Source organism: Adiantum capillus-veneris, chromosome 4 (genome assembly GCF_014529385.1).
Source record: "Adiantum capillus-veneris isolate H3 chromosome 4, ASM1452938v2, whole genome shotgun sequence".
NCBI lineage: Eukaryota > Viridiplantae > Streptophyta > Polypodiopsida > Polypodiales > Pteridaceae > Adiantum > Adiantum capillus-veneris.
Window position 1 is genome coordinate 143,963,101 of NC_140934.1, and position 72,089 is coordinate 144,035,189.

General features: G+C 42.5%; 2 protein-coding genes, 1 long non-coding RNA gene and 1 pseudogene across 7 annotated transcripts; 3 read left to right on the forward strand and 1 right to left on the reverse strand.

The window, feature by feature from the left end:
- The first annotated feature begins 7,191 nt into the window (after positions 1–7,191).
- LOC147460096 (sugar transport protein MST4-like) lies at positions 7,192–9,802 on the forward strand. Of its 2 annotated transcripts, none has more exons than XM_086511229.1 (5): positions 7,192–7,250; positions 7,478–7,668; positions 7,776–8,095; positions 8,224–8,871; positions 8,968–9,802. In XM_086511229.1, the coding sequence occupies exons 2-5, from the start codon at positions 7,530–7,532 to the stop codon at positions 9,412–9,414; spliced, it is 1,554 nt and encodes a 517-aa protein (XP_086367355.1). In that variant the 5' UTR covers positions 7,192–7,250; positions 7,478–7,529; the 3' UTR covers positions 9,415–9,802. The 2 variants fall into 2 exon arrangements, with proteins under 2 accessions (XP_086367355.1, XP_086367354.1); XM_086511228.1 differs by having other exon boundaries at positions 7,234–7,250; positions 7,470–7,668.
- Positions 9,803–11,253: 1,451 nt separating this feature from the next.
- Positions 11,254–12,621, reverse strand: LOC147460097 (uncharacterized; the record flags this gene model as incomplete). The annotated part of the gene is made up of 3 exons (XR_015187748.1): positions 11,254–11,652; positions 11,996–12,055; positions 12,453–12,621. It is a non-coding gene; the product is annotated as an uncharacterized LOC147460097 (long non-coding RNA).
- Positions 12,622–36,729: 24,108 nt separating this feature from the next.
- Positions 36,730–38,582, forward strand: LOC147460098 (uncharacterized). 4 transcript variants are annotated; one of them, XM_086509957.1, is made up of 7 exons: positions 36,730–36,832; positions 37,081–37,239; positions 37,470–37,551; positions 37,651–37,722; positions 37,813–37,889; positions 37,994–38,065; positions 38,157–38,582. In XM_086509957.1, exons 5-7 carry the CDS (start codon positions 37,870–37,872, stop codon positions 38,269–38,271), a joined length of 207 nt encoding a protein of 68 aa, XP_086366083.1. In that variant the 5' UTR covers positions 36,730–36,832; positions 37,081–37,239; positions 37,470–37,551; positions 37,651–37,722; positions 37,813–37,869; the 3' UTR covers positions 38,272–38,582. The 4 variants fall into 4 exon arrangements, 3 of the variants coding, with proteins under 3 accessions (XP_086366083.1, XP_086366081.1, XP_086366082.1); XR_015187749.1 differs by having other exon boundaries at positions 36,754–36,911; positions 37,813–37,894; positions 38,157–38,222; XM_086509955.1 differs by having other exon boundaries at positions 36,754–36,911.
- Positions 38,583–41,331: 2,749 nt separating this feature from the next.
- LOC147460099 (large ribosomal subunit protein uL5 pseudogene) lies at positions 41,332–41,928 on the forward strand (annotated as a pseudogene).
- The last annotated feature ends 30,161 nt before the right edge of the window (positions 41,929–72,089 follow it).

The window sequence follows — 72,089 nt, forward strand, 5'->3', positions numbered from 1 at the left end:
CTCTGCTTCCTCGCATCAAGCATTTCTTCGAATGTAAGTCCATGGCCGCCCTAGCATCATGGCATGAGGAGAATAAATCTTCGGATGGTGTGCTACGAATTCCTGCAGATTGCGCAGCCTGGAAACATATAGATGGAACATGGTCGGATTTTGCCAGGGAAGCTCGAAATTTGCGCTTAGGCCTGGCTATGGATGGCGTAAATCCATTTGGTCAAAGATCAACATCTTACAGTGTATGGCCCATTGTCATCGTCAACTACAACATTCCCCCGTGGTTGACTACGAAGAAGGGGCACCTATGGCTAAGCTTGATTGTGCCAGGGCGATATAAAGTGGGGAATATGGATGTGTATCTTCGTCCACTATTGGAAGAGCTACAACAATTGTGGATTGGCATAGAGGTGGTGGATATGAGCCGACACACAGGACGACAGAATGCTTTGATCAGAGGCATTCTAATGTGGACCATGCATGACTATCCCGGGCTAACAGAATGCTCAGGTGATCTATTGACACTCCTCACTCAGACACTGTAAATCTTGTTTTTTCCCATAGTTGATCTATTATCATGTGTATACATGCAGGGCTTCAAACAAGCGGATACAGAGCATGTGTCACATGTGGACCTAGACTGAATGCACGTAGGGCACCCTCACTGAAGAAGCAAATCTACGAAGGTCATCAAGCGTATCTTCCAGAGAATCATGTGTTACGCGACGGCTTTTTGGGAAGAGAGCCACCAAGGATGTCTACACAAGCATGGTTAGAGCAGAAGGAGATGTGCGATGACGGATTGCCTCCAGGGATGAAGAGACTATCTCTATGGTACGAGTTACCATACTGGCCCCGACTCATGATCAATCACTTGCTCGATCCAATGCACATATTCAAGAATGTGGGTAATCTACTATGGGACCATCTGGCCGGCAAGAAAGATACTTTGGGAGCCAGAGTTGACCTTAGAAATGTGGATCGTATGGAGCAATATTGGCCGCAAACAGCGTCTGATGGATCGATAAAACTCCCTAAAGCACCATGGATTTTCACAGGAGCCCAAGAACGCAAAGTAAAAGAGACCATTCGATCTTTGCGGACCCCCACTGGCGTAATGCACTCGCTCCGAACGTGTTTTACTAAAGAAGGAAAGCTTACCGGTTTGAAGTCACACGATTGGCATAAAATGTGTCAGGTGCGTTCATAGTGGACTTTAATATCATTGCATAAAATGTGGACTTTAATATCATTGCTGCACATACTTTACAGTTTATTTTACCGGTTGCCATTGAGGGATGTTTGTCTCTCGACATCCGTAACACAATCTACAAACTTGCAAAGCTGGTGCAATGGATCTCACAAAAGGAGATCAACGTAGACTCCATACCATTCGCCAAACTAAATGCTGCGGAGCTTGTGTGCATGTTTGAGAAACATTTTCCTACTACCATGCTAACCATTCAGGTGCATCTTCCTGTTCACATAGTTGATGAGGTGGAAATAGCTGGCACAGTTCATTCCAAATGGATGTTCTTCTTAGAACGTTTCATGAAAACGCTTAAGGGATATGTGCGTCAAAAGGCACGTCCGGAGGGTAGCATGGCAGAAGGTTGGTTGGTATCAGAGTCCCTAGTGTACATTGGAGAGTGGCTAGACGGATTTGATAAAGCCCGGGACACGCTATGGCGAACCATAGATGATGAGCGCATATCTGGGATTGTCATGTGCAATCTCGGTGTTGAGAAGAAAATGACGGAAGATCTAGAGGCTAAAATCAACCGATTTTGCATGCTTCACAATCTAGTGATGCAAAAGTGGATTTCACAATATGAGGATGCAAAGCAAGAGCGACAAAGGGCACGAATCGAGTGGAGACGGGGAAGACGACCACCGATGCACTAGCCAGCGGTTCTGGAGAGTCTACCAACCTTCATGAGCTTAAGATGGTTGCACAACCAATTGAAAAGCGCACAACAATGCGGTGACGAAGTGACTGAGGAAGAGTGGGAGTACTCTCGGGGTTGCGCGACCAAGGTAAGTTTGCAATGTACGACTAGCAAGTGACTTTATTTATAAACGTTTGAACGGCCACTCATAATCTTTGTTCGTTGTAGTATAAGTCATACACAGCAGCATGGTGTAAAGGTCAACATTTTAGGGTGGAACGAATCAACAAAAAGCGTTTTACTCAAGATTGTGGAATCATGGCAAAATTTGAACAGTCTAGTCGACAACGTTCCTCTGATGCAGATCCTGTGGTGGCGGAACTCACTTACTTCGGCACGCTGCAAGAGATTTTGAGGATCGATTACAGAGGATTTTTTGTCGACTTGTTCGACGTGCAATGGTTCAAGATAATCATGGAGGGTCGCAACGCTACTGTGCGTAGAGGAGAGTCTGGTTTTCTTGAGGTGGATTCCACTAAGAAATGGACTGACCTAAGAGACACTTTCGTACTACCCGAGCATTGTGAACAAGTAAGTATGTAAATAGTTAACATCCCCCTTTTACAAGTTATGTGCTTGAAAGCTCTCATGTAAGTTATGTGGCTCTGGCAGGTAATATTTCATCCTACAAAGTCTACATCAAACTGGTGGTACGTCATAGAGGTAGCCCCTCGTAGTGCAAGGACGTATGAAGGCTACCATGTGCCAATCACAACGGCATCAATGCAGGAGATCAGAGAAGATGCTCAATCAAAAGCCGCTGCGGTGGTGCCAGACGAGCATCAAGATGCTACTACTCTATATGGGGTGCATACAGAGGAGCTACAAAATGAAACAGAGGATATGTGTTTAAACGGAGAGCTCTATATAGATATAGGAAGTTATGCTGAGTTATGCGAGGATGAGAGAGAGATCTCTTAAAGCCACAAATATTGTATTTGAACAATTTTGCTCCGTGTTGTAAAAGCTCTGACTCTCTAAGTACCTTCCATGGTGTATAACGCTCTTTTCTACTCGCGCTCACATCTTTTGATTGAAAATTCTGAGTTTTCGACTTGCTTCTTCTATCACTCAATTCATTGCGTCATTGTATTTATATGCGTCATTACGTCATTGTATTTAATGGTCTTTGCGTCATTGTCTACTCTATTCATTCAATATTAAGTTTAAATATTCGTGTGTTTAATGGAGGTATGGATGATGAGGAGTTTCTTTCTTTTTTGTCACCGCAGCAGAGACAGTGGTACGTGGAGCGTCATCGCTCTAGCGCATCATCGCGCGTTCCTACTCCATCCGCATCTCCCTCTCTTTCGGAGCATTCGGCGCGCTCCGAAGCTTCGGCGTCGACAAGACGAGCTTCACACTCGTCTAGACACCGGCGCTCTAGTGGTGGCGGTGGCGGTTGTTGTGGGGATTCCGCCACCGATGCCTCCACACCGCCTCGTGTTCGACGAGGCTCTTTACCCTCCCCTTCTTTGCCCGCCCCACACCAGCCACAGCATCGCCATCTACGCCAGGTTTTGCACGGCTGACTATTCCTAGAAGCTACACACCTCTACCTACTCCGCCAGGAGCCACCCCACTCGACACTCCTCGCTTCGGGGCCCAGACGCCGGTGGAGACACCTGACGTCCGTACCCCCATCGACACGCCGCTAGAGACCCCTGCCGGGACACCCAGGTTCACGCGTCACCGGCCAGAGGACTTGTCTTACTCCGTCGACTTCAGCGGCGGCATCATCATGGATGATGACGGCAAGAAGGTGATCTCGCGCATGCGTGGTCTTTGCTCTCAGCTGTTTAGACACTACATACTAAACAAATGGAGTGAAGTACCAAGTGATTTAAAAAACAGAGTCATCAGCATACTTCATGATGAGTTTCCCGTTCCAACACGGGATCAGCGCTTCAATGAAGACCTGATGAAGATTCGAATGCGCGAATACTGCAAACACAAGCGTTCTGAAGTGCAAAAAGCAATCAAGAATGGGTGGAACAGGCCAGATTGGCTGGCCAAAGAAGATTGGAAGAATGCGAAGAAAATAGCGCACGAGAATCTCGACAAGTGGAAGCAACAAAAGGATGCAGCCAGAGCGCGAGTAGAGGCAGGGAGCTCGCACCACTTGGGGAGCGGTGGATGGGCATCATTTGAGGCCGATTTTGTAAGTGTTTTCGCATTGCTCTTTATGTTCGATAGTTAAGGGTTTATGAGTTTTTTAATTCTAACATAATGAAATCTTTGTATGTTTTGACAGTGGTCGATGACAGGACGTGATCCCACACCGTACGAGCGCGAGTACGCAGGCAGGAAGGGCTTAAACGCCCTGATGGACATTCTCAGTTCTCGCGGCCGCATGGTTAGTATTAGGGTTTACTCTTTTCTATTTTTTGTATTGTTTTATAAATGTCGTTATATGTTTATACTTACTGAAAGCTGTCTTATTGTCTTTTTTTGCAGAATCCGACAGATACGCCGCTTGGACGCGATGAGACGTCTGACTAGACGACGTCAGTTTAGCCGTAGCTAGATAGCATTAGTTTAGGGTTTCTCATAGCTTATGTATCATGAGACGGATTTTATATGTCTTTTTGAACCATGTATATTATTACATTTGTCACCGCAGTTCCTTTTGCCAATCAATTCTTTATGCCTATGATGTTGTACAATTGTCATTATTACATTTGCCAATCAATTCATTTTGCCTATGATGTGTACAATTGTCAATTTTGCAAACAATGCATCTTGTGGGTGACTATTTTGGGTCTATTATCTACCCTTGCACTTTTTTTAAAAAGTGAATCAAGTACAATATGGTTGATGGGTGGCAGGGCATTCAATGCCCTGCCACCAAAAAAAAATTCTCTCGGGCGTCGCTATAACCGTCGCTATTTATGGCTCTGTAGCGTCGCTATGAGCGTCGCTATAGTCTTCTGTGTAAACGTTGCTATAACCGTCGCTATGAGCGTCGCTATGAGCGCCGTTATGCACGTCTCTATATAGCGACGCTTATAGCGATGCATATAACGACGCTCTCGTAGCGACGCTCGTAGCGACGGTTTTAGCGACGCCGAGGGTTATAAAAACCCAGTGTATTTCCATCGCTAACAGCGTCACAAGAGCACACAACCTCTTGTAGTGAGCGCCGCCGTCGGCAGCACAGATAACAGTCGGAAAAATGAAAAATTTCGACAGGATTTTAGTGGGTTTCCAAGTCGCTCTAAACCGGATTCTTTGTGATCATGTTAAGTGTAATCATGTAAATGTGTCAATAAGACCTTGTGATCACACAAATTTGTGGTAATTACGTAAATATTAAATCTGTGATTATGTAGTCAAGAAGGAGCAAGGACAAGTGTATTAAAGAGTACGGCATATTACTTGTAGTAATATTCTCATACATAGTGAAGAAAGAGTAAGTACAAGTGTATAAAAAAATTGGGACAAATTGTTGCATCTTCAAATTGATGAATAATAAGACTTTGGGGATGATAGGCAAGTTCCAACCGCTTAGCTCATGTAAAACAAAAAAGCCTAATCCATCAAGCATTGATCCACTTGTTGGATTAACAACTATGGTCATTGGATTAACAAACTAATCCACCACCAATTTAGAGGTCACACTCATGGATGCTGCCTCAATTAAAAGGTCACACTCATGGTCACCCTAGATAGCACACAAGAACATACGAACCACCATTTTTAATTTTGTATATTCTTGTGTTCTATCTAGGGTGGCGCCACAAAAGTCCAGGGGATTGCATGGCAAATGCGTGATAAGAGAGGGCCACCATCTAGAAGTGAAGGGGATCCCTGTCTTCGAGGGACAGTCGAGGAATGCATGACTAGAAGCACGAAGAGAAAAGTGGTTGGCTGTAGTTAAAAAAAGAAGGCCGAGTGGAGCAGGGAGAAGACAGGGGCAACACTAGCTTAAAGAGGCTATGGTTGGAAGGGCCAGGTGATGACGCTAGTACGTGCTACAGAAGGAGAACCTGTAACACTAGGGCCAAAAATGGCTCAAAAAGGGTTGTGTAAGGAATTGGTGAGCTTGCTAATTAACAGCGCCATTGACGGTCAAAACGGCAAATTTAGCCGTTTTGGTTATTTAAAGTATAGCTATGCTATATAAAGCGTATCTGGGTACATATCTCTAAATATTCAAAAAGATACTCATTTTTAGGCCCCCCAACCCACTATGCACCACCAGAGTCTGTCCCCTACATCGCTCGTGCTAGGATTTGGAGCATGCGTTGTCAGGCATCACGACTTTGTTAAGAATGAGTACTGGTAGTCATTCTAAACAATGGTCTCTCTTTTCTTTCTTCCTTTTTTTCCCTTTCATTTTTGGATTACATAAGTAGTCCTTAGTAAAGGGTTGATTTTTTAGTACAAATCTGGACCATTGAAAAAAGCTTGCCGATTCATGCCACATGGCAAGTTAATGATAATAAATTTTATTTTAAATTAATTTTTGTAAGCACATGTGAGAGGGTGTTGACATTTGTGTACCTGACTTCAAAGAAAGATTCTATGTTTTTGTAATATATTGTAAACTAAATGGTTGATTGTTGTCACACTTTTTTTCAAAAAATAAAATTTTTTATTGTGATACTACATGTTTTCAAGTAATAGTGTCACTTTCTATTCTTTCCTCTCACAAAGGCACCCTCATTATGAAATTCTTCTCAATAGCCTTATGTAGGCCATAGTGACGATTGTCATGTGACCATTGTTCACCCAAAAGCTATTTCAGCAACCAATGGATGAAAGAAGATGTTTTTTCGGTTTTGTACACTAAATTCCTCCAAATTTAGCCGGTTTCCATCAAGGTGACCCTCCACACTAGCCTTCGATTTTCAAAAAAAATTGTCCTTTGAAAATATAGTAAAGGTCAGTTTTCTATGAACACTAGATGAGACTCGCTACAACTTGCCAAAAACCTTTTCTTAATTGAAGAGAATAAGGAGACACTAAAAGGTCAAAATTTGAAGCATTTGTATGTATTCACACTAAAACTTATGAAACGTTGTCAATTTTCTTCAAGGCAAACTGAGAACTTTCTTTTCACACGTGAACATTAATTGAAATCTATTTTAGGTTTAAGTTTGCTAAGGGGTCCTTTAGTTTGTCATATGTTTATATTTATATTTATAGATAATATGACGGAAGGAGGAGCCCTTTACACGTGTCGCAATCTGCGACCTGAAGATTAAAGTTCAAAACTAAAAAAAGCCCCTTTGCACGCGATAAAGAAGGAGAGAGGCGGGGAGAGAGAGGCCGCCTTCGCCCTACTAGTATATTTATAGATACAAGGTACATGACTAGATTTACTCGTTAGTTCAAATGTTTTAGAATGCAGATATACACAAATTACGATATTGGACCATTCCCCTTGATCCATCATCTGAATTTGATGGATCACCCATCTCAATTTGATGGGTGATCCAGCATCTCAATTGCATTATTTATGCTTACGTAGTGATTGATCGAGCACCTTAATTACATTAATTAAGCGTATTTAAAGTGAGTCAGGATGGCAGGTATCATGGCACTGCAGCAGAAGCGTCAATTGCAGATCGTCTTTTCGGAAACATGGCAGTTGGCAGTGTCGTAGTAGAAGCAAACAAAGCAGCGCCGCCGCCGGCGCCACAGATAACAGCTTATGTGGTGTTCACATGCATTATGGCCAGCAGCGGCGGCCTTATGTATGGATATGACCTTGTCATTGCTGGTAATTAAAATGCATGTCTGTTTAATTACTCAACTAAGTACTACACATATAGAGCACATCATGTATTTGTGTCAGTATGTTTATATGTTTGTACCTCTTGCCTGCAGGGGGCATTTCAATTATGGATGATTTTCTGCTCAAATTCTATCCAAGTGTGTACATGCATAAGAAGAATGCCCAGGAAGACAACTACTGCAGGTACAACAACCAAGTCTTCCAGCTATTCAGCTCCAGCCTCTACCTAGCAGCTTTGATCTCCACCTTCTTCGCGTCCGTGGTAAGCAAAAAGCTGGGAAGGAGGGTAACCCTGTTAGGTGCAGCCATGTTCTTTATCATCGGCACAGTCATTGGCACCGCAGCAGAAAACCTTGCCATGATCGTTACTGGTCGGGCCCTTCTCGGATGTGGAATTGGCTTCGCCAACCAGGTACTATTATAGGCTATGCGTAGCAAGTCTCGATAAGATTTGAGTTTCACATTACTACACCCATATAAACAGCTTTCAAATCTGATGGTTGAATGGGTATATAACATAGTAACATCTTATAACTGCAGGCGGTGCCAGTGTACTTGTCGGAGATAGCACCTCCAAGAATTAGAGGAGGCCTGAACATACTGTTTGGGGTGTATGTGACCATAGGAGTAGTCTCAGGCAGCATTGTAAACTACTTTGCAGCCAAGGTACATCCACGGGGATGGAGGCTCTCATTGGGAATAGCAGGAATCCCAGCACTTCTTCTCACACTCTTCACTCTTGTGATTGTAGAGACCCCCTTTTCTCTCATAGAGAGAGGCAAGCATGAGCAAGCGCGAGATGTGCTTTGCAGGATTCGGGGAACCACGGAAGTCTCCGCTGAGTTTGACGAGCTTATAGAGATCTGTAGGAGGCCGGCAGTCCAGGGCAGCCGAGGACATAGCTGGGAAAGCTTTAGGGAGTTTTTTTGTGAGAGAAGGCATAGAGGTGCCATGGTGGTGGCTTGCATGCTACCCTTCTTCCAGCAGGTGGCAGGCAATGATGCCATCTTGTTTTATGGGATTTTCCTCTTCAAGCTAGCTGGCTTTGGTGATCAGACATCCCTCTACTCAGCCATCATCATTGGTGGTTGCGCATTACTGTCGTGCTTGTTGACGATGCTGTTCATCGATAGACTCGGCCGACGTCCATTGCTTCTCATTGGCTGTGCTTTGATGGCTTCTGTTCTGGTATGCACTCACTCCTGACTAAGAAGTTTTCAAACTCTTCTTTTTGGATGTCATGCAACTCTCTCTCAAGCGAAGTATGGTGTTGGATCTTGCCAGGTGGTCCTCGGCAGCATCTTTGCAGCAACATTACGGGGTGATGTGAGGAAGTTCCCATTAGCAGAGAGTGTGACAGAAGTGGTGTTAGTTTGTATCTTTGTCATTGGCTTTGGAGTGTCGATTGGGCCACTTGCCTGGCTCATACCAAGCGAGATCCTCCCTCAAGATGTGCGGTTGGCCGGGCAAAGCATTGCCGTCTTTGTCAACATGCTGTTCAAGTTCATCATTGCCCAGACATTCTTGTCCATGTTGTGTGCCTTCAAGTTTGGAATTTTCTTCTTCTTTGCAGGCTGGAGTTTTGTGATTGCCACCTTCACCATACTCTTCTTGCCGGAGACGAAGCAGGTTCCTTTACACAAGATGGAAACCGTATGGCAGGACCATTGGTTCTGGAAGCAAATTGTGGGCCCACCATCACCGGTGCCGCCAAATTCTCCCATGTTGTGACTGTGATCATCTCCATCAAGGGACATGATGCTTTTAATAATGTTGGCATGTTACAAACATTCGTTTATTACAAACTGCAAGACCAGTTCCACAGAATTTCCTTGTAAGAAAAATTACCAAGTAGCACCCACACCCCCTCTACGAGAAGGTTAGCATGTACTTAAAATACCAGTTTATAGAATGCACACAGCAGGATAATAGCAATGTATAAAATGCTCATCAGTTTTAAGGGCCACCTTTTTTACTTGCCAGAGACAAAGCATCTTCATGTTTACAAGATCTGTGGAAACCGTGTCCACGACCAGCTATACAATTCCTTTTGTATTTTGTGATTGTTCCGAATAAAAATCAATAGCACAATGTCAGTGCCCTAATTTTTGATTGAGAAGCTGAGTCCAGCTATACAATTCCTTGTGCATATTGTGATTGTTCCGTAGCACATCATTGCCCTAATTTTGATTGAGAAGCTGAGTCCAGCTGTAGTGTTTGAGTATTAAAAGCATGGATTCTTGATCGATGGGAATGAGCAGCAGCCTGCATGGCCTGTCACATATGAGCAGAAACACAGAATTTGTTCATATACTTTCGCAATATTCCCGGGTCGATCCTAGCCACATAAGTGTTGTATACATGCTTCCTCTATTACAGAAGAAGTTTTAGAGTAATTCTCATGAGTGAAAAAACTGTTTTTCACATCATTTTTCACACATCAAAACAATGAAATATTCAAGGGAAAAAGATTGCTTTATTATCCCTCATGAGAAAATAACCTCTATTCTCACATTAAGTTTATATGTTTCACATGAGTGAAACTCAATGCCATTTCTTAGTGTATCTTTCACACATGAGAAAAAGAAAACTCACGTGAGTATTTATTGTATTATTGAGTCAATACAGATTATTGCATTAAGTAATTCCTTTCCCAAAGCTTTTGAATTTCTTTGCACAATTTAGACATCATCATAAAAACTAATTCATTGCAACACCAAGCAGTTAGTAATTGTGAAGGTATGCCTTCCTACTATACAAATCCAAAGAAGAATTTTTTTATAATATTAGTCAAAGTGTTCTTATCTTGCCTACTGTCCTATCCTATTTAGGTCTTTGTTGAAACTATTTGTTAATTCCTTAAAATTTTCATTTTACAAATATTTTTCTATGCTTTCTAATACTAAGGACACCAACTCAAGACCGTGAAGGTGAACACACATGCATTTGTTGACATTTGAGGGCTCTAGAGGACCACTAGCACAGGTCAAACAAGTAGACCCAAGGGGCAAAAATTGGCCAATAGTAGTTTCAACAAGGACTACAGCTCAAAGACAATCGGTGTGTAGGGATGCACATCGAAACGTTGGCAACTATAGAGGCTTTGAATTGCAGCATGGACGAGCAACAAAATCCATAGGAAAGCGGATGTGGGAGGTGGATATTTAGGTGTAACATAAATCCAAATAACACATCAGTCACATTATTAAGCCTAAACAATCAAGTCTCTTGCCACTTCTCTCAGAACAGTTTCAATTCATTGGGCAACCCTACAATATTGCCCACCTTAAGTACGTTCAAGGTTCGACCTTAGGAGTTGAATCATTTAAGACCAAGTTTGCAAACAATCAAGACAATGCTAGTTTGTCTTGCATTCTTTTCAAATGATTAAAATTTACTTCAGTTGATTACAGTTGGGCTGTAGCATTGGTTTTGTGCTTGATCAAATACCATTCACTACACAAGGGACCAAATGAAGGCTGCATGACATTAGCCAGAGAACAAGATTGGCAAAGCATCAAATTTATCAAATTTGTTTGCAATTGCGCATGGCTTTCTATCAACACAATACACAACAAAATATTATGGGATTTCTTTTATTTAATTGAAGTAAAATCTGAAGGCAGCTGTAACCTTGCTTGTGTCAAGCTAGCTTTCACCCTCAATTTTCAACTCCACTCATGGTGACAAGCATTCATAACTTACAAGACAAGCAAGGGCAATGACCCATACACCCTACGCGAAAATGTACAACAATGATTAATGGTGATTTTGCATCCCATGATAACTACATCTGAAAAAGAGCTAGCTTGAGAGCTCCTAAAAGTCATAAAAGAAGCTTCTCTTTTTACAACGACATTAGCTACACAATGATAAATCTCAGGCTCGAAAGCCCAAATTGTAGCCATGCTCAGACAGTCCACAACCAGCAAAATGTAACCTTCAGAACAAGGGAAACATGTGACCCTCCTGCACAAATTAAACCAGCACTATAAGTATATACACCATTCATTCAGTACACCCTCCAGATACATGTTACAAGAGCAGTCATACCATGCTAAATACCAAAGACCCTCTTAGATTGGATTGTACAAAAGCCTTTCATGCAAATCTAGACATCCCGCATCAACATCTTCATGAACCATGCTTGAAGTAAAATTAACACCTTCACACACGTCAAGCAGCTTGGGTGGGTCATCCAAGGGGAGCTCTGCCTAGTTTTATGGTAAAACATCTAGCTTTGCCACTTTGGAAGTTGAGATACAAATCAAAAGAGGGCAGGCATCACCTGCATCCATTCATACAACCTCACCTCCTACAGTTGGCTTCAATCTACCATGTGTATACCTGCACCTAAGCTCCTTCTCCGGTCCTGCACATGGCCAAATGGCATGAGCTTCACAACCACGAAAATGAAGCACCAGTTCACCTTGTATTTTATATGAGCTATTTCTTCCTGAACCGTGCTTGATATCGCTCGATTGCTTGCCAGTAGAGAGGAGAAAAACACGGAAAACAAAAGCAGAGGACGTACACAAGGCACATCAACTTGAAGATATGTTGTAATGAGCCCCTACATGCGTATCTACAGCAACCTTTTGTACTGTGGTGATGTCAGTGCCATAAGCCCCAGCAGACGACAACCCTAGCGGAGAGGTAGGTAGACCTACAGACCTAGATCACGCGAGCCTGTCAAACGCAGAGAGAGAGAGAGAGAGAGAGAGAGAGAGAGAGAGAGAGAGAATCGAAGGTGAATGAAGAGAACAAACCAGGCGTAGCTTTGGTAAGCCCCCGCTTGTAGTAGTGCACTCTATGCTTGCGCACGCATGTCTGCTCCGGCCACGACCTGCGTAATTTTGATCTGGTTAGAAAGTCACTGTGAGAGAAGAAATTTTTAACGTCGTACGAAACTATCCCGGTTGAGAGAGAAAAAGAGAGAGAGAGAGAGAGAGAGAGAGAGAGAGAGAGAGAGGTGTCAATGTGTCAGAAATGGGAAAAGGAAATTAGGAAAAAATCTCCCAAGTGGCGGGTAAAGACCAAAGGTTCAAGCGGCACCTTTTAAATTTCAATTTCAATTTTCATTTGTACATCAAATCAAAGGCAAGCCTCAAAACAATGTTAAACCCTAGGTTGGTGCCCACCGTCGGACAGTAGTGCCATCTGAGTACACCCTGGACCATGGTGTAAAAAGTCCCAGGATGCCAGAGTCGAAGGAAAGCCTCTCTGCGCTTCCGCATGCAGTCGGAGCTACCCTGGAGTCTCTCGAGCTGTCCTCTTAGTGCTTTGGTATATGCAATTGCTACACAACCCTTGCTTAAGTATTTGGATTTCTTGCACTATCATAGCCCCTACCCTACCCCTCTCAAAAAGAAATTTCAAAAGAGTAGAAATGTATTAGGAAAAAAGTTACAGAGTTACAAAGATCCCACAGGTAAGGCGTGGGACTGTCCTGATGCTCAGGTACAGCTTACAAGAGATTGAGCATTCTGAACCTAGCAGGGTGATGGAACAAAGGGGCAACAGAGCTTGATTTTTGCCATCGAATTGACTGCGATATAGAGGAAAAGGAGAGATCCCAAGATAGAGCTTCCTGTACTTTGTTACAGAGATTGAGGGCAAAAGACTTGAAGTCAAACTTAAGAAAACAAATGGGGTAGACAAACTGACTATTGAACACAGATGCATTCCTCTAATTCCAAATGGAGTAAGTACCCTCTCCAGATGGTCCACAGTGGTATATCTAGACCTTGGCAGCTACCCAATAAGAAATCCTGGAAGTCCATAGCTTTTAAATTAATTTGACTGGTAATGTTCTGCAAGGCTCTTAGTATTTCTTCATTCGCCTTACAATAGGTGCGGGTTGTCTTCCACAACTTTATGAAATCTGGTACAAACACCGTTACTCGCTCCTGCTTTGAGGGCTCTACTTCCATTCCATAACCCATTATGTAGGATGAGCCTACCCCTCTTAATTGCTACAAAGTTTTCGGATGAACTGTCCTCTAGCAGTCTCTTCTCAGTTCCACCGGCCTTTGTCAGAATCATTGAAGACAATAATATGGTCGAAGATATTAAGGATCATTATTTGGGAAAAGGGCAAACTATTACTGGCTCTGATAGGACTGATGGTCTTTTCTAGAAGAATCTCTACAATTATGGGACTCGGGGCAAACTAGAGAGTACACTTGACAAAACTACTCCTAGGGGGATTTTGCTAGAAAGCAATACTAGACAGGTTCGTTTAACTTGGTTGACTCCTCCAATAGATTGAAAGTAGCACCCTTTGTTTTCACACGTATCTCAGTTCATTATCCTCTTATATATGTATTATAGATGATAAGCTCACCAAGATTTGAAACCAATGGTTCCACACACACTCCTCTCTCCCTCTCATCAATTCAAAAAGTGATCAACACCACTTGGGCGAATGCCTTTTTGAGTCCTAACACTCCCTTCACCAACTAGTCTTGGGCAGTTCTTTCACACTTGTTGATGCACTTTATGTACCTGGGATAAAAAAGAACCTTTTAGATATATTTGCACATATGTATCTGCACTTGCTAGATTTGGTCTTGTTGTGAAATTTGTGGATGAGTCACAACAGATGTATAGTTCATGATCTCAATTTTCGTGGATGAAATTGTTGTATTTCGCAAAAACTCTTACTCATTAAATGCTACTTTCAAGATGAAAGACTTGGGGCTGTTTGCATCATTACTTGGGCATACAGTTTGAGCAGTGTGATGGTGGTATTGCCTTGTGTCAAACAAGCTACATAGAGACATTGCCAGGTAAGTTTGGACTTGAGGACTGCAAACCTATTGCTACTCCCTGGAAATAGGGTTCAAATTGAGTCTTCATGATACTGGTGATCATGTCGATGTCACTCTTTACCAAATTGTTGCTGGATGCCTTATTTATGTATACAACACGGGACAAAGAATAGCACATGGGTTAATCAAAGGCATCTTCTTCCGAATGGGAAGCAACAATGCCTTTTCAGTTTATCAATGATATGAATGCGCTATTGGGCAATGACAATCAATCAATGGCCATTTCTTTTGGAAAGCCCTTGACATCTTCTATATTGCCTCAAGATCGAAAGTTGATCATTCCTTTGGAATTGGCCACTACAGCCATATATGCAAATAACTTAAGAGTTGTTGGATGTCCCGCACATGTCTTCTTGGCTTGGTTTAGTCCAATCTTAATTGAGAAAACTTGCAAACATGCTGCAAAAACTTCCAAGCTCGTATGTTGATAGCATATTCCGAACTTCGAAAACTGCTATGCAGTATGTCGTATAGCGAAGCCTTGCTTCCTAGGAGTGTATCAATAAGATGAGACAGAACTGATACTTAATGCTCATAGCAAACAAGTACGCTTGTTGACACACATGTGTCCAAGTAGCGAAGAATCGACCTTGTACATTTTAAAATATCATAGAGAATCGGCCTTGCCGAATCGTGCACTTTATTGAGAATCGTGAGAGTGCCCACTATTGATAGAGATAGCATCTACATCGTAGCTATCAAGTGTCGACTATTGCCAAATACTGCTTGATCAAAGCAACTAGTTAGCATACCTATTGACTGCCCTTGGCAGTGAAAGTCATAGCATCCTATAGTATGGTTGTTGACTTGGGATTTAACTCCTAGCTATATACTTTGCCTATCCTTTGCAAGCTATAGATGCTTGGGTGTGATAATGCACCCAGTACAGATAGAGATAGAGATTTTGTCCCTGGTAGTCTTGCTGACGGATCCTTGCTCCATGGGTAAAACATGATTGATTTACCCCTTTCAGAATCAACCTTGTCAAAATGGCATGTGTTACTTGTACTACTAGGCAAAAAATCCCTTGTATGTGTTAGTTTGTTGGAGCCTTGCTCCTTAGTCCAAATTGTGGTAAAGACCATCTAAATCGGACGGAATGAACTGACCATGGTCAGACTTGACCCTTAAGGAGTCTCTCAGGGCACCATTGAAAGGCCACAGGATGGTCTGGCATGTGTTTCTCCTCCCAACCTCCCTACTTATAGCCCTTGGCCCTTGCAAGTAGGTCCCCTTAACTCATGCCTGGCCCTCAGCTCCTAGCCGTACTGAGCCATTGAGTCCCTGGCCCTTCGCCAACTGCCTGGTCCTACCATTGGCCTCACATTACTCCCCCCTTGGAGAATCGTCTTCGTCCTCGAAAACACAAGCAATGCTATCTTCATAAGAACACTAATGTTTTCCATCGTGACATCCCTCATGGATCCAACGGTGCGTGAGAGCGGAACCCGGTTTAGAAGGAGGTTCAATGAAATAACATCTTGATTTTCCACATTGTCGTCCCTGTGCAACCGTCTTGGTTAACCGACTCATAACCAACATAGCGTGAAAACTCCATGTAGAACTCACTTGAGAATGCTAAACGAGTTATCACAACTAAGAGGTGTTTAAATACAAACCCAGGTTTCAGACTTTCGAAAGATACTGGAACGTGCAATAAAACCTCTGCTCAACTTCCATGAAAGTAATATACTAACATACCCAGCGGCAGCAACCAAGTCCTTGACTTGATGTTGTTTCTTGCCAGTGGCCAACCTCATCAAAACTGATGATGAAGGTTGAGAACTTGAGAATAATAGGCAGAGACTAAAACTAGTCGCAACATGCCTTTCATCAAATAAAGCAAACTCCAAACCAGAAAGGTAATCGATCTAGTTGTGTCTGCTACAAATGGATGCGCGATGGCCCTACAAAATACTCATGATAACACAATACATACCATAAAACGATAAATCGGTATACCTGAATCGTTGCACACGCACATAATCAACGACATACGCGAACAGAGAGAGACATAGAGCAGGAGAGAGTACCTCCTAGAGCGGAGTGCTACGCCGGCACGACGAGAGAGAAGAGAGGAGAGGAGAGAAGATTGAGATGGACACTGGGTGCAATCTCCCCCCGTGCAAGAGTGACCATTTCCCTCTTGCACGTATTTCATTTATAGATTTCTTGAATGGTCAAATTGAGTACAAACTGGCCGGCCGGTCATAATTGGCCAAAGCTCATAAAAGAGCACTTGAATAATAAAATGTACATGATATACAAATACATTTGCATAGGCCAAGCTCGGTCTAGTCTTTTCCACCTGTCAGCTGCAATAAATCATAAAATATCATTTCTATAACATACCTCTCCGTTGGAAAGCAACTCTCCTCAGTTGCGAATATAAAAATCTGCAAACAATACTTGTCAAAAACAGTGATTAGTATGTTGTGTCAAAAACATCACGTAATAAAGAAAAATTTATGAAACCAAACAACATTAGCTTATGCCTGTCGTCATCCACATACTACCTATTCTAGTGTCCCACATACTTGAATCGTCGCACAATATGCACATGAGCGATCTCAACACGAGCATAGAGAGATAGAGAACATAATAGAGCGAGGGAGAACGTGCAAGCGCACCTCCTAGAGCGGAGTGCTACGTTGGCACGACGAGAGAGAGGAGAGGAGAAGGGAGAAGAAAGACACAAACACTGGGTGCAATCTCCCCCCGTGCAAGAGTGACCATTTCCATCTTGCACGTATTTAATTTATAGATTCTTGAATGGTCAAAGTGAGTACAAATTGGCCGGCCGGTCATAACTAGCCAAAGCTCATAAAGAGCACTTGAATAATCAAATATACATAAAATATAGTATCCTTCTGCATAATCCATTATCTGCTAATGCTTTTGCCACCTGCATTTTTTTGTTTGTTTATCAGTCTACTTTATCTATGCTATTAAGTTAGAACTGCAAAAATTTTCTTTCAGCTCAATTGTCTCACATTTTTCTCAGTTATATACGAATCCCCTCTATAGTTGTCATTACAAGTTTATGACTAATTATTAACCTCACACTAAAACATTTTGGATTTGGTAGCTATACGTTGGCGTAAGTTTGCTAGTTGCAGCATTTGTACCTCTCCCCATATGCCAAAATGGTATATATAAATTCAAATACAGTATACTCTCCTGGTATATACATCAAATATGTGATTCCTCTTTTCATATTTCATTTCTCTGTATTGTGTTCTAACATAAATACTCAAACACTGCTAAGGTTATCACTTCTCATTATATTGAAAGGAATTTTTATTGAGATGATTTTTCTATAAGCTATGCAGCTACTCATGTAAGCTAAGGTGCTCTGGGATACTGAACAACAATTTGTAAGTACTTGGTTATATTGCACAATGGTGTCCAGCATATAGTACATATTCTTTTCTCCTTTATGACTTGTCTAGTCCATTGGTCACATGCACACAGATTCGCCGATTTAGGCAGTGTGTAGATACTCATCTTGGTGCAGATCTGCAGATTTAGGCAACACATTGATAAATTGCAGATTCAAGATTTTTTTAAAACTTATACCAAATGCAGATTCGCCGATTTAGGCAGCATTAGTGCAGATCCGCCCATTTAGGCAGCACGTCTTATTGGTGTAGATTCGCCGATTTAGGCAACACAAATCACAAAATCATGCTGCAGTGGCTGGCCACCACTGTAACTGGTATGATTTTGTTACCCGGGTATAGAAAATGAAAGATATTTTGAATTTGGATTTGGAATTGGTACATGATGATTTTCTGCTGCGACAGTATTTATGGAAGTGAACTTGAGATTGATGAGAATTGATTTATACAATGATGAGTGTGACCAATGATATCCTGATTCATCAGGGTATGACATATACTGCTTATTCTAGTGGTCTGGGACACTAGAATAGGTAGTATGTGGATGACGGCATGCATAAGATAATGTTTTTTAGTTCATATATTATGTGATGTTTTTGACACAACGTACTAATCACTGTTTTTGACAAGTATTGTTTGCAGATTTTTTCTTAGCAACTGAGGACAGTTGCTTTCCAACGGAGAGGTATGTTATAGAATTATTAGCTATTGCAGCTGACAGGTGGCAAGAGCATCAGCAGATAATGGATTATGCAGAAGGATGTTATATTTTATTTCTATTTGATTATATCAAGTGCTCTTTGTGAGCTTTGGCCAATTATGTCCGGCAGACCAATTTGTACTCACTTTGACCATTCAAGAATCTATAAATTAAATACGTGCAAGAGGGAAATGGTCACTCTTGCACGGGGGGAGATTGCACCCAGTGTCTACCTTATTCTTCTCTCCTCTCCACTTCTTCTCTCTCGTCGTGCCGGCGTAGCGGCTTGTAGTATATTGTTTTTCGATATTTTGCAAGGCAGCCACGCATCCTGTTGTAGCGTGCGCCTGCACGTTTCTCCCTCGCTCTATTCTATTCTCTATCTCTCTATGTTCGTGTTGAGATCGATCATGTGCGTATGCGACAATTCAGGTATGTTGATCTATAGTTTTATGGTATGTATTGTGCTATCATGAGTACTTTGCAGGGCAACCACGCTCCCGTTTGTAGCACAATCTCCCCCTGTGCAAGAGTGACCATTTCCCTCCTGCACGTATTTAATTTATAGATTCTTGAATGGTCAAAGTGAGTACAAACTGGCCGGCCGGACATAATTGGCCAAAGCTCACAAAGAGCACTTGAATAATCAAATAGACATAAAATATAACATCCTTCTGCATAATCCATTATCTGTTGATGCTCTTGCCACCTGTCAGCTGCAATAGCTAATAATTCTATAGCAGATTGCACCCAGTGTCTGCCTTATTCTTCTCTCCTCTCCACTTCTTCTCTCTCGTCGTGCCGGCGTAGCACTCCGCTCTAGGAGGTGCGCCTTCAGGCTTCCTGTCTCTCTCTCTCGCCCTCGATCTCTCTTTGTTCGCGTATATCGCCGATTATGTGCTCGTGGATTCGTCAGGTATGGAGATTTGTCCGTTTTACGGCTTGTAGTATATTGTTTTTCGGTATTTTGCAGGGCAGCCACACATCCCGTTGTAGCGTGCGCCTGCACGTTTCTCCCTCGCTCTATTCTATTCTCTATCTCTCTATGTTCGTGTTGAGATCGATCATGTGCGTATGCGACAATGCAGGTATGTTGATCTATAGTTTTATGGTATGTATTGTACGCTCCCGTTTGTAGCAGTGGTATCAGAGCTAGCAAAAAGTTCTTGGTGATATGGACATCACCTTCACAAAGAGAATCATGATAACGATCATACCCTAGAGCTAAGCATACTTATTTCTGTAATTTTGTTGGCAACAATGTTGTTTATCAAATTGCATGTTTATTTTTTCTTTCTTAGTTTGGTCGCTATGTGGTTTAGTTAAGCAAGACCACCTTGATCAATGGCTTAACTAGATTTTATGAAGGATAGTTTAATTACGATCCCGTGATTTAGCAACTGTGATGCATGCAACCAATTGCCCATAAGGTGATGGAATAAGAAAAAAAAAGAGAAATTTAAATGTAGTGGGATTATATATAGTTATTAAGAGAATGATAATAAATAATTTTAAAAAAATCATGTATATGTAATTGGTAAGAAGAAGATGATTAAGAGGGTAGATTAGAAACGTCATAGGTATGAAACTAAAAGAGGAGAAGGTTGCATGCTTTGAACAAGAAAGAGGAAAAGAAGAAAAGTAGAGATTTATGCGACATCATAGGAACAATCCCAAGAGACCCTTGAGACATGCTTAACAAGTCTCACACTCCAAGACAAATCATGTCCTTAAGAGGAATCTGCTATGATCAATCCCCCACACCTTGGAAGGAGGAGAGGGAAAACTTGAAGCCTGACTCTTTCGTAGTGGGAACTTACCCCAAACGAAGCCTTCAAAAGAAGAGAAAAAAAACCAAACAAACAAAGGTCTGTATGCATCAACACAACGGACCTTAGCCGAAACAACCACCATCAGCGGCAGTAGCAACGGTGGACGACGGCGGTTAGCAGTGACGGCCAACTACAATACATCGCCAACAAGAGAGCGGGGAGAACTACTGGTAGATGGAGAGCATGAGCCTCTACCAGAAACGTGGATAACTACGGCCTGCCATTATTGGCCTCTCTTTCTCGATAAAAACTACCCTTGCAGGTTTTTGCCATGCATCGGCGGTGAACTACCCACTGCCTTCTTCACGCCGCCATGCAACAATAATGCATGCAGAACTAGAGCGGCTGGACTCTCAACTACCTTTTGTAGAAGCAGTCTATCGCATCACCAAACCTCAACACTTTCCCCCCCTTTGACTTGCATTCACAGGCGACATCAGTAGTACGAGCAATATGCAGGCTGCAGCCCCTCCAACTCAACCCAACCACCAACACGTCCTCAACCACTCCTTTTCCAATCCTCATAAGTTGAACAATCACATATCTGAACCAGCGATAACCGTTTTCTTTCTCTCTCTCTCTCTCTCTCTCTCTCTCTCTCTCTCTCTCTCTCTCTCTCTCTCTCTCTCTCTCTCTCTCTCTCTCTCTCTCTCTCTCTCTCTCTCTCTCTCTCTCTCTCTCTCTCTCATGGCGGTGCCAGTCTGTTGTAAATCACTGCTAACCACACCTTTTTTGATGCATGGCCTCGTGCTCATGTGGGCCTACTCCACTCATGTGGCTATCACCCACTGCAGCCGCCTTTGTGACCACGAGCTTCAGTACACTTTCAGCCCTCCAACTGCCCCCTCCCTCCCTTGCGCATGCAGAACAATAACATCTCTCTCTTCCTTCCTCGCCAACAAGCATGCGAGTTAACCAACCACTCCCACATGGTGTTCCCCCTTAACTACCTTCCTCTGATTCTCTTTTGTAGAGCATGCACGAAGCACTGAGTCCCTCTTTGCTTGTGGTGCCCACACCACGCTCTCTCTCTCTCTCTCTCAGTACGGTCGTAAACCACTGCCATGCAGTGGTTCTTTCACTCACCACCCACCACCTGGTTGTGTTTTGATAACCGCATGCGCACCAAGGGTATCACCCAAGGCTTCATGCGCTAACTACCACTCCTCCTTAAGATAACACTGACTGATCCTCCCAGCTCAGACCCACACATTGCAACACTGCGCATGCAAAAGAGACATGACGACCATTTTTATTAGTTTGATTTTTTTTTCTCAATCACCTCACCCTCTAGCTGCAAAAGCTCAGTCATCATCCCTCTCTTTCCTATTGTGATGAACCAGCCCCGTCAGTCTCTCTTGCTCTCTTGTCTGACGACTGCTGCACATACTCTTGGAGCACTAATGGCTTGACGAGTCCTGCCGCGTGTGGCGGGCTGCTAACCGATGAGAGAGTGCCAAACCTTCCCCTCAAGCACATGAACCATCCCTCCCACCTTGTCGCGACTAGCTCTCTCGCTCTGAGTTGCCAACCCCTGATGAGCAAGTTTCACAGCAGCCTTCGGATACTGACTCTCTCTCTCTCTCTCTCTCTCTCTCTCTCTCTCTCTCTCTCTCTCTCTCTCTCTCTCTCTCTCTCTCTCTCTCTCTCTCTCTCTCTCTCTCTCTCTCTCTCTCTCTCTCTCTCTCTCTCTCTCTCTCTCTCTCTCTCTCGCTCTCTCTTTGTTCCATCATCTCAGGGGGGCACTTGAGAAAGCCAGGCTGAAAAGCAATCTTTGCACGCAGGATTCATTTAGGTGAACATGCACATCAACGAGCCTCGGCATGATCACAGCACTTCCAAAATTCACGACATGAACTAGAAGTGTGCTTATTACCATATCACCCATTGAGATAGATGTTATTTTCCCTTTGCTCATTTCCACTGAGCCAGCAATAATGTATTTGTCAGTGACAATGCTTTTGTTGCGAATCACAAAATTGTTCTCGGGAAACATGTTGCAGTTGATCCCCTTACCCTGATGAAAGAAGTGGCAGGGAAGCTAGGGAGGAGCTCGGTGAGTCAAGCACTTTTCTAGAAACATTAGTGGGGCAGGACCCTTGGCCCTTGGGAACACTCTCTCTCCCCCTCGGATCACCACAAGGCAGACACTATCGAAGCTCCTCAACGACTGATAAATACAGCGTTAGCAACTGCTTGTACTGCTTCATCTTGCCCTACCACTCGTTGATGCAAACGATCAGCAAAACCTATCTATCGCTCCTTCTCGTTTTGGCCCAGACGGCTCACAGGAATGCCTCTCCATCTGCCCACCACCTCAGCTATTTGATCAGGACCCACTGTTTCTATAAGTATAGTATTATCAATAGTATTTTATTTTATTGATTGTTACATTGTACTCACATTTGCACATGCTTGATCAACACGGTCAATCGCTTTTTGAGGAAGGTGTCAATAACATATGGACTTGAAAACTGAGTAGCTACAGCCAAGGCCTTATCCATTATGCGAAAACCTTGGTGTAATTGATATTCCCTTTTTGACACCATCAAGGATGCTTAGTGTGTCGGCTACATTGGGTTCAGTAACATGCACCTGCTGAAAGAGCCTTTCTAAAGCTGCATCTCATTAAACATATTTCATGTAATGTTTTGCGATTGTTGCCCCAATACATCTAAGATTACCTTCAACAAGCAATGACTTTCACAAGTCTGTTGTAATCATAAATCCATGTATGCAACTTGCTCCTAGCACAAGATGTATTTTATTGATAAACAGAAGAAGTTTTCCGCCAATTTGCTTTGAATCCTTTGAAAGAGCCTCAAAGCGTGTTTCCATATCTCCATGACGGGTTGCATCGGTAATTAAAGCACCCACATCCAAAGCTTTTACTTTCATGTCGAAGAGAATGCTTGGCGCCTCTCTCCTGGCTATTTTCAGAGCAAGGCCTCTGACTACTGTAGCTTTTCCAACTCCTGGATTCCCAACAAGCATCACATTCATGCAGGATCTCTCAATAAGGATGCAAATGATGCTACCAATCTCATCATCTCTGCCATAGGAATTAATTTTGCGTTGGTATTTATTTGTTGGCCCAATCTACTGTTTGTCCTCTGGCCTTTACATGATATACCCTCGTGATATTATGACTAAAACTAGTCAATGCCCTTTACACAATTTAGTTTTTTACAAAAAGGTAAACTAAATAAATCAAGAGGATTGAATGTTAGAGACAATAGTTTGCAATATCAAGAGGACTGCTACATCTATTCAAAACAAAACAATCGGTAATATATGGATTTCATCTCACTTTTTGCTCAATCCAAGGCTAATCATAGTAGATGCCTGTAAGTAATCAGTGAAATTCTGGCTCTTACATTGAGCTAGACACTCGAATCAAATCTGGTTCCTACATTTTTTTGTTTGTTTATCAGTCTACTTTATCTATGCTATTAAGTTAGAACTGCAAAAATTTTCTTTCAACTCAATTGTCTCACATTTTTCTCAGTTGTATACGAATCCCCTCTATAGTTGTCATTACAAGTTTATGACTAATTATTAACCTCACACTAAAACATTTTGGATTTGGTAGCTATACGTTGGCGTAAGTTTGCTAGTTGCAGCATTTGTACCTCTCCCCATATGCCAAAAATGGTATATATAAATTAAAATACAGTATACTCTCCTGATATATACATCAAATATGTCATTCCTCTTTTCATATTTCATTTCTCTGTATTGTGTTCTAACATAAATACTCAAACACTGCTAAGGTTATCACTTATCATTATATTGAAAGGAATTTTTATTGAGATGATTTGTCTATAAGCTATGCAGCTACTCATGTAAGCTAAGGTGCTTTGGGATACTGAACAACAATTTGTAAGTACTTGGTTATATTGCACAATGGTGTCCATCATATAGTACATATTCTTTTCTCCTTTATGACTTGTCTAGTCCATTGGTCACATGCACACAGATTCGCCGATTTAGGCAGTGTGTAGATACTCATCTTGGTGCAGATCTGCAGATTTAGGCAACACATTGATAAATTGCAGATTCAAGATTTTTTTAAAACTTATACCAAATGCAGATTCGCCGATTTAGGCAGCATTAGTGCAGATCCGCCCATTTAGGCAGCACGTCTTATTGGTGTAGATTCGCCGATTTAGGCAACACCAATCACAAAATCATGCTGCAGTAAGATCTACTACATGTTTGACATAAAATTTGAGTATGCTTATGTGACAAAGTACTTACAAACAATTTTTCTAGTATCCCAAAGCACCTTAGCTTGCATGAGTAGGTGCATAGCTTATGGACAAGTTAGCTCAGTAAAAATTCCCTTTCAATACCAATAGAAGTCATGACCTTAGTAGTGTTTGAGTATGCAGCTTAGAACACACTGCCGAGAAATGAAATATGAAAAGAGGAATGTATTTTATGTACATACAAGGAGGGTATACCGTTTTTGAAAATATATATACCAGTGTGTGTGGGGAAAATAGGCACAAATAATAGAAAGTTGTACTGGCATTGTAATAATGTTTCAAGAGGGGTTATATCAGAATGCATTACGGAGTGTCGTACCTGGATTTTGATATGAGACCATTATAGTTAGATGTATCTGCATTTTCTAAAAGAAACAAAGCACTAAAAACATTTGCTTGTTCAATTTAAGAAGACGTTAATAATTGCAGATTAAATGCATTAACATTTGAAACATCATGAAGGAAAAATTTGATGCAAAGTTTTTTTTGCCAAGAAAAGAGAATGAAAGTAGACAACTTGAAGTATAAATGAGCGGATAAGGGAGGTGTGATATAAATTGACAAGGTGGTTTTCAAGATTGGGATGACCAGTGGATATCGGTCTTCAGATAAAGTGAGGCCACACTCAATGTAAGAATGTTAGGAGCAGTCAAAAGCATAGAGTTGTTGGGGTATAGAGTTGTGAGAATGTCTGGAGGTTCTCTAAGAGCATTGGGCTTAGTTTTACAAACATGTTTCTCAAAGACAATAACAAATTAAATAATAATCTAAGTGCACACTCAAGACATTAACCTTTATAGGCTATTAATGATAAAATGATGTGAAGTTGGTGTCCTAAATAGGTAGACTTGAGCAAAAACAAGCAAATAACAATAAAATATTTTGCATCACGTGTTACAAATCCGAAGCAAAACAATAAGTAAATGTTGCCATTGATGTGTGAGCTAACAATGATGTCAGAAACAAATGCTAAAAGTTTGACCCAACATTTAATATTTCATTTATGTTCACTTTAAACCTCAGTCTTTGGCAAAGAAATGGTCATTTTGATTTTTTTTATTTTTTTTTTGGTATCCTCTCTAAAGGTCCAATATCATGATGTCCATGCCAATGAGACGTTTTAAAAGCAAGCAAGAATCAAGATATCATAAAGTAGGTTACGCAAGTGAAGATGATGCCTATTGTTGCTGATATGCTTAGCAGAGCTAGCATGTTTGCACCAAGCTAGACACAGACAATGACCCATTCACATTGCTCTCATCCATTAGGACCTCATTGAAATCAATGCAACGGGTGCTAAATGTATATATATATATATATATATATATATATATTAAAAGAATCTAAAGAATTGTGTCACGACAACCCTCGAGCCTTGAGCAGATGCAATCTATAAACAGTCGGTGCATAATTGCAGGAACCTAACTTGGCTACATTTTTTAATATATTTATTATTATTATTATGATTATTTTTCACCAGATATATATATGTTTTTTTAATTAATATATTTATTTAATCATCTATTAAATTAGTATGAAAAAGAGGATCTCAAGGGAGGAGACAGAGTCCCTTTGAATAAATCCATGGACAAAGGGTGCTCACATTTACCTTGCTGAGTGTGTGCTTTTGAATAGCTTCATGTAAGGTGATCATAGTAGGGACAAGATAAGGCCATGTTTCATTTGCTGCAGAAATGATCTCATTGCCTACTAGCAAAGTGCGCATCTTAATATTTGAGGAGAATGACGATCTGTTGGGGACGACAAAATTATGAGCCAGTGGTAGCATCACAAAGACCTTGATGTCGGTGTTCGCAAGCTCTTCAAGAATTTAAAGATGGGCATCATATATCGCCACCATGTCCACCTTCATACCTTTGATCTGGTTAAATGCCCCATGAGGGGAGAGCACATTGCCGCCAAGCTTACCATAGTTCACCTCAATTGTATATTGAGCAACAAATTTAGAAGTTTATCACAAAATTTGTATGGCGAATTACACAAGCGGGTGAACCGGCCTTTGGCAGTGGAGATGAAGGTTTAAAAAAAAGAAAAGAAAAACTATGTTTAGCTGAGGTCGTCGAGCTTGGCAACCCAGCCGAGAGCAATGACACGACGATGAAAAGTAGACGGCGAGCAGGGCGACCCATGGAGGCCTTTGTGAGCCAGAGTTGGATCAACTCTCTCACACGCTTGAGCGCATGAGCATCGTCAATGTTTGTCTGCTGAGAAAGTAGTGCAGTGATTGCTCCAAAGCTTCGTCAATGTCCGTTGCTGCACATAGCTGTAGTGGGGCAGAGAGAGAGAGAGAGAGAGAGAGAGAGAGAGAGAGAGAGAGAGAGAGAGAGAGAGAGAGAGAGAGAGAGAGAGAGAGAGAGAGAGAGAGAGAGAGAGAGAGAGAGAGAGAGAGAGAGAGAGAGAGAGAGAGAGAGAGAGAGAGAGAGAGAGAGAGAGAGAGAGAGAGAGAGAGAGAGAGAGAGAGAGCTTCAATACTTCCACCTCTGTACGTAGGTATTCAGACTGTGAAGGGGAGAGGAAGTCTGTGAGGGATTGGGTGTGTGGGTACACGAGCGTTAGAAAGAGAGAGAGAGAGAGACCATTACCGTGGCTGCAATGGAGGTGAGAAAAAGAGAGAAAGTCTGCTTACGAGGGTGTGTGTTGAAAGATAATTGCAGCTCATCTGCGACATGAGGTGGCGAGGGTGTGGGACTGCAGGTGAGGCCGCAGTAAAGGTGATTAGTGTGGGTGTAAGGCAGGTATGGAAACGAGGGGAGTTGAGTGCATGGTGGCCTGCTCAGTGGCCTGCTCATGGATTAGAGCTGCAGCCCAACATCAGCAGAAGTGAACGTGCCGAGGTCCATGGGTGTGGGAGTTGGCTGGCCACTCGTCGTAGGACGGTGGGGGTACGTGTCATGCATACTACAGATAGAGAGAGCTGCAGACCTGCCAGTAGTTGCATGCAAAGTCGAACGTGAGGAGTGTGAGGAGATTTGGTTGTGTGGCCAAGGTCGGCCCTGCAGGTTATGCATGGTGTGAGCAACACCAGTTGCATGCAAAAACAAACCAAGAGTCGGTTGCGGGCGTTGGCCGCCAATGACGACGAGAGGGGGGGTGGTTGATGACGAGAAAGAGGAATAGTTAAACTGCAGTCAGCACGAGAGAGAGAGAGAGAGAGAGAGAGAGAGAGAGAGAGAGAGAGAGAGAGAGAGAGAGAGAGAGAGAGAGAGAGAGAGAGAGAGAGAGGAGAGAGAGAGAGAGAGAGAGAGAGAGAGAGAAATTGAGAGAGAGATGTTGGTGATGCTTTGCGGCTCTCAAAGTTGATGGCACCATGCGTGCAGACGATGGTAGTGAAACGAGGACCGGAGGTCATGTAGGTGGGGCCACAAAATTAGAAGGCCATTATTTATTTGTTATCACGAGCGGTTGATTGCCATGCGATGGTTGGGGAGAGTGGATGGCGGAGTGCATCACCAGGGTGGGGGTTGTAAAGGAGAGAGAGTGAGTGACGGCGACTTAGAGACATATGAAGAGGGAGTTTGTTCTACTAGACAACATGCACCCAATGAGAGGTAGGGGGACGCTCGAATGACTGGTTGAAAGAGAGAGAAGATTCCGTGTTGAATGGTGCCAGAGGGAGAGGTGCAATGGCGGCCATATGTTCTACGAGAGACAAAGAGAGATACAAGGCTGCGTTTTTTTTAAAAAAAATTGTGGTCGCTATTCGACCAAAGAGAGAGAGTTGGGTGATCGCAGTTTTGCATGCATTACAAATTTCCCCAGCCATTCATGTTGCCGCCACCATTATTTTGGTGATCTTCACTTGTTGTAAGAGTTTTATCGAGCACCTCTGCTTTTGGTGGCACTAGTCCTGGTTTGTGCTCCTAGCCGTTATCGATGCTGCAGCCACAAGGTGATCAACCCTCCAAGTTTGCAGTTACTGTGGCGTTGCTATCCTCGGACCAATGGCGTTGTGGTACTATCACGTTGTAGGGTAACATGGTGGTGATCACTATTGACAGCGTGTCCTGTGACTCTTGCTATCGAAAGATCTAAATACCGATCGCTACCTCTTCCTGTCTAATATTCCCTCATCTTCTTCAATCTCGAAAGCCATATGTCATATATAGGTGAATCGAAATCGTTTTTTGAAGCTAAGCTCATTTCCCCTTTCGTTATCTCCGGAGGGTGCTTCCTATGAGGAGCACACTCTTCTCCTTCTTCTGAAACTCCAGTTCTCCAGTTTCATCTCTTTCATAAAATTGCCCTTGTTATTCCTAAGATTTTAGTCAAGCCCATATTTGAGATTATTCTAAGTCACGTAGATTACGTAAGTTTCTCTCTTCTCTGTTATCCTTGTACACAGAGTAAGATCTATATAATCTGTTATATGTTTGAATATAGAATTTACAAGTTCTACACAATTCAAACACGATGGAAATCTTATGGGATTGATAATAATTTATGCAAAATCTTAAAATACATTTAAAAAAAGAATAAAGGTTAACAGAGGCAAGGCTTATCTTTGATCATGATAATCTTGATAGTTATGATTGTTGCAACCCCAAGAATGTAGCCAAAGCTCTAATACCACTACTACAAACGGATGCGCGATGGCCCTACAAAATACTCATGATAACACAATACATACCATAAAACGATAAATCGGTATACCTGAATCGTTGCACACGCACATAATCAACGACATACGCGAACAGAGAGAGACATAGAGTAGGAGAGAGTACCTCCTAGAGCGGAGTGCTACGCCGGCACGGCGAGAGAGAAGAGAGGAGAGGAGAGAAGATTGAGACGGACACTAGGTGCAATCTCCCCCCGTGCAAGAGTGACCATTTCCCTCTTGCACGTATTTCATTTATAGATTTCTTGAATGGTCAAATTGAGTACAAACTGGTCGGCCGGTCATAATTGGCCAAAGCTCATAAAAGAGCACTTGAATAATAAAATGTACATGATATACAAATACATTTGCATAGGCCAAGCTCGGTCTAGTCTTTTCCACCTGTCAGCTGCAATAAATCATAAAATATCATTTCTATAACAATGTCGCTTCGTGCTAACGTATGCTCTTAACATATCCTTTAGCGTGGTTTACTAACGTATACGCTTAGCATATCCTTTAGTACTAAATAGAAGGCTTGTAAATTGTCCATCCAACGCGGGATGAATAGCAGAGAATAAGAGTGAGGTGCTTTTTCCAATCAATTAAAGACAATCTTCCATGACTGACAGTAACTACAACTAACCAAGTCAGGTTCCAGTCGGATACGTGATGTGAATTTGAGCGAAGTAAACTCATAGAGTTTAGATCATCCAATCACAGACACCCATACTAAACCATTATCGTATATGGCCGGGTGTGAACTCATACTAAATCTGCTAGAGAGGTGCACTGGAAGTGCAAACACTTGCAGAAACAATAAAGTCCATGAATTTGCATGCCGCTTCGAAAAAAGATGTGTTAAACACTAGGGCTCATAACACCTAGTGTGCATGTATTTAACACAAACAAATTCAAAACCACAATTTCAGGATGAGACTTTTCACGGTTCCAATGTGAAAGCCGTGCAACATAAGTTGGACCATAATAGAATGTGAAAATGCACTCACACCTAGGTACCAATCGTGAGACATTCTCATTAACATAGCATACTTGGCTATACGTAGAAACAACCATCTGTTACTTGGTGGTTTCACAGCACTTGTACTCGCAACAAGTCTGTACTTAGTACCCGACAATTTCTGGCCACTGAAATTGTTCCTGATATTGTGTGCTCCAAATGCTCTAACAAACGGATGTGACCAGCACCTAGGGACTTCATCGCGACACATCATTAGGAATTAGGCGCCTGTGTCAGTCCCAAAGACTCATATTCTCCACATGTGGAATATGTCTCAAATAAGGATGTCGAAAAAAAGAACATACTTCAAGTACGAGATGTACTTGTGTGTGGAGGTAGCTGCAAACACTCTGTGACATGAGTGAGAGGGACCCTCATTATCATTGCTCCACACTGACTAAACCGAACTCCTTGAGTTCCTAGACCATGTTGTATCCCATGCGACAACATGTGCTAGACAGAACCCTACCATGTAGGTATGTAATTGTGTCAACAAGAATCAAACCTGTCATGGTATCCTGATGAGGCGTGAAGAGAGAAAGTGACAACACTTTCTCAGAATGCTATTGTCTTACATGACCTTGTCACGTGGCTGAAGAGCAAGCTGAATGAAATCCTTCTAGCTTAAACATCCCTTGGTTAGAATCTACATAGTCAAACCCCTTGGCAGGACCCTTTATAGAAACTGTTGTACTAGCAAATAACGGTAATCAACACAGGCGACCGTGTACAAAAATAGTTGGAGTCAACTTGAAACGTTGAATTTGTCAATTACCCCTTGGTAGTTTGCGGACTTCTTTCCTTGAAAGTACAATTGTGATGGATCAAACGGTGATCCTCAATGCCTATGGAGTGATTTAGTAATCACCCGTTGGGTCTTACTCCAAATTTGTGCTTCCATAGACACTCGTAGTGCTATAGAGAGAACAACAGATCCACACAAGTGAGATGCCTAGCTCTTATGGACAACCATGCTGTCGCAACTTATTGTTGCATCTATACTCCGTGGTAGATATCAGCTGATGTGAGTTGAAGATTATCAGAAACTCAACTCGAGCGTCGCACTAAAAACATGTAGTGCTTACAGAACACCCAAAAGATCTGGAATGGCAAGACTCTTGCTTGGCCATTAACATCGATGGGGACTCGACTGGGTCTTACCCTAAATATGACAATGGCTCTTAGCTAGCTTGTGTGGCTCATAGCCCTTATGTCAATTAGTGTTCAATCGACGAACCGATGAAGATTAAGTTGGATGGCGTCTTGGCCAATTTCTAGCTGAGAGTTAGAGCACCTTGGCTCAGGTTGACTCACAAGCAAAACATGTAGCAAAAGCTTCTTAAAATGTTTTCATTATTCTTCGAGAGAATTAAGAGAGAGAAAGAGAGAGAACATGCGGGGCTGAGGAACTTTCCTTAAACTATTATGACGTGTATAGTTCGTGGCAATGCTCGTGTGCATCTTATGCCTAGAGTGCAGCTTATCCTATAAGCATGCAACAGTCTGTCTTTCTGACGCTCTCGTCAAGAGAGGTAACAAATTTGACATCGGAACCGACCTACCATGTACGGGGCGTAACGGTACGAGGAGAACTTAAATATGGCACTTTGCCTGTGAATGAGGTCCTAAAGTTAGGTTCTTTGTAGTGGTGTTGTGCAATGACAACAACCAAAAATCATGTTAAATAATCCAAAACGTATCTTGTCCGTGACAGAGTGTCTGGTGTTATAGCGGAAGCGTATTTCATGAGGCGGTAGAATTGAATCCACCTAGTTAGCATGCCGTGCATGCTAACTAGGTGGATTCTGTCGTGCATGCAGAATTTTAAGCCCTTGGCCATTATGACGGTCTCAAGCATGAGAGCCAAACCATAAGTGCCTTGCACAATCCGTACTGGTAGTGATACATTACAACGGGATGGTGCCACATCGAAAATGTGGGCATAAATTCCCATTTTACCAGTTCCACAAACGTGTGTGCCAATGACCTTGATGCCAAGTCAATGGGCACAATCTTGGTACGAATGAGAAGCCTTGCTTCACGTGAAAGTATCAATGCACTATGCTTTGCACAACTGATAGTATTTTCCAAAGTAAATGTGAAAACATGGAAAAACAAGCAAAACTTAAAATTGTCTAAACTGGTCATCTTGCTGTAACTAGTTGTCTTGAAATTTTGAAGGACAAACTAGTTGGAAGATGGCTCATAGCCATAGTTGTTGTGCGAGAGAGAGTTGTCGCGTATATCATATACGCCCTCTTTGCATGTAATGAAATAACATGCAAACAAACTGACAAATTCCTCCAAGTATTTATGCTCATAGCATAAGCCAGACGGGAAAATCTCCATGCAAGATGCCGAACTGGAAGCCTTGCTTCCCTTAATAACTTATGGAGTTCCTGAGAGCTCATAGTCAAAGGATATTTATGCTAACAAACAGATGTCATAGAAAAAGAAATTCGACCGTGTCGATCATTCACAGATACTCAACCTTGTCGAATTGTACATTGTAGTGAAAAACAAAAAAAATACATGCAAGACATGTACCTTGTATCTGCTTGGCGTGATTATTGGTATTCTGAGGATTTGTAGATGGAGCCTTGCTCCCATGATGTCAAATCACGCTTGCCTGATTGCATGAATGGCAGACAACTGGCCTAGAAGTCAAGCCCGAGCTAGTTGCTTGATAGTTGTTTAGAATTGCAGTTAATGATCGGTCTAGCCAAGTACTTTGACCATACAATAATAGGTTTATCTTCAAGCTAGAGGCCGTGCATGTACATGCATGTACTGCTAAACAACTATGTTGGCACTTAGGGTCGGTCATACTTACACCTTGACGTTTGTCCTTGACAAACATCTCTTGGAACAAGCTCCCCTTCCACCAGAAGCAATGTTCTCGGAGCTTGTGTTGACTAATGCAAAAGCTTCTGCAAAATTGAAATGAATAAGAAATATCAATTTTAAGTTTATTGTACTTACCATCCATTGGAAATGTCTAGAGCGCCATCTCCATCAAATATGAAGCGATTATTGACGGGAAGGTCATGGCTCCACATTGTTGGCGATGGATAACCAAAAGCCTTGCTTTCCTTGAATCCATTGCTGGGTTGAAGCTGATAGAATTACAAACATTTGCATGTCGAGGGTTCTCAATGACCCCTACCATGCCATGCATGGCTAAACTTGAAACAGATTGTCGTATGCCTTGCACTCTATACCAAGATCCTTGATGAGAAGCGCCTGAACATGCCCTTCAGTCATCGTTTCCTTTTTTTTTTTCAAACTCATGGGTGCTCCTATGCTGCCCGCATGCATTGCATGCCCTTGCATGCGGCTCGAACCCCTTGGTGCTCATGCTCTCAATGTGTCGAAGCCCACAACTTTGTTGCATTCAATGGACGGGTGGGAATCACCCGTTATGTACACTAATCCTACGAGATTTGAGTCAAATTAGGTGGCCTTGGCCGCCTACGGTATGAAAATACCTTCACAGTAAGCCATGGCAATGACGAACCTGCACAGAAAGCAGACTTTGATGCAGCTCCCAGTACCGAGGTCAAACCCAAGTGCACTTGAAATGGGAGTTGCTCCCTACTGCCGCGCGACCTAACGAGCCCAAATTCTAGCGCTGTCGACATAGACGACTGTTTCCTTCTCCTCCTGCTAAGCGAGCCTGCCCGCGTGCCTATGATCTCCTCGTTGTGGTCGGCCCCCCGCCTAGCAAGAGCTTTTGCACACCCAGTGTGCCTTGAGCCTGCCCTCTTGCTTAGCCGGCTTGCACTCCCATACAAGACCATGCATGTTTTGCTGCTGAAAACGAGGGAGAGAGAAAACTACAAAGAGAGAGAGAGGTCATGCCTCATACTGAATTCCAAAGAGAGAGAGACCTAAAGAGAGAGAGTCCTTCCCCCTCCTCCATAACTCTCCCCTCCCCTGAGCTCTGATACCAGTGAAAGGCCACAGGATGGACTGGCATGTGTTTCTCCTCCCAACCTCCCTACTTATAGCCCTTGGCCCTTGCAAGTAGGTCCCCTTAACTCATGCCTGGCCCTCGGCTCCTAGCCGTACTGAGCCATTCTGTCCCTAGCCCTTGGCCAGCTGCCCAGTCCTACCATTGGCCTGACAACCATGGCTAAGTTTAAAATAAGTACATGCTCCTTGCAATACAATCATATACATAAAGAGATGAAAAATACAAGAAGGTGAATCTCAAACCTTATAATCCATCCGAATATTTGACAAAGTCTGTGCATGCAATGCCCTTCTCGACAACACTTTGCATGGCTTCTTAACGGTGCCTCGATCTCTTCAAATGCTATCAGATGCACCATGATGCCTCTCCAATATGCCAAATAGCTTTTAACATGTAATGAATTCTGTCAAACATCCTTGAAACTACGACCTTGTTGTGCATGATATGCTTGATAGGCCTAGCCCCTTGCTTGCTATGCCAATTCCAAATCCATTGAAACCCTTGCTACATATTGAAAGCTTCTGCCGTCAAAACTCGAAAGTTTTGACATCCTTAGCTCTTCTCAAAGCTACTGCTCAGAATTAGTTCCTGCAACCTTGAGAGTTGTCCACCCTCGCAGGGTCACACAATCCCTGCACGAATGCATTGTTGCGTTTGTGGCGAATGTGGGTGTACTGGCATGTTGCAACGGGTGGGAAAGGCCCCCTTGAAAGGGGATGGCCAATTTACCCAAGAACGAGAGGAGTGGAAACCATGGCGGAAGCGGGCATCAGCCCAGAGGAGGAAACGAAGAGAGCTCGTGCTCTACAAGGCTCGGCACACTGCCATGAAGAAACGAGATCTCCTGATCTCCGTCGTGCGCTTCTAACAAGCATATGCATGCTGGATTCTGTCGGGGTTGACCTCTATCCTCTGCCATGGTTTCCACTCCCCTCGTTCAAACTCGGCCGCCCTTTGGGCCTTGGGTAAATTGGCCATCCCCTTTCAAGGGGGCCTTTCCCACCCGCTGCAACATGCCAATACACCCACATTCGCCACAAACACAACCATGCAGCCGTGCGGGGATTCTGCCGAGGTCGACCTCTGTCCTCTTCTCGACTAAGGGCGCTTGCCCACGGTCCTCCAACTGTCTCCCTTCTTGCTCGACTTCGTCCCCAGGTTGCATGAGCATGGAGGTCCACGATCCACTTTGCCTGGAATAGACTGAAGCTTTGATACCAACGTACGGCCCTTGGTGGGACTGCCTGGAATGAACCTCCCAATCTCCTATTAAATAGCCCCCTTGGGCCTCATTCCCTATCTACACTTGCAGCCGGCCCCTTGGGCGTGGTCCTTGACCACCGAGCATTGCCCTTGGCAAGACAATAGGAGAAAATTAGTTCCTCACTTATCATCACTCTTCTTGCTAGCATACATAATAGCATAGTAATGAAGATGGAGAAGATGACAAGCTTAAGCATTGACGCATGGCTCTTGGTTGGATCTGCGCTCCATAGCCAAGAGTGTTGGTGTAGGCTCTCAACCTCTACTTGCTTGGAGAAGGAGAGGGAGCTCTTGCACTTTGCACAATACACAATGAGTGTGTGTGTGTGTGTGTGTGTGTGTGTGTGTGTGTGTGTGTGTGTGTGTGTTGTGGGAGAGTATACCCCCTGAGCAGGCCCCCTACTTTTTTTGGTCGACTCCCCCCTTGTAGCTCATGCTTGAAGCTCATTGGACCCCTCTAAGGCTAGCCAATCATAAGCAGGAGTCATACCAAGTAACAAAGGTAGCCTTGGGACAAGTGTCCCCCTTTTCCCTTTGAGAAAGAGGACCTAATAAATGCAAAATCAATTAATTAGATCTTGTAAATTATCATTGGACCCCTTGGGTGGCCAACCAATAGGCTTTAGGCACACCATGAGGGTAACCTAGCTAGGGGCTTGACATGTTACCCTCCTGAGGCACGCTGTGCTTTGGTGACAATGGAGTTCCTGTGGTGGCACCTCTGGAGTCCTAGATGGGTGATGGGCATTATGGGCCCCACCCCTTTCGACATGATGGTCTTCTTTTGTCTTTGTTGCGAGGGTGGCGCCTTGTTCAACCATGGTCTTTGATGCTAGTGCGGTCGTTGGGTTGGCTCCCCTTATGTAGCCGATGTATACGTTGTCATGCTATGTTGCTGACGTTCAACTCGGTTTTCAAGAGGGTTGCTGTTTTTTGCTGGGTCTTATTTGGATGCCTTTGATTGTATCTCTCTGGAAGCCATGGCTCGGGTGAGCATGGCTAGCTATGTATTCTTTTTGGATTTAATACAATTAACACTCACAATTTGTGAGTTTTGCCAGAAAACAAAAAAAAAGTAAACCTAATATATGGAAATTTTAAAGATAAATCGAATGTGGGCAAAATCTTTGGTGAGTTCAATTTCAAGTCATTTAGAGTTTTATTTCAGTGCGAGATTGTAAAGTTCAAAGTTCGCAAGGGGGAAGACGGACCGAAGACACAGTCGCGACTCGCTGAGGTGAATCAACGCGTGCATGCAGGACCTCCAATCGTTGATAAAGATAAAGATGGTCTCATGCATGTAGCGAGCGCAGAAGGTTGAGGATTGCGAGAGAGAGAGAGAGAGAGAGAGAGAGAGAGAGAGAGAGAGAGAGAGAGAGAGAGAGAGAGAGAGAGATATCTCTGTTTATCTCCGCAGAATCATGTATTAAGTGTTTAAATCTGTGCCCAAAAAACATATTGATGAAGAGTTGTTGCCATGTACAGGTGTCTTGCTGAGGGTTCCCTTGCCTCTCCATGAGCATAGACTGCACAGTTGAGGAACTAGTGGGCCTGGCGGTTTGAAATGTAGTGAGAGAAGTGACTCATGTTTGTCAGCCATCTGTCCTCGCCACCAGAAAGACGATCTGAAAGTAAAGAGCACATGTAAATCTCTGGTCATGCCTCTATAGAAGGGCTATGAAATGATGAGGTGGGGAATCTCCCTCACCCTCACTGTTCTGGGCTGGAAAAGGCGAGGCAGAGACCGAGCCTGTTCCTTGTCCCGGAACAATGGGGGTGAGGGAGATTCCCATCCGTCATGCATTTTTCCTGTTCACTGTTAGAATGCTAATGCAATGGACGGTTGAGATTGCTTGATGTGCTGGAATACGCAGGCCCAAGGCATGACGGGTTGTGAAAATTGTGGATAGTACGGTGAGGTCAGGTCTCTAATGTTCAAGGAGCTCATACGGTGAGGTCAGCTCTCTAATGCTCACGGAGCTCTATGATTATATGTCAATTTTGATTATCACTTACCTCTAATTGAGTAATGGCAATCTGTTATTGTTTTGTCAGCGGTTGCCCTAAAGAAAAGTTTGGACTTTGGAACATGATTGTCATCAGCTCGATCTCTCAGATTTTTCAATGGTATGGATCACTATTCCACCTTCACTTTTTATTAATTTCTGCGCCACCTATAGTTATGAGTAGATATGATTCTTTGTGCTGAATACGCAGGCCCAAGGCATGACGGGTTGTGAAAATTGTGGATAGTACGGTGAGGTCAGGTCTCTAATGTTCAAGGAGCTCATACGGTGAGGTCAGCTCTCTAATGCTCACGGAGCTCTATGATTATATGTCAATTTTGATTATCACTTGCCTCTAATTGAGTAATGGCAATCTGTTATTGTTTTGTCAGCGGTTGCCCTAAAGAAAAGTTTGGACTTTGGAACATGATTGTCATCAGCTCGATCTCTCAGATTTTTCAATGGTATGGATCACTATTCCACCTTCACTTTTTATTAATTTCTGCGCCACCTATAGTTATGAGTAGATATGATTCTTTGTGCTGCATTGGATAGGTGCAAGCAATGGACAAAGTTTCCCACCAGGAAGGGTCGCATCTCTTCTCGGTCAATGGCAAAGGTGTTTTCTTTGCGTGGGAAAAGCTTATATAAGCTTCTTGGGTCATTGTAATTATTTTATATGTAAGTATTTTAAGTACACACTTCTGGCTGCATGTGGATGGGTGAAAGCAATGGACAGAGTTTCTCACAAGGAGAGGTTGCATCTCTTCTCAGTTAATGGCAAAGGTGTTTTGTTTGCGTGCGAAAAGCTCAAGTGAGCTACCTGGGCAGGGCAGATTTTATATGTAATTATTTAGGACCATTGTGCACACTTTATATGTAATTATTTAGGACCATTGTACAGATTTTATATGTAATTGTTGTTTAATAGTGATGGTGTCCAGGTGGATGAAAGTCAATAATGATTCATTTTGTACTGTTGACTCAAGGGAAAAAGAGGACTTATTGTAATTTTAAGTAAAACAAGTTCTTAATGTTACATTACGGTAGTTCAAAGTGTTAGGAGGCTCCAATGTTGATTATTTTGGCTAGTCGAGTCATCATGCTTTTGAGTTGTGGAGATCTTAAAGCATGTATATGTGTTCCTTTGAGAATCTTATGAAGGTGTGAGGTTAATGTAGCTATCGAAGGGTCGAGTTTCTAATAGGAAGTGAATAATGAGTGAAGTGCATGTGTGGGATAATTTATGGGGTACGGAAAGGTCATTCAGTGACCGGTAAAACTTGCGTCCTCATGGCGACCGGCAAAGAGCCGAGAGCCATGGCGGGAGGAGTTTTAGTGTGGATAGGGCATTGAATGACCTTTCCCGATCGCGAGTCTTACCATGCACCGAGTGATTTTTTTCGAGCAAAGACAAGCTTGAGCATATTTTTGTATGCATCTATAAGCATCTTGCTCAACTCTAGCTCTCTAGTTATATCAATTCTCAGGTCATGGTGTGTTTCATTTTGTTGGTGATGTTCATAGTGCTCCATTGTCAAGTACATTGGTTAGGATCTTTCTATGATATAATGTGATAATTGCAAAACCCTAGGGGGGTGTGTTTACATAGATGCATAAAAACACTTCAAGCTCAAAATAGAGAGTGATAGAGAGAGCGTGTTGCTTCTATATTTAGGATTGTGCTTTAGATTCCCTAGTTAGAAAATAGATCACGATTGTAATTTCATGTGGCCTTCACTTTCAAGGTGAAAAATTTAGAATTTTTTGGTTACAAAATCTCTGAAAGTACTTTAAGTTTGGACATAAACTCAATTTACTTGATGTTTGACCTTAAAACCAAGACTAATATTTAAATGTTTTGTTTTGAGTAGCGAAGAACATGAGAGCAAGAAAAAGAAGCAGCATCTATCTTTTACCGTATTGTTATATATTTATATATACATATGTGTGTGTGTGTATATATATATATATATATATATATTTATAGAGAGAGAAGAGAGAAGAAAGATGAAATTTTCATGTTGTACAAACAATCCCAAATAATCTCAAAGATTTATTCAATGAGCCTCGACTTCAAGACATGCTATTCAAAAGGAGTAGATTTAGAGCAATAAAAGGAAGCTAGATTGAAGGCGAATCTCTCTTAAGCCATTCTAGCTGGCATGGTTGGAGAGAGAGAGAGAGAGAGAGAGAGAGAGAGAGAGCCATGCAATAAATTTAGGGGGGGTTCGGATTACCGAGACCTTCATACTCTCAATTGAGGTGGCAAGCCTCCACTGGTTTAAAAAAGGTGCTCAATTTTTGGACCCACTAGACGGTCGGATTGCCTTTTCCTCTCAAAACAGAGTCATGTTCGGTTTCTTTTGGTGCAAAACAGGCCGATGTTTTGATCTTTGACCGTTGTCTACAGCTCCAAAAACCCTAAACCACAAGCTTGTATCTCATTTGCTGCTTCATTTTTGGCTTCATTTGCTTACCTTTTTTTTTTTTAATATAGATGCGAGGCTGCTAGAAAAGGGAATACTTCATGTTGGGATGTTGTGCAATCCAAGTGCACCCTTAGAGCTGAGTCGGGCCTGGAGGTAGTGGGATTCCCATGACTATAAGGTTGGATTAATGCTACAAATTGCTATCTCCACAAAAAGCAAGTCGCACTCAATGGGTTTATAAAAGGTGCTTGTAACTTTTGGAAACTAGAGAGTGTTTTAGCTGGTAGCGTGCGAAGGTAGGCCAAGATCCATATGGTGCAGAAAAATTTGGGTGGACGGGCATCTATAGGTTGAAGGCATGGACGAATTGGCTATTCGAGTGAAAACTTGTAAACTCTGCTTACCCCCTCCATAGTTCTTGAACTGTGGCAGATTTGTGTCCTCCACGAGGAACCCCTTTTATAAGCAGGATGATCATTTTTTGACTCAACTCTTAATAAATTCTTATCTCCCTCTAGCCATCCACGCCGGCAGGGATGGCTAGAGAGAGTTTTTAAAGGTTCAATTTGCACTTTGGACGGTGGGCAAAGGTGGATGACATATTAACACATGGCAGCTTTGCAGGGAGCAATCTCCCTTTGGCTGTCTGCGCCGGCGCGGATGGCTAGAGAGAGTTTTTCAAGATGCATTTAGGAGGGTGGGCGGAACTGGATAATGATGACGATATTGCTCCAGCTGACAAGAGGAAACCTCGCAGGGTGCAATCCATGCTTGAAGTGGCACCGTACAAACTCCTTCGATTGCACTAAATTGTCTTTTGCTACAGGAAGCATCGCATGTGCCCTTACACAAAGGCAACAACTTCTAAGTTCTCTCCCTCTATTAGCACCAGATAAGGCGGCTCTTGCACACACCCACACACACATACGCTACCCTCAAGTACGAATGAAGGAATGACTGTTGAAATCGACACAGCATATGCAATCTTAGAATGTGGGTTACTGTGAGTGTGTGTGTGTGTGTGTGTGTGTGTGTGTGTGAGAGAGAGAGAGAGAGAGAGAGAGAGAGAGAGAGAGAGAGAGAACGAAGAGTGGAGCCGGTGCATGGCACTTCAGCCTTGATACATGTAGGGGAGCCGTGTGCTTGTGTGATAATATGAGTATGAGAGAGAGAGAGAGAGAGAGAGAGAGAGAGAACTAAGAGCGGAGCCGCTGCACTGCTATAGCGGCCAGAAATTCAACCGGGGCAAGAGAGAGAGAGAGAGAGAGAGAGAGAGAGAGCAACGCATCAGTGAGATCGGTGGGGGCTTCTTCTCTCTCGTTGCAACTATGGTCGTGTCAGAGAAGAAGGCTGCCAACCCCATGCGGGAGATCAAAGTGCAGAAGCTTGTGCTGAACATATCAGTCAGTGAGAGTGGTGATCGTCTCACAAGGGATGCTAAGGTTCTGGAGCAACTAAGTGGGCAAACTCCAATCTTTTCCAAGGCTCGCTACACTGTGAGGTCTTTTGGAATCAGGAGGAACGAAAAGATTGCCTGTTATGTAATTGTTCGGGGAGTTAAGGCCATGCAACTCCTTGAGAGTGGCTTGAAGGTGAAGGAGTATGAGCTCATCAGAAGAAATTTCAGTGACACTGGCTGTTTTGGTTTCGGCATTCAAGAGCACATTGATCTGGGTATCAAATATGACCCATCTACTAGTATTTATGGCATGGATTTCTATGTGGTGCTTGAGTGTTCTGGCTATAGAGTTGGTACGAGAAAGAGGGCCAAGGCACGTGTTGGCATCCAGCATCGGGTGACTAAGGAAGATGCGATGAAGTGGTTCCAAGTGAATTATGAAGGAGTCATTTTGAACAGATCTCAAGCCATCACAAATTAATCTTTGTAGGGTGGTAGATCAAACTTCAGTATCTAATGTCCCTTGATTTCAAATCTGGGTAGCTTTATGAGGGTTGTGACTATTACATCATATATCAGTCTCAGGACTTACGGCTTTGATGGCCTGAAAATTTTCACAGCCTGAAATACTTTGTAAACGAGTTACTATTAACTGGAAATTTTCTGTGGTGGTTTTTTTAGGTCTGCTTTGTGTATTGCAAAGCCTACCTGGAATTTTCAGAGTTGTATACCAAGAGAGAGAGAGAGAGAGAGAGAGAGAGAGAGAGAGAGAGAGAACTAAGAGCGGAGTCGCTGCATTGCTATAGCGGCCAAAACTTCAACCAAGGCTCCAAGAGGTGTGCACACTAGCTGAGCCCCTTGTACAAGGTTGATCATTGCACGAGGAAAATGGGTCGAGGCCATGGCAGATACATGCTCAAAATAAACAACGCGAAGACTATATATATCAAGGTTTTTGCATTAACTTTATATAGAACTAGTAGGTTTCCACACCTTCAAATTAAAATCTTATAGGTAAACTCAAAATTTGTAGGTGGGACTACACTAGACGTTTTTTTTTTTTTTTTTTTGAGCATTGTCAGTAGGAATCAACACATGCAAACAAGATCCAAGAGAGAGTCCAAGAAGTGGAGAGGTTGTAAGCATGAGTAAACACGTCTCAATAGGTGAAAGGGAGGGGGCATGTACAAGCACAAAGTTGTCCTTAGTATATCGTTCATGAATCTATCAACCTTGGTGACTCTTCTATTAAAGCACCATAAATAAACCCCTACCACCTTCCTCGTCACCTTGGTCACCATAACCAGCTTCAACAATGTCACACCACCTGAATACAGTGTTTGTGGTGTGACTATAATGGTCCCAACTGTTATAGCCTAGCAAGAGTAACATTCTACCAAGCCCATGCTCAAGGAGATCTCTCTACTCAAAAATATAATATGGGTTCAGCGTTACAAATAATTGGAGTATTGTTTATATTTCTTGTTTGTGCTTGAAATCATCTCAAAAAGCTTGTTTCATTTTTTGTTTTTTTAATAGTGTACCTTGCCCTATCTTCCTCGGTTTAGGGATTGCTCGAAAAATCTTGCTCGAGGTTTGGGATTCCTCCCCGATCGCCAAGGTCCAGGGGACTGGTCTCTGTTCACGACACAGTGTAGCCTTGCAATGCAGGTAGACAACTATTTTTCGCATGTTGAGGTGTCGCACAATGATTGCCAATCATTGCCATGCACATTACGTGTGCCGACTTGTCTCGCATCTGACGGCGCTAGGTAGAATTTACTGTCCATAATGGACACTAGATGAACGACCATGATCCCTTGCCCCACAACCCTGGACCTTGAATGAATGGTAAGAGTTCTGATTTCAAGCTCCTAGTGCACTACATTTAAAGCTTACTTAATTAAGTATCTTGCTAATCATTATATTGATAGGCTTTTGTTTGGTTTGATATTACCTCACAGGTTGTGTAAATGTATGAAACGTAGGTAGTTTTTATTTCGCAGTAATATAGATATTAAAATGATTTTTCTCATGAGGGAAACTTTTGAATTCTCAATAGAGAATTTTTTTCCCACGTGTGAAAAATGGGAAGTTCCTTTTTCACACATGAGCATTTCAACAGAGAAGGTTTTCGCATGAGAGAATGTTTTCTCAACATGAGAAATTGATTTTAGCACTATTTTTCTAGCAATGAATTTTTTTTCTCATATGTGAAATCAAATGTGAATATTTTCTCTTGTGTGACTTTAGAGTGAGAAAAGTTCTAAAAGTTCTTGTGTTAACATAATTGGGAGTTGTTAGACTATCAACCAGCTATACAATTCATATATCATATAGTGCCCTGATTTTGATTGAGAAGCTAAGTCGTAAAAGCATGGATTCTCGATCGGTCTGAATGAGCAGCAACTTGCATGGCCTGTAAAACTATATGAGCAGAAACACAGAATTTGTCACTCTGTTGATGAGCAAAAATTCTTAAGTTCTAGGCACCATATTTGATTCAAGTCATTCGTGAGGCTTCTCTGTCTGTGGAGGTGCCTCTCATATCATGTAATTAGGCTCTAGAAAATTATATGGTTGATTAACGTAGCTAGAAAAGTCTTCTCTATTCCTCTCATATAGAAACATGCAAAAGATCAGATAAAAGATCTTTTAGATTGAAGGGAGAGCGAAATTCTTTGTAGAATAAGCTGCTGGTTATGGGTTGAGATAAATATTGGACTCTATGTCTAAGTGGCACTATCGGTAACTGGGGGTGCCCATATACATAGGAGCCCCCACCCACCCACCCACCCACCCACCCACCCACCTAGCTGCAAACATTTAATAATATGCGCTTTTCCATATAAGTAGCTCCAAGCATATGCCCAACAACGAGCTGCTTTTAGTTAAGTGCTAGACACATGCTGGAGCACCCCCCTATGAAAGCCCGCGTGTAGGTTCAAACCCTTGCGTAATCTAGCACCTTTTGGGTTTGAGCATTTTGCCCTCTCCCACTGCTTTGAGAAAAACTAAGGCATGAAATTTGGCCGGCAATTGGCTTGACCTGACCGGTTGCCCAACGCACCATGTGGCAAACTCTAGAGGCTGCCACATCCTCTAGAGCCCGATATTTAGTAGGAGCCGTTGGTTATCATGTTGCCATATACTCTTTGCATCTACCGTGATCCGTCACGCCCTTCATGTGCACATGTCCAAAAGAAGACAAGACACCTAGTATAACAGCCATCTCTCTCTCTCTCTCTCTCACCCGCAATGGATGCCACAAGAATCTTATAATGAAATAAGGACGATAAATTTCATCCTCCCTTGCGCTCTTAAAAGAAAGAGAGGTTGGACCCAAACACCCTAAACCTTTACTCCTTAAGCTTGTAAAGCTTATGGTGGATAGACCAATAAGACATTCATGATTGCACCATAGCCAATAGATAATTCTTCGTTTGAGCATTTTTCCCTCTCCCTAAGGCATGCAATTTGGCCGGCATTGACATGACCGGTTGCCCAACGCACCATGTGGCGAACTCTAGAGGGTGCCACATCTTGTAGAGCCCGATATTTAGTAGGAGCCGTTGGTTGTCATTAACCATGATCCGTCCCCTTCATGCGCACATGTCCAAAAGAAGACAAGACTAGTATAATCGCCATCTCTCTCTCTCTCTCTCTCTCTCTCTCTCTCTCTCTCTCTCTCTCCGCCCCCGCCCGCAATGGATGCCACAAGCATCTTGAAATAAGGACGAGAACTTTCATCCTCCCTTGCCCTCTTAAAAGAAACAGAGGCTGGACCCTTACACCCTAAACCTTTACTCCTCGTAAAGCTTATGGTGGATAGACCAATAAGACATTCCTGATTGGACCATAGCCAATAGATAATTATGAGTAGATTAGAGAGTCAGAACTTAATACACAATGTAGAATAATACTTGCTTGATTGATTAGAAAATCAGCGAGAGTTTACAAGCTTTGGATACTGGCCATTTATATAAGGCTCAATGTGGAGAACTTCAATCAATGATTGGATGGAAATGCACCACAAGTGGAAATGGCAAAGGTAACGCGAGCTACGACAAGTAGCATATGACCATCAAGGTGTAGCATGTATTTAGGGATTGGGCAGCATGTGTGAGGCTTTGTAGGTTCCATAGGGAGAATGTGACTATGCACTTAAATGGTGCATGCTTGGCTTTTAGGGAGTGTTCTCACTGTGAGTGTAAGCTAGGGCTTGCACCAACAGACACCCCCGAGCTTACTTGATAAACTATGGACTCCCATCACCCACGAAGTCTAACATGGGTCACATCGGCAGGTAACTACATGGGGCTCATAAAAGATGGAATATGGTACAAAAATAGTGTAGGTATTACCTCCAAACTATATGGTTTGGGACAGTGTCTAAACACTTACAGTTGCAGGTAATCATTTTGGGAACTTTGTTAGGCCTTATCTTGAAACCATTAATTTCCTTGGCAATCTGGAGGATTTTGATGATGGTGCACATGGTTCGACCCATGTTAGGTGTATATACATCATGGAAGCACATTTTAAGTATATGTGTGATGATATCAGTGCTTGTGTTATGGGGTGGTATTACCAAAGTAAATTGGCAGTGTCTATAATCCCTTACATTCTCAAGAATTTCATATGACAAACATAGCATAAATGGTGCCTTTGAGCTTTGGTGACCTAGATATTTCCATACATTACATACATATCCAAAAGGTGTAGATAATTAGAGCCATGAATATCTGATTTGTAGAGTGGATGCTTTAAAGCCTTGAATTTGCTTTGAATCTTAGATGCACTTTGAAAACCTCTCGTTTGAAGGCCTTGAAGATGACTTGTTAGCTTCCTTTCTGCTTGAGGTTTGGGCCTTAGTGCATAAATAGCACCAATGAGAGTCAACCTTGGGAGCTGCAATCGAGCCTTTTTGCTATGGGGGGTAAAACAGTACCAACAATGAAGCTTGCCCACCTGAAGAATAATGAGGAGCCAAAGGTGATAAATACTTTGATTGAGTTGAGCCAAGGAAGCGTGGGAATCTAGGTTTTCATTAATTTTTACTTTACAAAATAGTAAAACAAATTGAAAGGCAGCGTGTAGTAGTAGGGGACAAATTTGACCAGTGTGAGGATGCATCTGCAGCAAATCATGAGGCCGCCATGATGGGATGCACGTTGGATAAGTGATACATGGCACAAAAAGGAGGCTCTGCAATCTTCAAATATTGATGAGCGTGTGGGAGCTGTGGGTTCAAAGTCAAGGTCAAGAAGCGTTGGTAGTACATCATGTAGATGGACGATGAGCAACGGTCGGCTTGTATAGCGTTTTGCGGGTGAGGACTTAGTCCATTTAGGAGTAGCAACTAACCAATGGACTTGTGGAGGTCGTAAACTCGCAAACAACGTGGATGCTATGGGGATGGTGCTAGGCTACGACGTTGCAATTGGAGGCAACAAAATCTTTCAAAAATTGAAATTTAAGAAGGAGTACTTTCTCATTTAAAAGTGCACACACACACACACACACACACACACACACGCTTGCACAAGGGTGATGAAGCTCCAAAAATCCACACATTTAAAAGTGCACACACACACACACACACACACACACACTTGCACAAGGGTGATGAAGCTCCAAAAATCCACACACGTGCACACACACACACACACACACACACACATTTAAAAGTGCACTCTCTCTCTCTCTCTCTCTCTCTCTCTCTCTCTCTCTCTCTCATTTAAAAGTGCACAGACACACTTGCACAAGGGTGATGAAGCTCCCAAAATCCACACACGCACTTAAAAAACTTACGCATAACAAAGGCTCTATTAGAATGTCAGAGAGCTTCTTGCATACACATCAATTGTCTCAAAAAATTCTCAATGGACTGAATGACATATCAACTCCAAAATGAGTACTTGAGAGCTCATTAACAAAAAATCTTACAATAGACTACGATTGAGTGTGTGTATAGATGCAAAGATTCATGCACAAAAAGTTTATGGAAGTATTAAAATGCAATAAAAAATTGTTTTAAGAAAAGAACACAAACAGATCATTTCTCAATTTAATAATCCCTAAACATTGGCTAGGGTAGTGGCCATGTAGACTTGTCCAAATCCAATGATATATATATATATATATATATATATATATATATATATAGAGAGAGAGAGAGAGAGAGAGAGAGAGAGAGAGAGAGAGAGAGAGAGAGAGAGAGAGATAGCACTAAATCCAGTATAGGGATCTAAATCGATGCAATTAAGAAATGCTAATTGCACATTAGCTCTGATACCATATGTAAAGTTTATGGTGGATAGACCAATGAGGCATTCATGGTTGACCATAGCCAAAAGATAACTAGGAGTAGATTCGAGAGTGATAACTTAATGAACAATGTAGAATAGTACTTGCTTGATTGATTAGAAAATGAGAGAGAGAGTTTTAAAGCTTTGGATATTGTCCGTTTCTAGGCTCAATGTGTAGAAATGCAATCAATGAATCGATGGTTATGCACCACAAGTGGAGATGGTAAGGGTAATGTGAGCTATCACAAGTAGCATGTGGACATCAAGTGTGTAGCATGTGCTTAAGTAATGGGTAGCATGTGTGAGGATTTGTAGGTTCCATAGAGAAAATGTAGCTACATTTAAATGATGCATGCTTGGCTTTTAGGGAGTGTTCTCAGTGTGAGTGTAAGCTAGGGCCTACCCCAGCACTTCTCGTGTCCTCTACAAAAAAGTAAGAGTGTAACGTGGGCACCAAGGTCATTTGAAATCCCTATGTTCCAGCTTCCAATTCAAGGGTGTGAATCTTTCTCACCACTGGCCTTTGCAAAAGATAGAAATTAAACATTAGCACCCTAAACATTGATGCACCCTGTTCTCTACAAAAAAAATAGAGTGTAAATTCGGGCACCAAGCACATTGAACTCCCTAGGTCCCAGTCCATGGTTGTAAATGCTTGTCACCCTCCATGTCGCGTTTGCAAAAAAATACAAATTAAACATTGGCACTCTAAACCCTCATTCACCCTGTCCGTTACAAAAGAAAGTCTACAATCATATCATAGTGTTTATGATTTGCACTTATGTTTTACAGATATGGCCCACACTAGGCTGGTGAAACATCAACAAAAGTTTGTCTCCGAGGTCATGGTGAGATGCTTTCACCACATGTTAGAGACTAAGCTTTGCCGTTGTCCGAGATAAAAGGTTCGCGAGGCGAGCCGAGTCCTCACCAAGATGCTCGCTATGGGAAATAAGAGACCAGATGCACCACACCAAGAAAACAACTCGGATAACACTTGGATTACTTAAAATTGAAACCCTGAAAGCCTCAAGCTACTAATGGTTAACTAAAGTGGAATTTTGATTTGGACATTAATGGCACTGCTAAGGCAATTCTTGATCTTGTGAGAGCTTAATCCTCCCAAAAACATGCCTGAGAGAGAAAACAATTAACCCTGGCTACACCATTAAAGCTTGTCCCCTTTAGTATCCCAACTATTAGAGCTTAAAAATGGTTCCCTTTGATTTCGTTAAGAGCAAGAGAGAGAGATTCAAGCCGAGCTTTTTTCTTGCTTTGCATATCCCACTTTGCATCCCTTGCTTGGTATCTCCTCTTTCAATGCAAGTCCAAGCCGTCACGGGAAGGTCGAGCCGAGACCCCTTTCTTTGTACCTTCATCACCATACACTTCTCTCCTCCTTCATGTCATCCTTGAAACTCCCATTAATGCCGAGAGAAGAGTATTCGAGCTTCCCTCACCGTATCCTTGCCTTGCATCCTCTTCACACACTTCGTTTCTCTCCTCCCCTTTGCTTGCGCGCACACACACACACACACACACACACACACACACACACACACACACACACACACCCTACTCTATGGATTACTTCCCAAAAATTGAGTGAATGGAGATTCTTCTCGAGCTTGGTCTAGAGAGAGAGAGAGAGAGAGAGAGAGAGAGAGAGAGAGAGAGAGAGAGAGAGAGAGAGAGAGAGAGAGAGAGAGAGACCTCCCAAGCTTATTCGTGAGAAGGAGAGAGAGCAAGCTTTTCTGCAATCTCAATGTCCCCCCTTCACTGCTTGATCCCTCTTAATGCGTTTGCTTCTTCCCCCCTCACACGCCTTATCCCTCTACGTTATATATCTTTTTCTTTGAATACTCCCCCTTTTTAATTGCCACGATGCCTTGATAAGGGGTAGGAAGCACTATGATGATGTGGCATCTCACTCCATGGACCTCTACCAAATCCACCTCTATTGATGTCGAATGGGAGTGCCACGTCGAGCTGAGTAATTTTTGTTTCACGCTCGACACCGTCTAAGGCCCACAAAGTTGTCTACCATCTCCTCTTCACCCCCACTGTGCCTCTCCTTGTCACCTTGGTCATGTCCTCCTCCTTTTTTCCTCATTTTTGGATTATAACCTCCTTTTAACCCTATTGGGTGGCCAAATCTCTTTAGAAAAGACTTAAGAAACACAAACAAGAGTAGCACATCTTGCATGTAAATGAGAAGAGGTGTAGAGCTTTAAGGCCACATCATCACTGGTGGTAAGCATCTCCTCTTCATCTTCATACCTGGCCCTTGACAACATATGTAAAACAGGGTTATCTTTGCCTTCAATATGACAAAACTTAGTGTCAAGGGACTTAATAAAGGCTATCCATCGTAGCATTGCAATGTCTAGGGTAGAGTTGTTTGCTATCATCCCTATCAATGTGAAACAATCTGTTTCTACCACAATTGAAGCACCTATAAAATATTATTTGCCCAACCTCAGGCAGTAGTAACCCCCCCAAAGTTCTCTCTTAACCTATGGGAAATCTCTTTGACAATCATTGAACACCTTTTCCCCAAATCTGATTGCATGCTTGTGACCTTCTCCATCATCTTGACCTATAAACCACCCAAAACATGTTGGGCTAGTGTTAACAGCTAAGATCACTGGCCTTCCACACTTATAGTCAACATTTCTCAAGGTAGGAGCCTCGAGAAGCATCTTCTTCAATTTTCTGATGGCCATCATATGAGCTTCTTCCCAGCCAAACCTTTTTCCCTTCTTTAGCAATTAATAAAGCACCTTTGCAACATGAGCAAAGTGCGGTACCCAAATAAGATAAAAATACACATGCACCCAAAAACCTTTGAGCTTCAGTACTTGATGTGCATGTTTCTTTTATCTTTTGTATAGCTTCAACTTTAGTTGGAGTGCGGTACCCAAATAAGATAAAAATACACATGCACCCAAAAACCTTTGAGCTTCAGTACTTGATGTGCATGTTTCTTTTATCTTTTGTATAGCTTCAACTTTAGTTGAAGTTGGTTGTCTTCCATCCGGGCCACACATATGCCACACAATTAGAACCTCTTTAGCACCAAAAAACCTAAAAGTGTCAAGTTAACTTCTTCAAGCTTGGGTAAGATGGCATCCTCTAATATTTTAGCTCATCTTTCACATCCCTTGATCAACATAGCATCAACAAAAGGCATAGTAACATGAGGAATAAAATACCTCAATATCTTATTCATTCCATTCACCAGATGAGCTACAGAGTAAGTAGTGTTAGGATCAGCCCAACTTGGGCAGTGGTGTGAACATGGTCATGTACTTGAAGCCCATAAAGGCTAGAAAACTAAAACGATAATCTCTCTTTTCATTGTACAGTTCTCTCTCTCTGTCTCTCTCCTCTCTTGTCTGCTCTCTTCTCTCGCTAGCTATGTCCATCCGGGACTCCGTTCACTTTTGCGCCAAGCTCTACAATTGGTATCAGAGTTGTATGGTAGCGATTTTGGGAGCAGCAAATAGCCCGTCAAAAGGCCGAGTGGAAATTGAAGCACTGACTAATTCTTGACTACAAGGAGCATCTCTGACTGAGAAACGTCTTTAATCAACTATAGAGAGGTGCGTTTAATCAACCTAATTGAAGCTTTTGAGCTTTAATTTGTGACAAATTTGTTAGAAGGACGCCTCAAGTTGTATGAGTTGGCTATGATTTCAAAATTGGAAAGCAAGGGACTGCACGTCAAGCATCGAGTAGATCATTTACCGTGGGTGCAACTAAGCCGGAGAATGAGGCCAGATTCGGACACACACAATCGACATCTTGGATTTGAGGGTTGTCAAGGAGGATGAATAGAGCACTGCAATCGCAACTTATGCTGTGCAAAGTTTTGCCCTCCTCAATGATCGCCATGGTGGATGATCAGAGCAGAGCTGGGAGAAGCAGCTGGCTATGGCAGAACATGAGGTTATGTTTGGTGTAGTGCAGTCGGTGTGGTAGCAGAAAGGTGCTGAGGCCACGTCAGAGCAGCCTATCTAGGCAGCCCATAGATGAATTTTGACGGACAGCAAACAAGGGGTAGATGGAGAGAGCAGTAGCTCTAATGACTGGGTCATTAATGGCGGCCAAGATTGAGGTGGGCGATGACGTGGGAAGCAACTAGCAAGGAAGCTGCAGCCACCCAATTCATCAGACCAGTATAGAGAGGAACACCTCGCAGCCCCACACACACACACACACGTCACCCTTGATGGCCGAGTCACATAGCCCCCCCCCCCCCCGCCCCCCCAACACACACACACACACACACACACACACACACACATTCGCTATTTCTCTCATTTGGCCCCTTCAAGCATAAATATTTGAGCCAAGACAGCTGCATGTGGAGCTCACAGAGAGACAACAGACGTAAGCAGGTATATAAGTATGCAGAGAAAGAAGTTTGATTTCCGATTTCAATATGTGTTACTTTTTCTTATTTCAATTGTCCAAGTAGTTGTTCCCACACACAGCAGTGGTTCATTCACGAGGAATGCCAATTTTTGATGCTATCATTTTGCGTTTGGCACTTACACAAAGCCTTCCTTCAAAAGCAAAAACCAGAATTCATATTGATGTGTATGTCAAAGAACACAGCCGATAAATGTGTATCCGCCTCCATGTGTATGTCAAGAAGATGTCCTTATATGTTGAGTCAATTTTTTATGGGATTAGACACTGCCCATGCAGTTGACGCATGCAGTAAGACCTTCCCTATGACAAGCCCCATTTTGTATTCCGCTCTCATGAGGTTATTGGGTAAACCTAAATCCAAGGTTAGCTAGAGTATGCCAAAAAATCTAGGGTTTGGGAGTAAACCAAAAACTCCCTGTTTGGCGGCTACGCCTACCTCCACCTACAAGCAAGGGGAAGCTTTCTTGGTAGTGCCAGGTTATGGGTACACCTCAAACCCTTGGTTGTGAGAAAACCTAAAACTCACGGTTTACGAGTATACCAAAAACTCGTGGTTGAGAGTAAACCTAAAACTCTGTGTGTCATGAGAGTGAGAATCTAGTTTGAGGGGATGTTGTGATGTAGACTATGCCAAGTTTCGTTGAAGGGGGTGCTTGTTAGGATCAGCCTCAACTTGGGCAGTGGTGTGAACATGGTCTTGTACTTGAAGCCTATAAAGGCTAGAAAACTAAAATGATAATCTCTCTTTTCATTATACAGTTCTCTCTCTCTCTCTCTCTCTCTCTCTCTCTCTCTCTCTCTCTTGTCTGCTCTCTTCTCTTGCCAACTATGTCCATTCGAGACTCCGTTCGCTTTCGCGCCAAGCTCTACAAGTAGCACCCTATGGTAAAGTGCACATCCTTACCAAACCAAGAGGTGTATGCATTGTATTAAGATCCGTGCTCTCCAAAGCAAGCTAAAACTGATTGTATTCTTAGTATAGATCACCCATAGACTAGATAGATCTACATGCAAAGGCTTCAACAAACTCATCCATAATTGACCTGTACGTACATTACGGATTGTTACCTTGTTGACCGATTTCATATCTTGAATAAACCTTAGGGTACCATTCTTATTCAAAACAATGAACCTCCAAAATACCCATAGGTATCTTCTCATTGAGAAATCAATGAGCTTCAACAAGTGAGCTTTAGGTACTTGTATAGGATGTAAACTCCATAGCATGTGAGGAACAATAAATATAACCATCGGAGAAACAACATTTCAATCTACAAACCCAATCTCACTTGGCTCAAAAGCAAAGACTTTACCATGATTTCAAAGAATCTCTCAAAAGCATTGGATCTCCTCTTCAATAAGGAAATCCTCCTCCCCAATCTTTAGTTGCTTCAATGGCTTTGCCACTCCAATAAGGAAATCCTCCTCCCCAATAACTTTGTGCAATAAGGAAATCCTCCTCAAGTAGATAAGTGTGTCAAGTTATTGGGGAGGAGGATTTCCTTACTTTGTGCACCAGCTCAGTGTATTCAAGTTATAGTATCACTGCCAAAAATATGTGTATCCATCAAGACACGCCAGTGATTATGGCTCTCGATGGTAGTCATAAGGAGTCATACATGTTGAGCTTGACATCTCAACAATTCTCCTCAAGCTCAAGCCATCTCTTGTATGCCAAGCATCACTCAAAATCATCATAGCTTTGCCACTCCAAGGGCCTTTGTGAAGATATTTTCAACCTACTCATCTGTCGCTATGTACACCAAGTTGATGTCGCCTGCTAAGGCCCTCTCTCTGATGAAGTGATACTACACCTCAATGTTCTTTGTTGTGGCATGAAACATTAGGTTTCATGCCACTGTATGTTGATGAGGTTTTCACAATAAATGATAACCGGCCTCTGTACCTGTACTCCAAAGTCATGAAGTAGAAATCCTAGCCATGCTACCTCACATGCCGCCACTGCAACACCCCTGTACTCTACCTTTGTATCAAAATAGCAACCGTAGGTTGCTTCTTGCTACTCCATGTTATAGCAGTGAGTGGCATAAAATGGTAACCATCTTTTTGCAACATTTTTCAGCCTACTCAACGTCCTCTTCCTCTCTCTGATGAAGTGATACTACACCTCAATGTTCTTTGTTGTGGCATGAAACATTAGGTCTCATGCCACTGTATGTTGATGAGGTTTTCACAATAAATGATAACCGGCCTCTGTACCATTACTCCAAAGTCATGAAGTAGAAATCCTAGCCATGCTACCTCACATGCCGCCACTACAACACCCCTGTACTCTACCTCTGTATCAAAATAGCAACCGTAGGTTGCTTCTTGCTGCTCCATGTTATAGCAGTGAGTGGCATAAAATGGTAACCATCTTTTTGCAACATTTTTCAGCCTACTCAACTTCCTCTTCCTCATATGTGTATATATTTTTCTACGCTATTAAGTTATCTAGAGTAAATTCCCCCTCTTCGTTTAACCTTTGTGGCGACACATACATTGTACTCTTCCCAAAAATGTCACCTTAGTCATATATTTATATTACCAACCTTTTCTTTTTTGCTTTGTAAATAAAATTAAGCATACAATAACCAACTATCTACCCCCAAACTTTCTTACCTCTTATAAATTAGTAGTAGAAAAATAATATATCCATCTTCCATCCCATATAGATAAATTACCATGGAAAATCAACTCTCCACTTGTCTTTACCAAAGATTATGGACCATCTCTACAAGTCTTCTATGCCCCCTACATAGGTGGCCCAATATCTCTTAAGAATATACATATAGTTTTTTTCCTTTCAAAAAGACTCAAATTGTATATTCTTTTCACAAGCAAATAATATTGGGCCCTCCTCTATTTGTTTAAGCATCATACCCTTTTGAAAAAGTATGATTTCCCTTGGATGCATACAAGCAAAGGGCCCATACAAGAAGACTTGGAAGCAAAAGGTTCCTAGCTTAGTGTGGACCTTCCAAACCGAATTCCTTGGTGCATGGGTGTGAAGAATAGTCCAAATTCATATCAAACATGTTGAGAAGGTCAAATTTTCCTTTTGAAGCATGTCATTCCGAGCTACAGGTAAAAAGTTATGGTCAAAATAGTGTAAATCTGTAAGAGTCGCAGCAAAAGGGAACTGTAAATCAAGTAAATCAAGAGGGTGAGATCTTATTTTGCCCCTACTCATCTTCTAGAAGAGCAATGAGTGTTCAAGGTCACTTGCATGTGATGGGACCAACCTAAAGATGCTTTCTAAATGCCAAGACAGACAAGTTGAGATACCCCGCAGGAGCTACCCGTAGGGCCTCATGGTGGGGCCTACCTACATTATGCACCCCTACGGAGCCTTCACGGTCTAAAATGATATTTTTGGTGAATAAATAGTCCATTTTATGTACAATATTCAATGAGTGGTCAAAGGACACTTAATTAGGGCTAATCACTCACCCTAATTAAGTGTAGTATAATCCCACTCCTACACAACTATAAATAGCCCCCCTTGGAGAGACTCAAGGACACACACCTATATTTTCAACTTCATGTTTTTTCTTGATCAATAGTAGAGAAAACCCCAACTCTCTCTCTTTCACATCCTCCCTCCTAACCCTCCTCTTTGGAGGAAGTGTGTCATAATAATCAATATCTAATTCTCCTAAATGATTTTCTCATATTAAACTGATCATTTAATGTGGAGAAGGCCAGGGGAGAAAAAGCTAGAATATTGGTTAAGCTAGCAGACCGGCCACAGTAGGGATCCAAAGGAGGAAAAATAGGGATCCAAAGGGGGGGCCATCTGCAAAAGAGCCATGTGCAACAATGGGCTAAAAAGACCCTAAGGTTCAGCCCATTAAGACTTCCAAAATGCTAAGGTTCCAAAATTCAAAGGTTGTGTCCAAAGGTCAACCCTAGGGAAAATTGGATGCTTTGTGTGTGCCCTAAAAGTCTTTGCACATCCCTACATGGGAGGGGGCGAGCCCTAAAGGTAGGGGATGAGAGAGAAAGCCACACACACACACACACACACACACAGGCTCCCTTTACACAAAGGGAATGAGGGACACATGTCAGCTCCCTAGGCCAGATGCCCACAAGGTGTGCCCAATTTCTATTGGATGACCCTTGAAGTGGAACAATGAAAATTAAGCTAGAGTAAATTTAGTTTAATTAATTTAAAAACATTTAATAAAAGAAACCAATGAGAATTAAGTCTCCTAGAAGACTATTGGACAGTCTCCCAAGGGGTCCAATGAGCATTCAGGAGCCCCATGGCTTGCCTGATTCCTATTGGCCAGGAGGCAAAGGGGTCCAATGAGAGTTTAGTTTAATCATTTAATTACCTAAAGCTCTCACAAAAGGGGAAAGGGAGACACATGTCAGAAGGCTATCACTTATGCTGCTTAATTGTAATTGGCTTGACTTGGGGAGGGCCAATGAGGCTTCAGGAAGAGCATTTAGCAAGAGGGCTCGCCCAAGAGAGAGAGGGGGCTGATTTTTGCAAGGTATTATCACACACACACACTCACACAAGCTCAGGTGTGAAGAAAGAGAAGACTATCTCTTCCCAAGCTTTAATGGAGAACTCACCACCTACTCCAAGCTTGTGAGATAGAAGCCTACATCAACACTCTCTTGGCATGTGGATGCAAATCCAACCAAGAGCCAAGCTTCAATGCATGCTCATCTCCTCTACCAAGCTAATTACTAAGCTATGCTATGCTACATATGAGTGATTATGTGAGGAGATGTACATCTTTCTCGTAAGATACTCCTTCTTCCTCTCAATCTACTCTCATACCCTGCTAGCTCTCACCATCTTCGAAGGTGTGTGAGGTCTTGGGTCTGAGAACGGGGATAATTCAAGTTGTGTTTGTTAAGTGTTTTGCTTAGTGCATGAAGTTTCCATCTTCATTGCACTAGCTAGTCTTGAAGGAACACAAAGAATTGTATTGTACAATGTCTTTCTTGATGGGAGAAACCATAATACAAAGCCTTTTGGAGGGGGGACCGGCTCCATGAAAATCCGGTCCTCAACTGTTGTCAATAGCTTAATTGCTCTCTCTTTTGAAATTATTGTTGATGCTATCTAACTAGGTGTTATGCTTTTTGTTGCTCTCTCCACCCAAGCACTCTTGTAATTCTCATTAGGAATCTACTCTAATGAAATGCCCACTATGTTCATGCTAATTTCCGCTACACATAAGTTATTAGGCCATTAAATGTTACAAAGTGAAACTCTATCCTCCACTCTTTCTATTCTACAATCTCTTACTCCATCAACCCAATAAATCATTTGTAGCACCTCAATAACTTGTAAATACATCATGATCTCTCTCATGGTTATGTTAATGATCATTAAATCATCTTCAAAACATTCAAGTGTCGCAATTCGTGATGGTTAGCCAGCGTCTGTCCTCCCCTTAAAAATTGTGCGAGAAATCAAGTAAGTGTTCTATTCTCAATTTACCATTGGTTTGTTTCTCCACACTTATTCAATTGGTCTAAAGAAATTTCTCACTCCAACTCTCTTTTGCTTCATTACATATGCATGTGGCTACCTCTCATGGTGATTTTATTTGTGTCACGGCATTGCATAGATGGAGATGAGCTCTCTATGCAAAGTGTGTTAGTTCGATGTAGGTGATTCTCTTGTGTGTTTGAGAGGCAAGTCTTGTGCGCATGATTTTTTGATGAGTGCTTGAGAGAGGAGGAGTTTGGATGTATTATGGGTATTCTTATGGGGAGAAGGTGAATGATATTCCACAAATTGCATATTTCATTTGATGCACGGCATTGGGTTGCATAATCGTTGATGGTGTCAAGTGTCCAAAGTGTATATAGAGTAAGGGGGTTTTCAAAGTGTGTTGCTTGAGTGGGTGAGTGCAAGAGTTATTTTGATTGGTTTCCTTCTCCACTCCCAAAAGAAGGTGGTGCCCCAAGTAGTGTGCGTACCTCTTTACGAGAGGGTAGGCCCATTGGTTTGGGTTTAGAGGCCCCATTTCAAAAAGCTCGCCCTCATAAAGTGGTGCCCCCATTGAGGAACATATTTTCAAGTTACCTTCAAATTTTTACTGATGAATAATGGAGTTCCCATCTATCCATTTCATTTTGCACAACACATTAGAGTAAATGTTCACATAGATAGAAAAGTCTTTTTCCAGCAACGCATTGTTTTTATGTTTGGTGCAGAAAGACTTAGAGAAATACTGGCATCACCCAATCCAATTATACTTCCACTCATCAATTATGAAACTTCTTTTGATGTTCATGTGTTCATTTTGTTTTAGGGGCAGGAACAAGGAGTGGTGAAGGGGTGCTCAAGGGCCATATGAAGAAACGAGGTCTTCAAACCAACAATGAGGAGTAGCACATGAATCACGATCAAAACAATGAACCTTTTAGGCCTATTGCTCGGCAATCCATTCACATAATCATTGCAACTAAGTTTAGGTTTCAATATATCATAAGGAGGATATTTGGATCCACTCGCCTCAATGAAATCAATGCTTCAATTAATCCATTTATTCTACCTATGATAAAGTACGAATTAACAATGGATGTGTACATCTTCATTTTAATGTAATCAGATTTATAGTGTCAACAATCTTGTGCGGCCCGTAAGAGAAAAGTTTCTTTAAATTTTATTTTTCAAAAAGTCTAAACAAAATGTCAAGTTCTTTTCCCACGTTTTATGCAAGAAGTGGGGAAGATGCGCAAGAGTTTCTAGACAACTTGGAGATGGCACATCTCATATCCGGAAGAGATGAAGAGGAAGTAAAGCTACGAGCCTTCCCGTTGGTTCTAAAAGCAGAAGCTAAAGCATGGTATGAGACCTTGCAACCCCAAATCAAGTCCAACTGGGAGAGACTGCGAGCAAGCTTCCTCTCCATGTTCGGGCAAGGTGATACTTCTGAAGGACTATGGAAATGTCTTATTGGACATAAGCAGGTATCACTTGAAGACTATCCCTCTTATGAAGCAACCTTTGTCAATCTATGGGGTAGGTGGGAGGCTACATTAGAAAATCATGGTGGTGCACGTAACTTTCTAAAAAAAGAGAGATTCATGGTTGGCTTGTATCCACTTTTAAAGGCTAAAGTAGAGCTAAAATTCCCATCCACCTTCGAAGAAGTACGTGAGGTAGCCATCATCAAGTTTAGAAAACTACACTTCCAAGCACATAGAGCAAGGGGTTTGAATGAAGTGAGTGAGAGGGAATCTTCACAAATCATGGAAGCACCAATTAGGGCCCCTCTTGCACAATCTTCACAAATAGGAGATAACTCTCAACAAGAGGTTTTACAAAGGCTAACTCAACAGCTTGAGAACCTCACTCTGAATCTAGTACAGGGTCTACCTCAACAACGACAACCAAGAGAAGGGAATCGCAATCAACGAAGACAAGCTCAAGAGTTGCGATGTTGGAATTGCAATGAAATGGGCCATGGCATGTAGAATTGTCCACATCCATGGCGACTTCCGGGAGACATATATCCCCCCAGACCACCTCCTCTCACTGTGTAGCAAGAACTAGCTCAAGGCCCACAAATCCTTCGTCGACCACCACCACCAGCAAATATACCTCCCGTCCCACATGAGGAGGAAGAAAGAGGAGTCAACATCATCAAGCTAGAAGAGGTAATAGATGAGCATACTCTAAAGTTTGATGTTATGCCTGGAGAAAAACGCACAAGAGCACATGATAAGGATAAAGACATGAGAAGTGAAGGAACAAATTCAGCCAGAAGGGGCAAGAAGAAGAAGTTAAAGATGGAAGAAGCTGAAAGTAGCAGGAAGAAAAGATCAAGGCGAAGGGAAATTGGTATCAACGACTTCCCATTGGGAAAGGAGCTAGAGCCCTACAACATCCTGGAGGATTTACAAACCCAAAAGCCAAACATTTCATGGCCTCAACTTCTACACCTATTAGCCAAAGTAAGAAGGCAATTGCCAAAGTTGGTAAGTACAAGAATTCTCCACGCCATATATCAAAGAGGGATGATAAAAAGCAAGAGAAGAAAAAGGTGAAAAAGAGGACACCCTCTTCTCCATCTTCTTCATCCTCTTCCTCTTATGAAAAATATGGTGAAGATGACAAAGATCAAGACAAGAAAAAGGCGAGAAAGAGGCCACCCTCTTCGCCACCTTCTTCAAATTCTTCACCCTCTGAAGAAAGTGATGGTGCAACCTTTGAACCATAAAAAAGAAGAGGCCATAGGAAATCCTTTGCCGCATGGAAGAGGTCGTCCAAGTTGAAGAAATTCAAAGAGGGAGGGAAGAGCATCTCTTTCCTTACCTATGATGGTACCTTTGGTGCTACGGACAAAGTCTTGGCCTTTATCCAGCAATTCGATGCGGCGTTTGGAGATGAGGGCTTCACAGAGTCCTCTAAGCTACGCCATGTAGCTATGCACTTTCAAAAGTCCGCCAAGAAATGGTGGTCTAGCCTACGAGCCAATGGTGAAGCTCCACGAACATGGAAGGCTTTAAGAGCTTCCATTATGAAGCAATTTTTGGCCACCGATGCCAAAGACAAAGTACTCACCGAATGACGAAGCTTAAAGCTCTCTCCCAATGAATCCATCCACAAATATGTAGACAAGTTTTGGGACCTACAACTCAAAGCCACTGTCTTCAAAAGGTTGGATTTTGGAGAGCAAAAGCAACAATTTTGTGCGGGCTTAACCAAAGAAATGGCGGAGTATGTCAACTCCCAAAGACCACGTACCATATCGGCGGTAATACACCACACTATGGTCGCCTCTCGAATCAATTTCCAAACGGGGGCAAAAAGAAATAATAAGCCCCCGGAAAACAAGGGTTCCAATGAGCCTAAGGGGAAGGACAATGTCCAAAAGTCTCCTAAGGGCAACTCCAACAAAGCTAAAGAGAAGGGAGTTTACAAAGGTAAGAATAAACTCTCTCCTGAAGAGCTTGAGTGTTATCGTAAAGATAACCGGTGTTTCAAGTGCGGCGAACAAGGGCATGCGTACCACGCTTGTCCCCAAAAGAACAACTGCCAAGATCCTCCTAGAGCTTCCTTGGTTGAAATCCAAGAGGAGGAGACTCACCAAACTCACCACAAAGGATCTCCTCTATGCCATGCTTGGGGAAAGGTAAGAGAACATGATGCTTTTATTCTCTTTGACCCTGGTTCTACTCACAATTTTATATCTATAGAGTTGGCCACCAAGCTAGGAATACAATCCTACGAGATGGGAGATGTCCTACCCGCAGACAGTGCCTTCAAGGGGCAAGAAACTTCAGTCACTCCCTTAATTGGGAAATTGAGGCTTCATGTCCAAGGCTATGTGGAAAAAGAGGACTTCTTTATCTCTCCTCTCAAGCATGAGGATGTAATCTTAGGGGCACCATGGTTTGACCGCCTGGCTGCCGATGTTAAATTTCCTGAAAGGAGAATCTCCTTTAAGTTCAGGGAAAAAGACATGTATATAAATGCTAAGGAAATGGGTAACACCATCCCCATTGTACATACACCAGCTTTCAACAAGTCAATAAAGAGCTCTATTTCCGTGTACATGATTTTTGTTAAAGACTCTCAAAATGAACCTAATGCTTTAGCAAAAGAAAATAAAAGCAACCAAAAGGAATTAGAGTTATCCAATTTTCTCAAGGGGTTTCAAGATGTTTTTATTGACGACATCCCTTGTGAGCTACCGCCTAAATGAGGTAATGATGACCATGCAATTGAATTTCTTCCAGGAAGTTCACCGCCTAATAAACCTCCTTATAGAGTTTCTCAAGCTCAACAAGAGGAGATTATGCGGCAAGTGCATGAGTTAGTTGAGTGTTAACCCTCACGGCTCATGGACACCCCATCACCTACGACGGACGTGTATTATGTATTTGGTAGAGTCAGGTACCGGGCTTGTCGGACCAATAGGAAAAGGGTAAGAGTGATCGCCGATGAGAGGCACACTCTAACTGGGACATTCAAGGGATTAGTTGGCTAAGCATGGGCGCCCAAGTGTGAATGGGGTGAGCTCATATAAAAGCCAACTAAACCTAATTTTTACTCATTCTCTCATTTGTGCAATAGAAGAGTGCTCTTGCTCCATCTCCATCTCCATCTTCTTCTTCTTCACCTCCTTGTGTGTGTGTGTGTGTGAGAGAGAGAGAGAGAGAGAGAGAGAGGGAGAGTGTGTGTGCGATCGAGCATTACGAAGGCACGGCGGCGGCGAGGCGGTTGAGCGCGGCACGACTGCAGCTTCTTCTTCATCGCGGCGAGGAATCCACCACGAAGGCGAGCGTAGAGCGGTGAGTGACACACCCTTTGCTCTCTTGAGCTTGCTAGTTTAGGCTTGCTGTGTGCTTGGAGCCGTCTGCGGCTCGCACACGGTGTATTGGCAAGTCCCTTGCTTCGATAGTGCGGCAAGGAGCGCACATTTTTGGCGCCGCTGCCGGGGATATGCCCTACACTAAGCTCGGTTAGCACTTTACGCTTTCTTGTGGTGCAATTTCTATCATAGGAAAGGTAGGGAATGAGTGTGTGTAGTTGTGTGGAGATTTCTGTTTTTTGCGTTTTCTGTGTTTTCTACGTTTTCTGGTTTGCACTGCACAGTTAGCATTTTCTGGTTCTGTCAAGTTTCAATTTCTGCATTTTTCTGCATTTTCTGTGTTTTTTCAATTTCCTGCATTGCTTTGCGTTTTTTCAATTTCTGCAATTTCTGCATTTTCAATTTCTGCGTTTTCAATTTCTGCATTAAAAAAAAAAATAAAAAAATAAAAATAAATTTCTCAAAAAAAAGTAATTTTTTTTTTTGGAAAAAAAAAAATCCGAAAAATAAAAACGTGAGCGAGGGGGAGGTTAAATTTTCGAAAAATAAAAACGGAGGTTATAAAAACGGACGGGTTGGTTTGTATAAAAGATAGATCGGGATCGGGATCATTTCCCCAAGCCCAAGCCCAGGCCCAGGCCTCAGGCCTCAGTCCTATGATATATACTAGACTCACTCTTATATATATACCCTACTCCCTCAAGAGGGAATGAGAGCATGTGGGACAAGTCCTCCACTCTCCTCCCTTCTCTTCCCACTTGCACCCTTAGACTTTCTAGTTTGGGCCTAGTTCCCTACTGGAAATTGACAGTTTTAGGGATTCCGAGAGCATAGAGTGACCAAACGGAGGGCTGTAAAGCACGGCACGACCCTCTGACCGAGACGCTCGTTTTGAGCTATCATACGCTCTATTCTATAGCCGGGTCAGAAAAAAAAAGGACCAAAAAGTCAAATTAAGGAAAGACTTAGGTTGCAAAACACCCAAAAATACTAGGTGAGCAGCCTTCACGGGCACTCACTGACACTTCTAGGGGATTAAGTCATATGAACCTACGCTCTGGACGAGTGTTAGAGCACGATCACATTGGTAGTGCCTCTGTTCATACGGACACCCATTACCCATCCACGATAAGCTGTAGACCCTCAGCGGGGACACAAGGTAGCACCACCCAAGACCCTAAAATAGCCGCTAGTGATTCCTCCTCTGACTCCGAAATCATGGAAGCATACCCTGCCCAAAACACTGAGAGAGAAGGCCATGCACCTCCCGAAGCTCCACAGCCTAGTACTAGTATGTTTAGCCGTTTCATGGAAACATTAGGTAGAGCTACTCGCTCGGAACCTGATGCAAATGAAGCACACGAAGGGGGTGGGGAAGTGGACTCTCCTTTCACATCGCACGTGGACCCCACACCCCCAAAGAGTGTCCATATGGATATCCTACCTGGGATGACTGAGTCGGACAATGTGGATTGGGTCCACCTAGCAGCAACCATAGACACTTGGGAAAATAGAGGGACGACCTGGGTAACACCTGAGGGGGATGAAATACCTGTATCCTTAAATATGCTACAAGCAATGCATATCGCTTCCGACAAGACTCATCCTAATGTAACGAAGAAAACATACAAGTGGGTCCCTAAAGCTTCTTTAGTGACCATAGCTAGCGCTAAAAAACAGAAGCCTTGTAAGAAACGTACCACTCGCTCCAAGAAAAGTAAGAAAATGTTGCGATGGATCCCTAAACGACTATTGGAAGCCCAAGGCTACTATCAAGGAAATGATCAAATCTGGGTGCCAAAACGTAGATTGTGCTCTTACCTATCACCTGACCCAAGTGAGCCTAATCCCGTAGCTCCAAAACGAATCAATGATCGTGGAAAGAAAAAAATCACAGAATGCTACACACCCACTCCCGAGCTAGTTTGGGTACCAAAGAAAGAACGAATTGTTCCACCTAGCTCAGGAAGGGGGGAGTCCCATGAAGCTTCTAGCTCCTCATGTAATACATCCATAGAGGTAAAAGCTTCTACACAGCCTCCATCTATAGTAGTGGACCTCCATGAAGCTACAAAAGAATCCACACCTCCCAGTGTTCAAGAATCACCTGATGAACCACTTCAAGTTCGATCCTGGGAGAGTACCTTACCACCCTTGCAACTTGACGAGGCACCTAGGGTAATAGAAAACTACTGGCAAAAATCCTCACCTATTACCAACTGGAACAATTGGTTTCAAAGGGTGACAAGATCATTTCAAATGATATGATCTACCCAAGGAAGGGGGGAGTGTTTGTGGACATCCATCATTCACTTGCTTCCCTCTCAACCTTTCTCCCTAACCTCTTAATCTACGATCTTAGGGAATGTACATATAAAGCTTTATACTCACAAAAAAAAAAAAAAGGAGCAAGAGCAATTAGCAAACGAGTATGCACATTAAAAGTCAAAACATTGACTCAGACCTACACATGTCACATTTGGTACAGTGAAACAGAAACCTATGCCATAAAACACCTTTGATCCTCATCACTTGAGTGATGGAGGGTACGTAAGATTAGTACGATAGGAGTGTTTCTGTTGTAGAGTTGAGAGATTAGCGAAGTTCTCTTTTCCCACTAATGTGCCTCCTGGAGGTATTCCTTTTGTTTCCTAGTGTGTACAGGAGCGTGTTGCTATTGATAGGATTTGGACCTTCATGGAACCTTTCTCTCGTTCACACTTCAAATCAAGCGCGACCATCAACACAAACATGTGTTTTATGTCCATTAGCATTGCCCTTATCTTTTGGCATCTATGATTGTCTGCTTTGATTGTGATTGGTAGCATAATATTCAACGCATTGGCTTGGTATCAAACATTTAATTCAATGTAATGTTTTGTCATAATCACTTGTCTAGGTTTAAAAATCAAGCACTTCGACTAAGCTAGTTTGACCAAGCTACGTATTAGAAATCTTCTCTTAATACCATGGGGAATGCCTTCCTAATAAGCAATGGTTACTTAGGTTCTTAATCCGATTTAGGCAGCATTGTATGAAATGTACTAGGGCTTTCTAGTGGGCTTAACCCTAGTGACCTTTAGCTTAAGTATTATAAAGGGAGTTTACTAATGTGATGAGCCTGGGGAGGGTAACAATGTTATATGACCCCCCAAAGTTACAAAATTAAAATGCTGAAAATGAACAAACAAAAAATCAAAGTGCCACAATGTAAAATTTTAAGCTGGAAGAGAAATCCCTGCTTAAATTGGTACTTCACTCACATGTATCGCCTATGGTACTAGAGCCCTAGAGGTTCCCAGTGTGGGCGCTTTTCCTTGAAAAGCAAAAAACCCAAGGCATACAAAATAAGCACACACATCAAATTGAATCACTGTGAAAAGACTTTGGGGGGTCAAAGAAAAAGTAATCAGTCAGGCGATGATTTCATGAGAAATTCCTTTTATGGTAGCTTAACTACAAGGTCTTCTAGATATAGCCTCTAGTCAGCCCTCGAACATGAATACTTGGCTCTCGCGATTAAACAACTTAATTGACCACTGAAAATTAAGAAGCTTACCCATGGTATTAATATTCGATCTCTAGTGCCTTTCGACCGTCAAATTAACGACCCCGGACTTGTTTAATTTTTTACCTTTACATCTGTTTATGCATTTGATTACATTGCGATTTAATGTTCATTGCTAACAAATTGTTTGAAATTCTTTTACCAATCAATTTGTCTACCTAAAACTGCACATGCTTTTTAATCACTTATGAAAATGCAATTACTGTGCCAATGTTGTTTGATTTTGTAGTGACTGAAGAAGGCTAAGGACATTCATCTCAAATGCTCTTCCACCTCGACGAACCAGCTTCAACTCAATAGCTTCCGAGGACGGAATCTACATCAGGAAGGGGGGCATGTTAACCCTCACGGCTCACGGACACCCCATCACCTACGACGGACGTGTATTATGTATTTGGTAGAGTCAGGTACTGGGCTTGTCGGACCAATAGGAAAAGGGTAAGAGTGATCGCCGATGAGAGGCGCACTCTAACTGGGACATTCAAGGGATTAGTTGGCTAAGCATGGGCGCCCAAGTGTGAATGGGGTGAGCTCATATAAAAGCCACCTAAACCTAATTTTTACTCATTCTCTCATTTGTGCAATAGAAGAGTGCTCTTGCTCCATCTCCATCTCCATCTTCTTCTTCTTCACCTCCTTGTGTGTGTGTGTGTGAGAGAGAGAGAGAGAGGGAGAGTGTGTGTGCGATCGAGCATTACGAAGGCACGGCGGCGGCGAGGCGGTTGAGCGCGGCACGACTGCAGCTTCTTCTTCATCATGGCGAGGAATCCACCACGAAGGCGAGAGTAGAGCGGTGAGTGACACACCCTTTGCTCTCTTGAGCTTGCTAGTTTAGGCTTGTTGTGTGCTTGGAGCCGTCTGCGGCTCGCACACGGTGTATTGGCAAGTCCCTTGCTTCGACAGTGCGGCAAGGAGTGCACATTGAGAAGGGTATGGTTAGGCCAAGCTCATCTCCATTTTGCTCACCTGTGCTATTAGTGCAAAAGAAAGACGGCACATATCGTATGTGTGTCGGCTATAAAGCACTAAATAGGATCACTATCAAGAATAGGTTTCCCGTTCCACGGGTAGAAGACCTATTTGATAAGCTACAGGGATCGACCTACTTCAGTAGGGTTGACCTAAAAAGTGGCTATCATCAAATAAGGATAGTTGATCAAGACATTGTAAAGACCGCATTTCGTACTACATTTGGTCTTTACGAATACATTGTCATGCCTTTTGGCTTGACCAATGCACTAGCCACATTCAACCGCTTGATGGAGAAGCTGTTCATGCCTCATCGAACCTTCAGTGGAGTGTTCTTTGATGATATTATCATCTACTATAATTCATTGGAGGAACACAAGCAACACCTCCAGGTAATATTTCAAGTTTTAAGAGAGAATAAACTTTATGTTAATCGAAAGAAAAGTGAATTTTTCTTGCAAGAGATTCAGTATTTAGGTCACATTATCTCTCAAGATGGCATCCAAATGGATCCATCCAAGTTAGAGGTAATAAAAGGATGGCCTAAACCAAGGAATATTCATGAACTAAGAAGCTTTATAGGTATGTGCGCATACTATAGACGCTTCATAGAAAAGTTCTCACAAATTGCGGGACCATTACATGACCTAACAAAGAAAAGCGTTAGGTATACATGGTATGCTAAGGAGAACAATGCTTTTGAAAAGCTTATCTCTCAACCTGTGCTTACACTACCGGATCTCTCAAAACCATTTGAGGTCCAATGTGATGCTTGTGGTGATTGCCTTGGAGCTGTTTTGCTCCAAGAAGGGCACGCCATAGGCTATGAGAGCCGAAGGCTCGACCCTGTTGAGCAAGCTCTAGGCATATACGAAAAAGAACTCCTTGCAGTTCTACATGACTTAGACTCATGGAAGCACTATTTATTGGGGACTCCTTTCATTCTGTGAACGGATCACCAAAGTCTTAAGTACTTCATGACGCAGACCAAGCTCTCCGACAAACAAATGAGGTGGGCAAATTTCCTTTCGCAATTTCATTTTCATATTGCTCACATTGCTGGCAAGCATAATCAAGTAGCCGATGCACTCTCAAGATGGCCGAGAGTGAATGCGGTTTCCATAGCAACTCACAATGATCTATCTTCAATGATAGATGAGTATGCTATTGATCCCGATTTTAGAGATGTGATTTTAGCCCTTACATTAGGGAAGAAAGAAGAACCATTTACTTTACAAGATGGTTATCTTCTCTATGGCAATAGACTATGCGTTACTAACTCCCTGCGTGAGAAAGTAATGTATGAATCTCATGCTCCCCCGTATGCGGGGCATAGAGGGATTCAGTTTACCTTAAAGGGAATTGAAACATATTTCTATTGGCCTACCATGAAAGTGAACATACAAGAGTATGTTTCCAAATGTGTGGTATGTCAAAAGACAAAATTTGATAGAGGGAAGCAACCTGGATTGCTTCAACCCTTGCCAATCCCTAATTCACCATGGGAGAGCATATCCATGGATTTTATCTTTGGATTGCCTAAGTCTATCCATTGGAATACGGGAATATGGACGATAGTAGACAGGTTCAGTAAACAAGCTCATTTTATACCTATCAAAAAGACTATCAAAGCCCATCAAATGGCAACCCTCTTCATTTCACAAATTTTCAAATACCATGGCTTGCCAATGTCCATAGTGTCGGATAGAGATCCTAGAATGACCAGTAATTTCTGGAAGGGTCTCTTTGAGAATTTAGGGACAAGGCTAAATTTCTCTTCGGCCTATCATCCACAAACGGATGGCCAAAGTGAAATAGCTAACCTAACAATTCTCGATCTACTAAAATCCTATGTAACGGAAGTAGATCAAAGATCCCAATGGGAGAAGTACTTACCCTTAGTGGAGTATGCTTACAATAACACTGTACATACATCCACAGGAAAAGCACCTTTCGAGGTAATTGAGGGAAGATCAAAAAGTCCCTTGCTAATTAAGGTACATGGGAAGATCTTCGCTGCAGATGAGTATAGCCGAGACCTACAAGAATCTTTCCAAAAGATTAAGTATGCTATCTCTATCTCACAACAAAGGCAAAAGGCTACTGCTGACAAGCACAGAAGAGCCCAAGCCTTTAAAGAAAACGATTGGGTCTTGTTAAAGTTTCCCAAGGCTCGATTAAGGCACACAACGGGCAAGAATCCTACGGGTCACCAAAAGTACTATGCTAAACTAGCAAAAAGGTACTATGGTCCCTTTCAGATTCTTAGGCCAATCAATGAGATGGCCTATCAACTCAAGTTGCCCAATCATTGGCTCATACACAATGCTTTCCATGTGAGCCTATTAAAGCCTTACAAAGGAGAGCCACCTAAAGAACCAACTATTGAAGACCCACCGGAGATCGAGGACCAAGAAGAGGTGCTGCAGCCCGAGTCCATTCTCCCACATGAAGACAAGGTACTAAGAGGCGGTAAGACTATCCAACGATATCTTATTAAGTTTAAGAATTATCCTTTTGAAGATGCTAGATGGATGCAAGGCATACAATTAAAGGATAACCTAAACCTTGTCAATGCTTACAATGCTTCCCAAGAGTAAGCAAATGTACAAAATGTTAAAAATGAACAAAATTTTTGTATTATAAGACTCTCTTTTTCTTTATTTGTGCACAAAAATGAAGTAGTATGCATGCTTAGATCAAGTTTACGGAGACGACGTCTCCCAAACACCAAGTAGAGCTTGTCACTATACTATGGAAGATTGATAGGACTAATGTGCAGACATGCTTGCGGTAGCCTCAGGCTCTCAAGCGCCAAACGGACTAGTCATCCATTGTGGAATGATGTCGTAGGGTAACATAGGGATCCTCTACCCACTAAGAAAAGGACTCATGAACATGCTTTATCTTCTCTACACCATAGTCGAGGACGACTATGATTTCAAGAGAGAGGTAATGTCATAATAATCAATATCTAATTCTCCTAAATGATTTTCTCATATTAAACTGATCATTTAATGTGGGGAAGGCCAGGGGAGAAAAAGCTAGAATATTGGTTAAGCTAGCAGACCGGCCACAGTAGGGATCCAAAGGAGGGAAAATAGGGATCCAAAGGGGGGGCCATCTGCAAAAGAGCCATGTGCAACAATGGGCTAAAAAGACCCTAAGGTTCAGCCCATTAAGACTTCCAAAATGCTAAGGTTCCAAAATTCAAAGGTTGTGTCCAAAGGTCAACCCTAGGGAAAATTTGATGCTTTGTGTGTGCCCTAAAAGTCTTTGCACATCCCTACATGGGAGGGGGCGATCCCTAAAGGTAGGGGATGAGAGAGAAAGCCACACACACACACAGGCTCCCTTTACACAAAGGGAATGAGGGACACATGTCAGCTCCCTAGGCCAGATGCCCACAAGGTGTGCCCAATTTCTATTGGATGACCCTTGAAGTGGAACAATGAAAATTAAGCTAGAGTAAATTTAGTTTAATTAATTTAAAAACATTTAATAAAAGAAACCAATGAGAATTAAGTCTCCTAAAAGACTATTGGGCAGTCTCCCAAGGGGTCCAATGAGCATTCAGAAGCCCCATGGCTTGCCTGATTCCATTTGGCCAGGAGGCAAAGGGGTCCAATGAGAGTTTAGTTTAATTATTTAATTACCTAAAGCTCTCACAAAAGGGGAAAGGGGGACACATGTCAGAAGGCTATCACTTATGCTGCTTAATTGTAATTGGCTTGACTTGGGGAGGGCCAATGAGGCTTCAAGAAGAGCATTTAGCAAGAGGGCTCGCCCAAGAGAGAGAGGGGGATGATTTTTGCAAGGTATTATCACAGACACACACACACACTCACACAAGCTCAGGTGTGAAGAAAGAGAAGACTATCTCTTCCCAAGCTTTAATGAAGAACTCATCACCTACTCCAAGCTTGTGAGATAGAAGCCTACATCAACACTCTCTTGGCATGTGGATGAAAATCCAACCAAGATCCAAGCTTCAATGCATGCTCATCTCCTCTACCAAGCTAATTACTAAGCTAAGCTATGCTACATATGAGTGATTATGTGAGGAGATGTACATCTTTCTCGTAAGATACTCCTTCTTCCTCTCAATCTACTCTCATACCCTGCTAGCTCTCACCATCTTCGAAGGTGTGTGAGGTCTTGGGTCTGAGAACGGGGATAATTCAAGTTGTGTTTGTTAAGTGTTTTGCTTAGTGCATGAAGTTTCCATCTTCATTGTACTAGCTAGTCTTGAAGGAACACAAAGAATTGTATTGTACACTGTCTCTCTTGATGGGAGAAACCATAATACAAAGCCTTTTGGAGGGGGGACCGGCTCCATGAAAATCCGGTCCTCAACTGTTGTCAATAGCTTAATTGCTCTCTCTTTTGAAAGTATTGTTGATTCTATCTAACTAGGTGTTATGCTTTTTGTTGCTCTCTCCACCCAAGCACTCTTGTAATTCTCATTAGGAATCTACTCTAATGAAATGCCCACTATGTTCATGCTAATTTCCGCTACACATAAGTTATTAGGCCATTAAATGTTACAAAGTGAAACTCTATCCTCCACTCTTTCTATTCTACAATCTCTTACTCCATCAACCCAATAAATCATTTGTAGCACCTCAATAACTTGTAAATACATCATGATCTCTCTCATGGTTATGTTAATGATCATTAAATCATCTTCAAAACACTCAAGTGTCGCAATTCGTGATGGTTAGCCAACGTCTATCCTCCCCTTAAAAGGTGTGCGAGAAATCAAGTAAGTGTTCTATTCTCAATTTACCATTGGTTTGTTTCTCCACACTTATTCAATTGGTCTAAAGAAATTTCTCACTCCAACTCTCTTTTGCTTCATTACATATGCATGTGGCTACCTCTCATGGTGATTTTATTTGTGTCACGGCATTGCATAGATGGAGATGAGCTCTCTATGCAAAGTGTGTTAGTTAGATGTAGGTGATTCTCTTGTGTGTTTGAGAGGCAAGTCTTGTGCGCATGATTTTTTGATGAATGCTTGAGAGAGGAGGAGTTTGGATGTATTATGGGTATTCTTATGGGGAGA

What these genes read in the sequence shown, in the direction of transcription:
- LOC147460096 (XM_086511229.1), top strand. Translation starts at nt 7,530, where the DNA reads ATGGCAGTTGGCAGTGTCGTAGTAGAAGCAAACAAAGCAGCGCCGCCG. An exon ending in GAATTGGCTTCGCCAACCAG is followed by an intron (nt 8,096 to 8,223) that starts GTACTATTATAG and finishes TTATAACTGCAG; the next exon opens with GCGGTGCCAGTGTACTTGTC. An exon ending in CTTTGATGGCTTCTGTTCTG is followed by an intron (nt 8,872 to 8,967) that starts GTATGCACTCAC and finishes GGATCTTGCCAG; the next exon opens with GTGGTCCTCGGCAGCATCTT.
- LOC147460098 (XM_086509957.1), top strand. Translation starts at nt 37,870, where the DNA reads ATGTTCAAGGAGCTCATACG. An exon ending in ATGTTCAAGGAGCTCATACG is followed by an intron (nt 37,890 to 37,993) that starts GTGAGGTCAGCT and finishes TTGTTTTGTCAG; the next exon opens with CGGTTGCCCTAAAGAAAAGT. An exon ending in ATCTCTCAGATTTTTCAATG is followed by an intron (nt 38,066 to 38,156) that starts GTATGGATCACT and finishes TGCATTGGATAG; the next exon opens with GTGCAAGCAATGGACAAAGT.